This window comes from Phyllostomus discolor, chromosome 14 (genome assembly GCF_004126475.2).
Source record: "Phyllostomus discolor isolate MPI-MPIP mPhyDis1 chromosome 14, mPhyDis1.pri.v3, whole genome shotgun sequence".
NCBI lineage: Eukaryota > Metazoa > Chordata > Mammalia > Chiroptera > Phyllostomidae > Phyllostomus > Phyllostomus discolor.
The window spans coordinates 2,583,291-2,634,524 of record NC_040916.2 but is presented as its reverse complement, the minus strand read 5'-3'; the positions used below and the strand labels follow the sequence as shown (position 1 = coordinate 2,634,524).

Here is a 51,234-nt window from a genome sequence, read left to right as displayed (position 1 = left end):
CTATTATTTTAAACAATATGTTATCTGTTAGATCAATTAAGAGGAAGAAAAATAGAAGTTTTTATTATACCTTCACTTATTCCATCTCTAATGCTCTTCCTTTCTTTATATGGATCTGAGCTTCTGACATGTTATTTTTTTCTCCCTAAGAACTTCTTTTAACATTTCTTGCAAGGCAGAGCTACTGGCAACAAATTCCCTCAATTTTTATTTGTCTAAGAAAGTCTTCATTTCTTATTACCCTGGTCTCCTTAGGGAGGCCCATTGGAGAGTGACTTTGAACTGTTAAAATGGACTTTAAAAACACTAGCCTGGTCTTTCAAAATCTTCTTGTGAGGAGTGGTAATAAGATCTTCCAGTGTTTCATTGTTATGGCATAACTTATGGGAAAGTACATGGTCTTTCTTCTGTTAATTTTAGTCCCTCCTCCTCAACAAATATTTAGACATAAGATCAAAAATAAAAGTGGCCCTTCCAAACATACCACAGGGCTCCTAAATCTTACCACATTCTATCTAGCAGGGAAGTTGGATTTCTAACAAGTGATCTGCACTTGCCCACCCATCCCCCTGTGACTTTGGCATGAGAACCTGACTACATGTAGAAGTATTGTCTGAAATTATGGAACAAATCAGAAATAAGAGGTCCATTAATTCATTAAACTTCAGTCATCCAAGTTCCACTTTGGACTAACTAACCCAACATTGGGAGTGGTCTGACAAAACTTCCTCTTTTCTTTGCACTCTTAAGATGATTTACCAGATTAAAATGCCCAGAGAACTTGGTCTCCCTTTCCTGAAGACAGCTAAAAAGAGGAGCACATTTCTACTCACAGCTGTGGTTGGTCAAGGTGACTACACTCCCTTCCCGCCTCTAGTGGTCTAAGTTCCTGACTCGAACTTCTTGGGAAAACAAAGTGATTTAAGGCCTGAAAGGAGATGAGCAATTTTTAAGACAAAAAGTCCCGTAAGACAGGAAGCCTGCTGGTTTCTGATGCATAAACTAGACAGCAGAGGCAGGGCTGCCTCATACAGTTTGCCTCTGTTATTTCTTCTGTGAGAAGCTGCTGGGCTCCTCTCACCAGGCTCCATTCCTTCTCCTTACTGGCTGATGGATCGCAAGGGGCTTCTCTCCTTGAACTTTCTGCTGTTTTTCTCCTTGGCTTTTGAACTGAGCTGCGTAACAGGTGAGTGTTCATGTGCTTGAGATTTTAACTTCTATGATTACTTGCCACGGAGTCAGCTAGCCTCAAGGACTGAGAGAAGACACAGGGGCTGGGGGCTATGGTTCATCTGCCTCTTCCTTAGGCACTCATTCTGAGTTTCACCTGCCTCTTTCAAAGAGGAAAGAACATTATGAGTTCCTGGGTCCCTGGGTTCTAAGGCACAGCCCCACCAATTCTCATTTCAAGGAAACCAGGAGCTCTGAGACAAAGGCACAGGTCATATTCTAGATCAGCCTCTTAGAGTGACAGGCTCCAGTCAGTCCTGGTTGAGAGGTTGGTTTTGCATGGGTATCCTTCTGGCAAATACCCTGGCTAAGAGATTGAGATGGGGAAATGGAGCTCTGGGAGAAAATGACTCCCACACCCTTTCCTTGGAAGAGGATCAGGAACATGGTCTGAGAACAAGGAAGGCCTATAGTGGGAAGAGAAGGTAGAAGTGAAAATCCCAGACATTCTGTTAAGGACAGTGGCCACAGTGTGGTTGTACTGGTGGCTACTTTCCTGGAAGAGAAGGTTCCAACACAGCAAGAGAGGAGAGGCCAGTATTCCTGGAGCCCAGGGCTTAAGGTAAGTGGGAAAGGCAAATGAGGAACCCTAAGGGTCAGGGCAGCTTTAGCTAGGGCCGGTGACACAACTGAGCATTTGGAGCTGGGCTCTGCTCCTGTCTTTCTTGTCTTCCTCCAAAGGCAGTCTGTTGGCCTCTCTTTAGTAGTATCAGGGCTGTGGAAAAAGGTATTTGAGAAAGAAAAAGCCAAGCAAGAAGTGAATTTCAGGTTCACTGGGTATTGGGGCAAGAATCCCTTTTCAGCTCAAACGCCTTGTGACTTTGGTTAGAGTGTATGAACCAGCCTGGAGCAGAAGTGACATTTGAGGCAGGGGTTGGGGGTAGGTGAATCCTGAAACTCCAGGTGTTTTGTGCTTGGGGGCTTCAAGATTGAAAATCCATTATGGACTTTTCCAGAAAAATCCCAGAGATATGCTAGGGATATCAGAGGGACTGCACACAAAGCCTATGTTTTGCCAGACTCCCTGATGAAAAGGCCCTTCCTGACCACACCATTCCTCAGAATCAGGTAGACCCATGGCTCTTGCTGCCCAATGTCTAGAAGAAGAATAATTGAGCTCAAGGCTCAGAAAGTCAAACTGAACCATTTTAAGCCATTACAAGAAGAGCCAGGCCTTTTTGGTGGTACCCTATTCATGACTTCACCATTTTTGGAATACCTCAGTGATTATCAGGAGCAATGGGGTTGAACAGTGCTCTAGACATTTTCATCTCTGTGCTTGCTTGCCTCCTGGCCCATGGAGTCTCAGGTGCTGCTGACTGACAGCCGTTCCACTGAAGGCTGTGTAGGTCACGGGTTAGTGAGTAAAAGCCCAGCCCCATAGGGCATGTCTACCCAATGGTCAATGACCCCTTTCCTTGCATTTTGTCTTCTCTGAAATATGCACAAAATTTTTACAGTGTTTTTTTTTATTTTTAAACACACACCATACTGTGAAACCCCAATAAAACCCAGACAGTAATACTTTGCAAGTGGAACAGGTCAGCCATGACAGATTTACCCAACCAAGAAGCCTTATCTTAGCTGGGGGTCAGACACAGAGACCTGTGAGATAGAAGGCACTAGCCAAGCAAATAAAGGGTGGCAACAGGCTTTCAGGCTGGGACATGCTAAGTGCAAATATTCTAATATGGAAAGACCCAACAGTATCAAGGAATGGGAACAAGAGGACAGCTGGTGGGAGTACAGTTTAAAGCAGCCTTAGACAAGTTATCTTTTCTTTCTGGCCCTAGAGTTGCCATAAGAACTATGAGGATTTGTAAGTCCTGGCTCCCCTCTACCTGAAAGAAGTAGTGTAGCAAGATACTACAAGTACATGTGAATGTTTGGGGTAGGAGTGGTGGAGTAATTCTATTATTAGGTAGAATCCCATCTTGTGAAAGGTTTGGCTAAATTCTACTGATTTCAGGAAAATATCCATGGCCCATGTGAACATTCTACTTTCTAAGTAGAATTACCCTCAAAGGAAGGTGAGTTGGTGCTAAAAGCTATAAATGTTCTCTCCAGACCCTTTCAATAAACAGGCGTGACTGAATCACAGACCCACTGGAAAACACTCATCAGGCAGCAGCATGTTTCAGGAGCAGGGGACTCCACTTGAAGGGTTTTATGAACCTCTTTAAAGTTACCACTCATTTTTCCGCTTGTGCTTAGGTGGTGATGATTTCAATTCCCCCAGCCACTCACATACACAGAATTTTTACCTCATCATTTTTATGTGGTTGTGGGGTGTGAGGGTCTCTTCCTAACCAGGTTTTGATTCCACTTCCCATGACTGAGTGTGCATAAACCACTCAATCTGTTTTTCTCCTCTGTCCCCTCTTTATTTTTTCTCTTTCCCTTCCTACTTTCTTTCTTTTTTCTTTTATATTATTTTGTTACTCCCTCTCTCATCCTATATTCCTTCTTCTCCCCACTCTCCATCAGTTCTGAGTTCTGAAGGCAACCATGGCACAGAGGTGTTAGATTAGGTGGGGGTAGGGCATAAGGGAGATATGGGAGATAAGGGAGATATGGGGGAGGGTTATGGTATGAAAGTAGAAATCTTTCCATTCTTTTCTCTCCATACTGAAATTGGTCTAAAAATATATGCAGTATGACAGTGGTTCTTAATCTTGTTTTGAACCTCAGACCCCTTTGGGAGGTGGCATTTATGGTTGTGTTCTCAGAAAAAAAAATGTCCATATGCTTACCTGTACAACTTTTGTACAAAATGTCAGGGGGGGTTGTGTACCACAGGACATTTCTTCTTGCATGTATGGCCCTAATTTTCTGTCATCTCTTTATATGTAGAAATTTAAGTTCAGGATGCAAGAGGTTACTCTCTTGAGTACTGTACCTACCACATTATCTTGATGGTGATGTATTCATCAATGTGGTTGAAAGAAATCCCAACATGCTTCCCCAATTATCTTTGTGAAAACACCAGCATTAACACCACAATTCCTCACCTAATCAATCAAGCAACAAGGAGAGCACTCTGTTTTCAGAGTGGCTATATTAACGATACTTTGTTTAAAAAATGCCATGCCTAACTGCCTTTCTCACCTTCCCTGAATAGTTATGAGTCTCAATCACTCTAATCCTGACATTAGCCCAGGTAGACTGTTGTCTCTTTTTTTCCCAAGCTTTGAATCTTTAGTCTGATATTAGGTAGGCTTGTTACAAGACAGCATTAAGATTTCAGAGTATTTTCATATCAAGAACATTTTGGGCAGTTTTTCTAATTTTCTAACAACCCATCTTAATCACAAGTTTACTGTGCCTGTTCTAGGTGGTTGCATTACTTAAGCAAACAATTTTATTTTTCTCTTCTGTTTCTTATCAACTAGAGCAATCTATACACTCTCTGAGTCATAGGCTTCTTATTTTATGAACATTAACTTATGGTTAAGTTCAGTTATAAGATCAGTCATATATTGGGCCAAGGTAAATAAGAGAGATTTTAGTCAGGTGATATGGTATTTGGCATTTGTAAATTGAACAGATATTTATTAAAAACTTATTATGTGCCAACCACTGTTGTAGGTCGTACAGACAAAACAGTGAACAAAATGAAATTCTCCCACTTGATGAGTCTGCATTCTAGTGAGGAAGACAAAAATAAACAAATATACAATATAACAGGCAGCGAAAAGCGCAACAAGAAAGGAGATGCCATTTTAGGCAGGAAGATCAGAGCAGGTCTCCCAGAGATCATTTTTTTTTTTACCAAAACTTAAAGTGAGGGAAAGAGCTATCCAGATAATTTAAAATGAGAAAGAAGGAGAGGAAGAGGGAGAGGGAGAGAGAGAGAGAGAGAGTGAGAAATGCTAAAGCTCCAAACTAGAAATGTCCTTGATGAATAAAGAAACAGCCAGAGTCATTATGTCCATAGTGTAGAAAGCAGAGAGCAGAAAGCAGAGAGATATGAAAGGAGATGGAGTGGGAACAGTATCAGGAACTGGGTTGTCCAGAGTCTTTGAAGCCAGAACAAGGACTATGGATTTTTATTCTATGGGTGCTGGAAATCCCTGGAAGTTTAAAAGCATTAGAAACTAAATCTGACATAGTTTTAAAAGGTTACCCTGCCCATTGTATGGATGCAGGAGATTAGTTGGAAGACAATGACAGTGCCCAGGCCCATGATGACTGTGGTAGAAACAAATGAGGTCTGAAGTGCTGGGATGCTAGACATATTTTGAAGGCAGAGTCAACAGGAATTACTGACAAACTGAATGTGGAGTATGAGAAAGAAAAGAGCCAAGGATGGTTCCTTTGTTTTCACCTGAGAATTTGGGGGAATTGTGATGTTGTTTGCAGAAGGGGCTCCAGAATCAAAAGTTCATTTGCTAAGTTAGAGATGTCCTTTAGACCTCCAAATACTGAGGAGTACAATGAAAAGCTTGGGTGAAAGATAAAATATCTCTGCAAGCATTTCAGAAATATGTTGAACTATGCAACTTGATCAGTGTGGCTGATAAAGAGAAGAGGTCTGAGTATGAGTCCTATGAGGCTCTAATACTTAGAGTTCTTCAACAGCAGAAGGTTCCAGTCAAGGAGATTCAGGAGGAGCAGCGAATAAAATAGAAAGAAAATCAGGAGAGTGTGGTGTTCCAGGGGGCCAAATGAAGATGGTGTTTCAAAGAGGGATTGATGTAATACGTCGAGTACTCCTGCGAAAGCAAGATGAAGATGGAGAATCAACTTGTTATTGTGGAATATACAGTGACCTTTACAATAATGATTCCAGTAAGCAGTAGGAAAGAATGCCTGTTCACAGTGAGTATAAGGAAAAATGGGCCAGGAAATGGAGACAGAAAATATAAGCACACATAAAGGGACTTCGTGATCATGAAAAACAAAGAAATGAGGATGTGGCTGGGGGTAGACCTGGGATCAGGAGAGGGTTTTTTAAGATGAATAAAATTATATACCGGCATGTTGTGTGTTGATGTAAATAACCCACCATGTATCATACCATAATAAAGCTAATTTTGCAAGGGGTGGGGCAACTGTAGGAGCAAAGCCTTGAAGTAGGTGAGTGGTCCATGAAGGAGGAAGCTAGTCTTAAATGGGAGCATAGACAATCCATCAAAGTAGGTAGGTTGATTTGGTGGTGATAATTAATGGAAGTTCTTTTTTTGTTTTTCTACTTCTTCAGTGAAATGAGAAGCAGGGTTATGGTTTGATGGGAGAGGAAGTGTTAAATAATCAGCGATAGTTTGAAAGTTTTTTTTTCTTTCAGTTGTTGTTAACTCAGCTTTTTTGAAAAAGAAGAATGAAATAATTTCTCATCCTTAATATGATTCACTAATTTTTACAGGTTTTTGGAGGGCTAGGATACCACAGTTTGAACACTAGGCTCAAAACCTCCCTGACTCCACTTTCCTCTACCTTTTCTCTTTCCTCATTGTCTGCAATGATGCTCCTGTAACCTTAGTCTCCTGGACTCATGAGCTCAGGATCACTTTCAGTTGCTCCCCATCCTTCATAGTACATAGTGGTGAGAAGTCTGGTTGAGGAATTAATGGACTTGGATTCTAGTTCAGTTACTAGTTATGTGACTTTAGGGAAGTCATTTAACATCTCTGTATCTTAGGTACCTTAACTATAAATCTTAGTTGACAGAATTCCCTCCCAGATCAAAGAAACCCAGTGTCCTCACCTATACAGCTCTATAATAAGTAACTTCAAAATTTCCATTCGAATATTGCAAACACAATAGACCCTCATAACAGTCCTTATAGATCACTAAGGCCTGGAAAGCCCAGGGATAGTCCAAGAGGAAGAAGGAGAGACTCTAATCTATCATTCCTGACCCACATTCAGGCTATGATTCTGGAAGACCCCCATAATAAGGGACTGTTTTCTCCTTTTTCCAACAGTTGAGGACTTGACGAAATGCCCAATAATCCGTGAGCAGTTGGGAAGCAGCGTGCTGCTGCCCCTGACACCTAAAGGGATGAGTGAGAGTATGAAGAAGAGGATCCACATCATCGTCACAAAGGTAGAATCACCCGGAAACAGTGTCAAAAAGAAAATTGTGTCTCTTGACTTGCCGAAAGGGGGCTCTCCACCCTATCTGGAAGATGGCTATAAGTTTCATTTGGAAAACTTGAACCTGGGGATCCTGGAAAGCAAGAAGGAGAATGAGGGCTGGTATTTTCTAACCCTGGAGGGAAACATTTCAGTCCAGCACTTTTGCCTGCAGCTGGAGCTCTATGGTAACAATGATGGCTTCTCCACACTGGTGGGCCAAGATGGCCCCTGGCCTAAGAATTTAGGCTTCTAAGAAGCAAAGGGTATTCAGAATTGGGAACAATTTGGATGACCCAGTCTGGGGGCATTTAAACTGTGCTTTAGGAGGAAGTGTTAGAGGATCACATATCTTTTTTGTCCCAACTGCACATTGGTGATAGCTGATTAGCATAATCACCTTTACCCCAATTTCCCAAAGGAAAGGAGTCCAGCTGCCTGTGGGCTAGAGGGCCCAGAGCCCCAAGAGTCTCAATTTGCAAATAAGATTTTGTTTGAAAAAAAGGTGGGTTTCTTTTCCCTGATTTTAAAAAGTTTTAATGCCACTAATCAAGCGCCACCTCTCTTTCATAGATGATGACACTGAAATCCAGAAAAATGGTTTGCATATGATTTCATACATCTATGTGGATGGTTCACTGCACTAGGGATCCTGGGAGAAGGAGAGTTGAAACTCAGCCCACATATCACTCTCCAAGCCCTGTGCCCTGGCATAGCATTGCATTTTCTTGATGGGAGAGGCACCCTTTTCTTATTTAAACAAAGGCTGGTTATAAAGTCACTTAGTTGCGGACTTAAACTAAAATTTCGGTTCATCTGAATCCTGTGCCTGTGCTTTTTTGAGCCTTTTTAATGCCAGCCCCTCTTGAATGCAACCAGTTTCTGTCTCTTAGGTCTGGAGGTTCCCTTGAATTCTCAGGGATTCTGGTCACCATGTGGGCTGTCCTGCTTCTTCACTGTGGCTTCCTTATCTCTGAGGTCAGGACAGGGAGCCCCACTTACTTTCCAACATATCTTTGAAATCCTAAGCTACCAACAAGAGAGACAGCAATGCCCATGCCACCTTTTCCCTGCCCTCAGCATATCTTTTCCTCCATATAGCATATATAGAATTTCTACAGTCTTCTAGCAGGTACCAGGGAGTCCCGATCACTCCCATGGTCCTGGCACAGGATACCTTGAGCTTGCATTTTCCAGAACAATTCACTGCCTTTGTGACCTCTTGTCACATTTTGGGATCAAATTATTTTCTTGGAAAATATGGTCTTTGCAACCATGGTATTCTCAAGTCAAAGGAAGAGGCTGTATTTTTGAGTCAGACAGATGTAAGTTCAGATCTCAGCTTGATTGTTCATAAGTTGAGTGACATTACATAAGGTACTCAGATGAGGGACTCAGTTTCCTCATCTATAAAATGTGAATAATTATAAATAGGGTTGCAATCATTGAGAAAATTTTTGATAAGATTAAAGAATATTTTTTAAAAGATTAAAGAATATATAGTAGTTACTAAATAAATAAAGCATTTTCCTCTTCCATGCTTATTTCATGGCATTAGAGTGAGATATGCTGCCTGTGGCTATCCCTACTTCAGGCATTCTAAAGCACTGGGCACACACACATATGATAAAATTCAACCACTAGAAAGTCATTCTTTTAGGTCACAGAGGTGATACTTTAGCCAATGACAACCAAACCTATGGGGGATGTGTTGACAGCAAACTCCACAGATAGAATACAGAAGAACAACCTATATCAAGGACATCAGGGAAGGCAAGGGGATCCCTAACAGTGTTGGTAGGAGGGGACAAAAAGACAATATTTTCTTCTCCATTTAATCCCAAGGTGGACCTGGAAGGGGGTATTTGGAAAGAAAAGGATGGCACAGAGCAATAGATCCATACTAGAAATAAATCACACTTGCTGACCCACTGTGAGAAAATATGCCACTAGGCTGCATTTTCTTTTAACTAAAAGGTCAGGTCAGAATTCCAGGGGTTTCATTTCAGTGATGGCTCCCTTTCTCACCCTCCTGACAGAGCGGGTCTCCACTCCGGAAATTAAGGTGTTGAACCTGACCCAGGAGAATGGAAACTGCAGCTTGATGCTGGCCTGCGAGGCAGAGAAGGGAGACCATGTGGCATACAGCTGGAGTGAGGAGGCAGGCACCCACCCGCTGATTATAGCCAATGGCTCCCACCTCCTGTATCTCACCCTTGGCCCTCAGCATGCTGACAGTACCTACATCTGCACTGCAAGCAACCCCATCAGCAACCGTTCCCAAATCATCATCCCATGGCCCAGATGCAGGATATATCCCCCAGGTGAGTGGTGGCTAGTGTGCCACATTAATGATCTGAGCTCAGTTCCTACCTGGACCAATCGCTCTGCTTTCATAACCATGGTCTATACCTTGATAACAACACTTTACCCTCAGTTCACAGTTGAGGAAACAAGAAATGATGGAGGTAGACCCAGAGCCCAGGAGTCCAAGCAGTGATCCTTCTTCTCTTCTCCTGCCTTGTGCCAGTCAGCAGGGGTGGCTGGCTGAGGGACTATGGGTGGCAGATACTGACTCCCCCATCCCTGTTCCACTAATGGTAGGGTAGTTCTATACCATCAGTAAGTATATATTGATCATCTAAGTTGTAGGAATTTGGGAATAGATTTGACATGATCTACCAGCAACATGTTGTAAAGATAAAACATAAACATTTGCTCAATAATGAAAAGCAGGATATGATGAAGGGCCACTTTCATGGAATTGACAGTAGATCCCATAGCAAGTGAGACCACCCAGGGAGTTTGTTCTTTTAAGACCTGCATAAAGAAGTATGGGAATAAAGATAAATGGTGTAGCAGTTTACTATTGGCAAAGCATTCAGTTTTACAATCTCCTTTGATCCTCACAATAACCTTACCAGTATAATCCTCATTTTACAGAGGAGGCACTTGAAGCTCGCAGAACTTAACTAACTACCTTTCTCAAGTTTTTTCAACTTATAAATGGTGGAATCGGCACCTAAACCTAGATCTTCTAATTGCTCTTTCTCTGGAAAGAAAAGCACCATTATTCTGTTATCAGAAAAACACAACAACAAAAAATGGAGGGCTGATTCAGTAAGCCTGTATAACCACTTAAAGTTGGAAAAAAGACAACCACTGACTCTTTTTACCAACATATTTTGGGTAATATGTCTCTCAGGGACAGGGGACCAGGGTACTGGTCTTACATGGCATTACTTATGCCCTAAAATTCCCTCTCTGCATCCACTGGGAGTCTCCAAGGAGACTCCCGCCAGCAGTAGGCTTGGTGTTTATGTGGAGGGATTTCCAGATGACTGGGGATGAGGGTGCAGGGAAAGCCAGCCAGTTTATGCCCTTCAGAAAAGCATCTCCAGTCAGACACTCCCTTTGGGTATTCCTAGATGAACTGGGGGGAAAATCCCACCTGGCCTCCAGTCTGCATCCAAGTTCCTTAACAGACCAAACCTGCCATTCGTATTGCCTCTCCAGTAATTCATGGCAAAGTCAATCATCTGTCTACCTACTAAATGTGTCTGGCCACTTGTCCACCTTGCACACAAACTATGTTGAGGAGACTATCCCCCAGTTCATACTTCTCTCCCTTCCATGGTCATTCATAATGTGCTGCTGGGACAAAGAAAACAGTGTGGCATAGTTTAGAGTTTACGGAATCTGGCCCCAGAGGTTCTAGATCCAATCCTGCCCTTTTTACTTACAAAGACAAGTCACTTAATATAAGATTTAGATTTTGTGTCTAAAATAAAATAATAGCTAACAAGTCTTCATTGTTTACTATATGCCAGTTATGTAGCATCTCAATTCTCACAGCAACAAAATATAATAGTATTAGTATCCTCACTTTACAGATGAGGAAATGAAAATATAAAAAGATCACACAGAGCAAATGACAGAGCTGTGTTGTGTAACCCTAGAATCCTCATAGGTACTAGTTTAAGATCAAGATGTTGGCAAAGTTGGTGCCTTAGGGATCTTAGGGAAGGATCTGTGCAGAGCTCTCCTTGGCTTATAGATGACTGTCTTTTTTATCTCTTCGCATTGTTTTCCCTCCATACATATCTCTATCCTAATTTCCCCTTCTTACAGACATTAGTCACATTGAATTAAGACCCACCAATTAATTAGTTTTCTAGGATTACTATAACAAAATATCATAGACTGCGGGGCTTAAATAAAAGAAATTTACTTTCTCACAATTTTGGAGGCTAGTAGTCCAAGATCAAGGTGTCAGCAAGGTTTTTTTTTTTTTCCTGAGGCCCCTCTCTTTGGCTTCTAGGTGACCATTTTCTCCCTGTGTCTTTGCATGGTCTTTCTTCTGTGTATGTACATCCCTGGTCTCTCTTTGTGTGCCCAGATTTCCTCTTCTTTTAAGAACACTAGTAAAATTGGATTCAGGCCCACCCTAATGGCTTCATTTGAACTTAATAACCTGTTTTAAGACCCTATCTCAAAAGACACTCATATTCTGAGGTACTGGGGGCTAGGACTTCAACATGTGAATTTTGATGGACAAAATTTAGCTCATAATACCACCCTAACAACTTAATTTTAACCTCATTAATTATGTAAGGACTTTGCCTCCAAATAAGGTCATATTCTAAGGACTTTAACCTATGAATTTTTAGGGGAACACAATTCAATCCATAACACAAGGAGAGATTCCCTCCCCTGCCTTTAGGGATAAGGAACGACAGCATTTCACAAACCAGCTCCCACAGCTGGTTTGTGGCATGCTGTTCCCAATACACCATGTTGATAAAATACTGAAAAAAGTTTTATTAATTCATTGACTTGTGTTTACAAATGAATACTACTAATTCTTAAGATACTGTGCTTAGTTCAACAAAAATTTATTGAGGTTCTACTAATGTTCCAATGTTATATTAGGTTCTGAGTACACAGAGAAATAATAAAAGGCATTTCTTTGCCCTTAAGGAAGGAGATAGTTCTGTAAGTAACTAATTATCCTAGATTTCATAATGCGATAGGTGTAAAACGGGTATGTGCAGGGTTCCAAAGACGAAGGAATGATTAGTGCTGTCTCAAGGAATCAGAACGAGCATCACAGTGGATATGACAAACTAGGCTGTGAAAAATAAATAGAAATCACCAAAGCAGATAAAAGGAAGACATTTCAGGGAGAGAGAAAAGCAGATACAGTTGAGCCTTGCTCTGAATTATCTTGCAAGTGATGGGAACTAATAAAGAGTTTTAAATAGAGAGGACTAACATGATCAGCTTTGCATTTCAGAAAGAAAATTCGGTGGTGTGAAGCATAGAGTAGGTCAAGGAGGAAGAAAGAGGATTTAGTTATGGAAAGGGGCTATGATTGCAGTAACCCATCAAAAGGTGATGAGCAAATGCAATGCCAGTTTACTGAAGACTTCAGACTTGAAATGAAATTGTGTGGTCTGAGGGTTCATTAGAGGTCACTTCACCATCTATGATGAGTACAGTAATTTTAAGATTTTTTTACTTTTATTAATGAAAAATTCGAAGTGGTTAATAATGTGATGAGACCAGATGTGATATGTCAGCACTATGTCTTGTCAGAATTCAAACTAAACTGCATAGAACATATTTGTGCCTCATAATCGTTTTTTCTAATGACATTTGTCTAGGCTCTCAGTAGTATATTCATCCTTATTCCAACTGCCACCTCAGTGTTCTACAGTAAGAAACTAACTTATGTGTATCATTATGAACCATCTTTATTGCAAAACCCAAATCCTGGGGTGCTACAAAGTACTCTCACTAAGTCACACAAAGCATGCTGATGTGGATTAACATTGGACAGTGTGATTTGCTGCAGTCCTTCATGACGGTGTTCTGAAATGGTTATGTCTATGACAACATGAACAACAAAACCTTAAATAATTCAACTGAAAGAAAACCTTGGAAGCTCATCTTGAAAAGAAGACACGTTTTCTGTAGATTGGCAGAAATCTGGCTCAGCAAGTCTAGGTTAGCTCAGTGGAAGAAAAAGTTGACACCTGCCAGTGAGCTCCCAGGGCCCTCCCTTTCTACCAAGGCCATTTCTTCAACAGAAAACTCCCACTGTTACAGAGTCACCTAGATGTTTCCTGCAGAGGGGCAGGTCCTTCATGTTATTCCCGATTCAGCAACTGTGACGACGATGGTGGAAAGGCACCTTGTCACATTGTCCACACCTGCTGCTAGAAGGAAAGCTGGGCAGCCATGTGCCTAGACAAGACTTGTCCATGGAAGGATGGAGGAAATGGCAGTGGGAGCACAACTAGTAGTCTCTGCAACACAATGCTGGGCAGGTGTAAGGGGTTTTCCTGAAAGCTGTGAACTGTAAACATTTTTATTAAGATGGTCTTAGATAGTAAATTAGTATATGGTTTGTAATCATCCTTCCCTCAGCCCCAATTCTGAGTGGAAATTGCCACCAACAAGAAGGCATCTGTTGAAGATGGTTGACTTCTTTGAGTAAGTGTACATCATGCAGACAGCCTTGCTGACAGAACCACATGAAAGGCAGGAAAGAGATCTGGCATTCTCAGACCGTTACATTAGCATCTCAGTATCTCCTGGGGTGAACTACAAGCTGCATTCGTTTCTCAGATTCGTTTTTGTTTTCTTCTTTATCTCCCTTAAAGATTAAGGTTTGGAGACTTGAGGAGAGAGGTGAGCTTTTGTGTTTCTGTGGCAGCAGACCTTCAGAGATTGAAAAAAGGCCTTCCAGCATTTTCTTGGAGGCATCACTAAAGGCCAAGTTATCATGTTTAAACCACAGCCAACAGACTAGAGGATCAAAAGGTGGAGACTCTTGCAAAATACTCTTTATAAATACTTTGTGGAGTTCTCAATCAGCCTGCTTAGCCCTCTCTAAGATGCTGGCAGGGGAGGGTGTTTGCAGGGAATGTACCAAACTTGCTGCTTAAGAATTTCAAATAGGGTTTCTTTGTGAATGATTGAAGTCTGTGAACCCTAGAGCAGCAGAACAACCGTGGTCTGATTTCTGAGCATCAACCTTCTGAGAGGCCCCACTCCATTTTATGAGCAAAAAGAGGGAGAGATGGAGTTTATACCACAGGAAATGGTGGTTTGAAAATGGGAACACAGGTGGTGCTGACAGCACAGACAAACTTTCCTCCAGGTTCCATGTGTTATTATAAAGCATATCCCAAGTAGATCGTTGCTTATTCCCTTCTACTGCTGCCCTGGGCCATTTAGAAGGTGACACTACATTCTTCCTGAGACCTTCTTATATTTAGCACTCTGATAATTATTAATAAAAAGGTACAAGACAGTCTCTTCCTGGCTTCTTTCTGTGGCCTCTAATTTAATTTAGTTCATCACATGTATATTTACTGCCCCCCTGCCCTACATTATATCAGGTGGAATTGGGGATGTAAAGCATAAGATAAGGTACAGGTTTTATTTTCTAGTAATTTACTATGGAGGTCGGGCTTCTATACCTTACAAGGTAGAAAAGTATTATCATTATATTAAAGAAACTGCTACTAGAATTCCTCTTTGGAAGAGAACAGTGTTTGTTTAAGATAGTACCTTAATAAATGCTAGAGGGCATAAGATCAGAACCCTCCTCACCTCCAAAGAATATGAAGGTAGGTTAGATGGTCCTGTATGAGAAAGGGGGAAGACATTGCTGATGAAGACATAGGAAGAGAAAGAAATGGTCTGAGCCTAAGCTGCCTGGTTCACAATGGAATCTGATCCCTGTGACTTTTCAGATCTATAGTAGAAGATTCAAACCCATAAAATTCTTAGTGTAGATTTTTGGTTTTGGTTTTGGAGTGTGTGTGTGTGTGTGTGTGTGTGCGTGCGCATGTGAAAACTGATGAAGTCACTAAACCTTGCATCCAGGATAGCTTAGACTAGAGCATGTGGAGCTGCAGAAATAAAGACTAAGAGGGCCACAAGGAAGTTATTGCCAGAACCAACAGAAATTTTGAGCAGACTCATCACAACAAGCCATAAAAATATCATTTTGACTATCTTCACTCAAATTCTTGAGGGCATAGAGTCCCTGACATTTAGTTTCCATATAAATATCATAATTAGATAGTATCAAATAGATGAGCACCAAGTGCAAATATAATTAGACCTGCTAGACAGATCAGGAAACTAAGTGATAAGCGAAAAAAAGAAAAACAGGATGGGGCTTAAGCATCTCTGGACATCAGTAAAGGGACTCCTCTAAACTTGAAATCAAACTTACCTCCTTGTTCTTTCAATCAATCAGCAAGAATTTTCTGAGGACCTATATGTGCCAAGTACTAAGAGAGTTGCAAAAGAAGTGAAGAAATGGTCTCTAGCTTCCAAGAACCTAGCAGCTAGCTGGGGAATTGAGGCTAGTGGAAGGAGTTAACATGCTCCTTCACCACATGCTGAATCCCAGTCATTGCTCTGGGTGCTTTCCATACATTATTTCATTGGTTTATCAGAATAAGTCTGTGAACTGAATATTGTGCATTTATGTTACACATTATGTTATGTGCATTTTGCAGACGAGGAGACTGGGGTCCCAGAGGACTGGGCAGCCTATCTAAGGCCACAGAGCTATAAAGTGGTAGACCTAGAATTTGAATCCATCTGTCTGGCTCCAAATGCCTTCACTGAAAATGGTCTCCACAGCAAAGATAATGTCACAACTCAAGTTCTAAGATGCATAACATAAACCAAGGTGTTGCAGAGTCCAAGGTAAAGGGGAAAAGGGAGCTAGAATGGTTGGGTAAAATGACACAGAGAAAGTAAGATTGGTCTGAAAGTCAAGGCTGAGCAGGTTCAGTAGATAGCTGAATATACAGCAGGGGAAGAGGCAGGAGCAGAGCACAGAGGGGCAGGGATGGGCAGGTGTTGGTTGGAGGATGGCGAAGGGAAGAGCTGCCACCTCAGAGAGCTTTTGATTCACGAGGTCTCCCAGGCTTCCCAGCCTGCTGTTGCTAAAACACAAACCACAAAGTGTGCAGTTCTCATCTCACCCAGCTCTGCCATCAACTTCGGTGACTCTAGGTATACTTGTCTGAGTTTCAGTTTTCTCAACACAAAATTAGCAGGTTGGATGAGATGAGCACTATAGTTCCTTTAGTGTTAAGAAAGTCTATGGCCCTATAACTTAAATCCTCCAACAGATTCATATTACTTTGTATCTAAAGACTAGGAGAAAAATTAAAGGTTATGAAATCTCTTTCAGGAATATGGACTGATTGCCTCTCATATCTGGCTGAACTGGCAGAAGCTGGTTATTTATATCACAGGATAAGGATAGCAGATAATTTTCATAATCCTGAGATCCTGGAAAAGAATGATAGGAGCAAACTAGTGGTTGCCAGAGGAGAGGGATTTGGGGGAATGGGTAAAAGAGGTGAAAGCATTAAGAAGTACAAATTGGCAATTTAACAATAGTCAGAGGATATAAAGTATACAATAGGAAATATAGTCAATAATATTCTAATAACTATGTGTGGTGTGGTTGGGTACTGGAAACACTGGGGATAACACTTTGCAAAGTGTATGATTGTCTAACCACTATGCTGTACACGTGAAACTAATGGAAAATAATATAGAAAGTAAACTGTAGTTGAAATTTTTTTAAAACTTAAAAAGCAAAAAAAAAAAAAGAAATGAAAAAGAAAAAGAAAGGCAGGGCTGGAGTTATTGTGTCCTCTGGGCCTCAGCAGCATGTTTTAAACATTGTTCATTTACATGAGTAGGGAGTTGGCAGAGCTGTCAGCAACCAGCCCCAGGGGACAGGAGAAAGGCTCAGTTGACAGGTGTCACTGATGCAGTTTTACCATCTGTTATTTTCTAGTTTGAGAGGTACCACCTCGTTTGTTTTATTTTATTTTTATCTCAAATAAAATGTGAGGTAAATATTACCTTTTAAAGTGATTTAAATGGTTGGAGTGTTTGTTCTTAAATTAACTGTTGTTTTAGAAGGTCCCTGAATACATGTGGGAAAAAGAAACAGGAAATAGTCTCAAAATAGGAAGGACTACTATAATAATGTGCTGGTCAGTTCCATGGACTGAGGAGACATGGTGGTGCCCAAGCTGCTGCCTCTGCTTCTTATTGTATAATTTAGGAAATTTCTCCACAGGTCCATGGTGCTGGCAATATAAGCCCCAAATAATCAATCTTTCACTCATTATGTTGGACACACACATACCTACACAAAGGGTTCTCAGCATCCATAAGCCATTCAGAGTGGTCATTCAGAGTGAAGCTGCTCACAGAGCAACTCTAACTTCAGCATTGATTCCATGTTCATATTTAATTCGGGGAAGAGAATCTATAATCAATATGTTTACAAAGCCAGCTCAACGAGATTCCTTGGGATGACTTGATGTCTGAAAGGTCTAGGAAGAAAAAGAGAGACTATTTTTAAAATGAGGAGGCAACTTCTGGTTAGCTTTCAGCTGAAAACCCACTTGGATCTCAGAAGAATGCTTTATCTCAATTCATTGAGTCTTCAGTCTGTAGACATCTAAGTTGTATCTGCAAGCACTCTGCTCTGTTGTAATCTACCTATTCCTTCCTTTCAACTTCTTCCCAACAAATTCATCACAGTTTCAACAAAAGGCTTGTTCCACAATCATCCTGAAAATTTACCCTTACACATTAATGTTAACACCTGGCAGTATACTATTTAGAACTTTACTGCTATTACTTTATGTAGAACCCCAGTGCCTCAAGTTGGCCCCTACTGTTCATTACTTTGATATAACTTACCCAAGCCCATAAGTCTCTTCGATTCTCCAAGAAGTCTATCTTCAGTGTATTTCTACTCCTGGATCAAGCTCTAGTTTTTAAAAACACCTGCTTTTTTTATCCCTAAAATGGGAGTAGTGAGAGTACCTACCTCATGGGATTGTTGTGAGGATTAAATACATTAATACAGATGTTGCAATAAAAAACAATGCCTAGCCCACTGTAAATGCTTCAGAATTGTGTGTTATCTTACTGAGCTAAATTTCTTGTATACTGGAGCAATAGGTCTCAATCAAAAAGTACTCCTTGGTTCATAAGGATTTGGTAACATGGGTAAAGGAGAGAAAGCAATAAAAATTGGCTCTCTGATTTTGAACCCGAGTGATTAGTACTCTAGAGCAAATATTAAACATGGGAATGACTGAGAAAAAAGTACTTGCTTTTCTTTCAGTTCAGGTCTAGTGGGTTCAACACAATTATTTGCATGGAAGGACAATAATAGCACTATTATGTTTATTTTAAAAAAAACAAAAGTAGAACTTTCTTCCTTCCAGTGTATCATGAGAATGATGTGGGAGTATGGGGATAGCATGTGAAGCCATCATGTTCTCTTTATCAAAATGGATATAGAACGCATTAGAGATTTTAAAATAGAGAAACTGGTCAGGGAGGATGACTGAGGAAAAATGAAGATAAGTTTGATTTTAGACATGTAATGTGGGAGTTGAAGTAAAAATAAAGCATTTGAATAGAAAAATCTTGACAGAAATCAGGAATATGAAAGTCAAACATAGAAAAATGAGGATAAGAAAACAGGTACGAAAATCTTCAGTAGTCTTAAGCTTATCTTTAAAACTCAGAAAGCAAATGTCTCCCTTGAGAAAGGAAGTAGAAAGAGAACATGAGGCTCATGTTCATCCTCCCCACCTCTGTGTAGGATGTTTTGACACTCATAGTACATTTGAGATTGCCCTTTGACTTTTTTTTTCAGTATCAAGACAATGGGGACTGTATGCTGGGCTGTTCTTAGGGAGCATCATTGGTGTCACCATGATTCTTCAAGTGGTAATACTACTGTTGACAAGAAGAGGTAGGTGTCTGCCAATAAAGAGATGCTTATCAGACTCTCTGTGGTAAGCAGGGGACCTCTCACCACAAGCACGAACTTGCTGTCTTCAATTTAGCTTTCTTCAGGGAACATCTTTGCAAAAACACTAAACAAACATATCTTGTGACCTTGTTCAATTCAGTCTATTCAAAATGTCTTGATCCCCTATACTAGTCTATGGGGAAAAAAGAGAGATGAGCTGTAGGTATCTAACATGAGAGACATTATACACAAATAATTTAAATTCAATATGACAAATACTGGTGGAGGGGTCCAAACGAGAGACTTAACAGTATTCACTAGGAGCAGAATTCCAAGAACTCTCGGATCTCATTCATGAAAAGTTATAATTACTGACTAATGAAAGGACATTATAATAAGATGTTTTTGGCAAAGGATTGAAATCTTTCTATAATTTATTTTTATCCTTACTATATTGCTCTAAGAGAAGTAGGGTAGTTGTTTTTATGTGACTTGGCAGTGGGCTAACAGAGACACAGAAAGACTAAGTGACTTGTGCAAGGTCACCCAGCTGGTTGGTGAGGGAATGAGAACTGTAACTATGTTTCCCAACCACCAGGGTGTATTCCACTTGGAAAGCCCACTGGTCATCAGAAGACAGCAGAGGGAACACTCTTCACTAGGATTTTAGCACAAATTCTTACTCACCCTGGGAAAGTGTTCTTAGGTTGATTAAAGCCAAACTAAATAGTATAGAAAGCCACCCATGGTACACTGAAACCATTAAGGCCCAATTATTTTCTTGTAGTTTAAGTACCTAAAAGTAGTTTCTCCTGGCTTCTCCTCCAAGTTGTCCTATGATTCAGTATCTCAGAGCAGTGTGCTCCCCTCCACCACACTTTTCTCAACCACCCACACTAGAGTAAGAAGAGCCTGCACCAAGACCAGAACAGATCCCTGGGTGGCCTTCTCTTAGTGAGGAGAGAACTTGATCTTCATGCCATCAAACTGATGGCTGATCTCATTCTCAGGAAGATCCATATTGCCCACATGTAACCTTCTCGGAAAAGCCCTTACATCAGCACTCTGATGTTGCTTTTGCCTATATAAGAAAATCTAGATCACAGCATAGCCACCCACTTTTGTCTCATTTCCTTTATCTAAGAGTTAGCTGGAGAGGAGATGAGAAGTGGGGCAATGCAGATAGAAATCATGAGGACAGCCTAAGAGAATGGGGCAGGGCAACCACATATGGCTTGGATAATCAGGAAACAGTGAGGAATAAGGATAACAAGGGATCCACAATTGAGAAAGCAGATTAACACACCTACGTTAACCTAGTTAGTGGAAGGTGCTGGGATCCTCACCCACATTCTTTCCTTAACTACATTCTACTCACCACGTGGTTGTGCTCTGAAGGGACAGTCCTCTCCATCCCACTACATTTTCTTGCCACCATTCCAACACATATATCCATCCCTATCTCCAGTCACCCTGTATTCCTTGTTAGCAAAAAACACACAAAAAAATCCTGCCTCAAAACTGTGGGAAAACCTAGTCTTTTTTAACATTTTTTAAAATATATAATCATTATTACATATGTTTTTCCCATTACCATTTAGTCCCCTTATGTCCCCTACCCCCAGCAATCACCACACTGTTGTCCATGTCTATGTCCATGAGTCCTTTTTCCCTTTTTTCTCAACCCCTCTACCCCTCACCACCCCCTCCCCTCCTAGTTTTCACCTGTTCTCCATTCATTAGTCTGTCTCTGAAAAACCTATTCTTAATTGCTGTACCCTCCAAAAGACTCTGCTCAAGAGATTCTGTTGGCAGTTTCTAATGTGCCACCTCCCGAATGCAGTCAGACTCTGAAAGTTTTCAAATGGATTCTGGAATTTCATATCCAGAATACACTGATTAAGAACATAGACTTTGACATTAGACAAATGTACACTCAATGCAGACTTTGCCACTGACAAGCTGTGAGACCAAACAAATGACTTAACCTCTTGTCTGCAAAATAAGAATAATGTTATGTATTTCATGGTATTGTTGTGGGGATCCATGAGTTTAAACATAGAAGTCATAGGATACAATGGCTTCCATGGATAGATGGTAAATAGGTAGATGCATACATACATACATACATACATAGACAAATTTCTTAATGTTGGTGAGTTAAAACATCAATGTTTAAACTTGATGGCAAGCAGAGGTCAGCACAGGGAGCATCTGGAAACAGTACCTAGTTTTAAAGATTTAAAGTATTTGAAGTCATACTAGTTTTATGCTTCAGGTGAGAGCTAAAAAAGACATTAGACAGTCTATATCTTCATTTTACAGTTATAGTAACAGAAGACACTCATTCAGATGACATGTTTTGTCCAATTCTACACAGCTAATAAGGGCTAGAATGTAGATACCCTAATTCTAAGGCCTTTTTCATTAAACTTGAAAGCCTTACTGACTTTGAGCTGAGTTGAGCTGGCTCCTAAAAACTTGTTCTTTCACTGGTAACCAAATATGAAACTAAATTATCTTGATCCAGTAGTATTTTTGAGAAGCAATATTCAACCTTACTTTTTCCATCTGATCATTTAGGACTGGCCCCACAATTCTAAATTTCAGCCTGAGCTATCATATAAGACTCAAAGTCCTTAAAAACTAGGGTCTGTCTTCTATTTGTTCTCCTATAGAACCTGGGGCAGTGTTGAGTGTACACTTCTAACTTTGCAAACACTTGTGAATTTGAACTGAAAAGATGTGTTTCAGAGAACCAACTTGAACCTTTTCTATTACCTCCTCTGATCACCTCACCCCATCACCCCTTCTACATAGATGCTCATGCATACACACACACACCCCTCAGCCAGTATCAGCCCTGAACAAAAAAGTGAAACTGGAACCATCAGGCACTCCATGCCCACACTCACACAAGAAAATCACACATTGACATTCTTTGAATTCTTTGAATTTCCCCAATAGCTGCCCATCATCTTCTCCCCAAGGGTCACACACTCTTTCCTTTCAAAAGCAAAATATACCTCTCCTAATTGCTGTTCCCTCAGAAGCATGCTCCTACTTTTTTAAGAGGATAAATTCATTGGTATTAAAATAACTGCAACAACAATTAAAATACAAAATATTTAAAATAAATAAATAAATAAATAAATAAACGCACCCTAAAGATTTTTTGTAATTTCCTCTGTGTCAGGTCTCTATTGCCTCTACTTGGACTTTGTAACAGTCCCCAAATAGGCCTCCATGTTTTAGTGTGTTACTTCCCCTCCATCCTTCTCATCATTACATGATGCATGCAATCAATATGAAACATTAGAAGGAATGAGATATGTAAAAAATGTCCTCAATACATTGTAAGTGAAAAGGTCAAGTCACAGAGACGTGTGTATGGAATGACCTATTTGTATAAAAAGTTTCTGTATCAATACAACAAGTGTACAGGACTTTATTGGCTCATATGGTAGTCACTAGCCACATGTGACTTTTTAAATTTAATTTAATTAGAATCTAATCAGATTTAAAATTCAGTCCCTCAGTTGCATTATCCATAGTTCAAGTGCTCAATAGCCACCTGTGGCTACCATATTTGACTGCAGATGGAACATTTCTATCATTGCAGAAAGTTCTGTGAAAAATGAGTGGTCTGGAAGGATATACATTTAACTGTTAAAAGCTATTACTTCTAAGAATGAAATTGCATACAGTAATGGGAGAGACAGACATACTTTTTCTCTATACAATTTTAATTTTGTAACAAGAATAAATTGTTTGTATAATTCAAAATATTTTAATAGGTTAAAAATTAAAATATTTTAATTTTTACTTTCCAGAAACCCTGAGCTCTGAGAAAATTTTCCAGTTGATAAGTAATAGAATGACATCACAACTTTGTTTTCCAAGTAGTTTCAGGTGGATTATCCTTCTTGTAAATTTCTTTTTTATTTTTTTTTATTTTTTTTCTGTTTGTGGGCTGCTTGTTCTTTATTTTGTTTTTTAGATTCCACATGTAAGTGAAACTAGATGGTATTTCTCTTTCTTTGTTAACATTTTTTTTTGCTTTCTTTTTTTTAATATATTTTATTGATTATGCTATTACAGTTGTCCCATTTCCCCCCTTCTCTCCCCTCCACCCTGTACCCCCCCACCCACATTTCCCCCTTTAGTTCATGTCCATGTGTCATACTTATGAGTTCTTTAGTTTCTACATTTCCCGTACTATTCTTGCCCTCCCCCTATCTATTTTCAACCTACATTCTATGCTACTTATTCTCTATACCTTTTCCCCCTCTCTCCTCCTCCCACCCCCCTGCTGCTAACCCTCCATGTGCCCTCCATTTCTGTGGTTCTGTTCCTGTTCTAATTGTTTACTTAGTTTCTTTTGGTTTTGCTTTAGGTGTGGTTGTTAATATTTGTGAGTTTGCTGTCCTTTTACTATACATGTCTTTTCTTTATCTTCTTTTCTTAGATAAGTTCCTTTAGCATTTGATAAAATAAGGGCTTGGTGATGATGAACTCCTTTAACTTGACCTTATCTGAGAAGCACTTTATCTGCCCTTCCATTCTAAATGAGAGCTTTGCTGGATAGAGCAATCTGGGATGTAGGTCCTTGTCTTTCATGACTTGGAATATTTCTTTCCAGCCCCTTCTTGCCTGTAAGGTCTCTTTGGAGAAATCAGCTGACAGTCTGATAGGAACTCCTTTGTAGGTTACTGTCCCCTTACCTCTTGCTGCTTCTAGGATTCTCTCCTTCATTTTTACCTTGGCTAATGTAATTATGATGTGCCTTGGTGTGTTTCTTCTTGGGTCCAACTTCTTTGGGGCTCTCTGAGCTTCTTGGATTTCTTGGAAGACTGTTCCCTTTGCCAGATTGGGGAAGTTCTCCTTTATTATTTGTTCAAATATGTGCTCAATCTGTTGCTTTTCCCCTTCCAGTTCTGGTACCCCTATAATTCGGATATTGGAACGTTTAAAGGTGTCTTGGATGCTCTTAATCTTTTCCTCAATTTTTTGTATTCTTATTTCATCCTGCTTTCCTGCTTGGTTGATTCTATCTTCCTTCTGGTCCACTGTATTGTTTTGAGACTCATATTCCTTCCTTTCACTATTGGCTCTCCTCCGTGTGTCTTCCTGCATCTGTTTTATGGTAATCTGCATTCTTTCATCTAAATTTTGTCCAAAATCAACCAGTTCCGTGAGCTTTCTGATCACCAGTGTTTTGAACTGCTCATCTGATAGATTGGCTAATTCTTGGTCGCTCAAAAGGATGAGTCCTGGGGGACTGATCTGCTCTGTTGAAAACATGGTTTTTTTTTTCCCCTGTCTCTCCTTTTTTTTCCCAGTCTGGTTGCTCTTGTTACGGTCGGGGGCGGAGCCTTAGGTGCTCACCGGGGCTGGGCACCCCAGTCGCTAGATTGTGATGTTTATGTGGGGGCGGGGCGGGAGCAGGAGCGGGGCGGGAGAAAACAATGGCGGTAGTTCCGTTCCCCTGGACTCAGACCCTTGTCTGGGCTTCTGGGCCGCGAGTTCTGCCCTGGTCCACAGTCGCTACCCCTCTGGGTCTGCCAGCCACAGCTTGCGTACTCAGGGATCACTGCTGCCTTCTTGCGCACCGGATGGCTTTTGCGCCGATTTCATGCCAAACCTTCCCCCGACCTCTGCGCGCCGCCGACCTGAGCCAGCCCTGCGCCCACCCAGCTCGTCTTCTCCTACCAGTCCAGATGAACGCGTCTACTTCAACTTCTTGGCTGCCCAACTTCCATTCACATAAATCCTCTGCTGGATCTGGGTGTTATTCTGATAGTAAATTATTGTTGTAAATTATTGGTTTTCTAATCTTGGTTGTAGGAGGAGGTACGGTGCATCCACCTATTCCTCCATCTTGCCAAATTTCTTTTTTATTTATTGATTTTAGAGACAGAAAGGAAGGGAGAGAGAAAGAGAAAACATCAATTTGTTGTTCCACTTATTTATGAATTTGTTGGTTGTTTCTTGTGCATACCCTGACCAGAGATTGAACTTGCAACCTGGCAAATCAGGACAACACTTTAACCAAATGAGCTACCTGGCCAGAGCTAGATCATCCATCCTTCTTACACTCCCTCCCTGCTGCACACACACCAAGTCCCACCAAAAGAGGGAGGTGAGACATGCGAGTGAGGCAACAGATTATGAGCTGAAAAATACAAAAGAGGTATAAATAACTTGCCCTGCTCCTAAAGAACTTAGAATCCTATTAAAAAACCAGATACACACAACAAAAAAATTAAGATTAAAGTAATTGATTACACCTAACATGCATTGCCAATTTACTATGTGCCAGGCACTATTCTAAACACTTTACAATTAATGTCTTATTTAATCATCACAAAAGCCTTGTGAGGCATGTTATTTCAACCCATTTCACAGATAGGAAAATAGACCCAGGGAGTTCAAGTAACTAACTTATTGTCATATGACAGATGTGTAGGGAGGTTGGGACTCAGTGCTTTGTTCCTGTGGTACTCTCTGGGAAGGTCTGTATGCAAAGGGGTAGCAGTGGGGGCAAACCAGACAGGTCCGAGCAGAGTTCATGATGGGAAACAGGGAGATAACTACTATGGTTTCTTTTCCCCAGGTAAAGCAGACTATCACCAGCCAACAGTGGAAGCAAAAAGCCTTACTATCTATGCTGCAGTCCAGAAATCCGGTGTAAGTTCTATACTTTCTTTTTGGAGGGTGTTTCCCATAGATTCCTGACAATTTACCATGCATTTCTGACATTCACAGTTCTACATAGATTCTGAAGCAGGGGAAATTAGGGGCACAGAAATCAAGAACAAGAATTCTCTAAAAGGGTATTAAGCTTCAGTGTCAGATAGGACTATTTGTTAATGAAATAACAGATGGGTAATCTTCTGGTTATCTGCTTCTACATAGGAAAAAAATGAGGACATTAGAAAAATGTGACATATAACTCCTTCCAGCTTTGGCATTTGAGGAATCTACACTTCCATGTTATGAAACTTTCCCTTTTCTCTAGGGAAAAAGGGTATATAGGCTTGAGGAAAAAGGGGAAGATTTAGAAATGCTATTGTGTGACATGTTGGTTTGATCCAAGTTTAGAAGTTTGTAAAGTGCCAAAGAGACAAGGAAGAGGACTTGAGGATTCTGGCCAGAGAGTGGTTGAAGAGATGGAAGATGATACATAGGCTGGAAATGAAAGAAAGCAAAACTGTAATGGGTGGACTGAGACATGAGAAAGGGATAAAGAAATCTAGAGTCATGATGAAGTTGAGCAGATGTTACAAGAGGGAGGCTAAAGAAATTAGGATTAGCTATGATGATATAGTTTTTAGACATGAAGACAATTCTAGGTGATAGGCCAAAATTTGGCCATTCAGGGTGCATGGGGAAGCAAATTCTGGAGTAAAAAATGTAAAGGTAAAGACAGCTTTGATTAGCTCCTTGGGAAATTACATCAGATGACAATAAATGGATTTCTGATAACCAGAGATGAACTTTTGGAGAAAGCTCTTATTTCTGCTGACCTCTAGTGGCCTGGAGAGCTTATTATACAGGCCCATGATCACAACTGAGAATGAAACTCCATTTAAATATATAGAGTCCCAAAAGTAACCTCCACCCTTGCATTTACACATTTCGGTAACCAGGTTCAACTTTATCATGGTGCCATCACTATCTAACCTATTCCATGCACTAAGCATCCCTCTTTTTACTGTAAAGTATGACATATATGCCAAAAGTTCACAATATATGTGTCAGTTCAATGACTTACCCACATTGATATCTAGTAAAGCAAACCCTTGTTTATTGACCCTTTGTACTTTCAAATCTACTTTAGAATCAGTTCCTCAGTTATCACAAAAAGGAAAAAAATTCCTGTTAGGATCACATTATATCTATGGATCTATTTGAGGAGAAATTACATCTTGCAGTACTGAGTCCCCTAATACCATAAAACTATTATCAGATAAAGGAACAGAACGTTGCCAGCAGCCCCCAGACCTTTTTGTGCCCCTTCCAATCACTATCCTCTCACTCCTCCCCTAAGATATCACTATCTTGACTTCTAAAAATGTAGTCTAGTTTTCTCTTTTTTCCCTGATTTTATAAAAATGAGATCCTACAGTATTTTTTCTCTTGTGTCTGATTTTTTTGCTCAATATTATCTTTATGATATCCATTCATGTCTTTGAGCTTAGATATACTACATTCATTTTCTTTGTTTTATACATTTCAATATGTGACTATAGTAGAATTTATTTATCCAGTTGACTTAATGGACATTTGGATTATTTTGAGTTTGAGGTTATTATAAATTTGCACTATGAACATTCATACATATGTCTCTCCCTTGGTAGACACATGCACATATTTTTGTTGGACATACACCTAGAAGTAGAATTTCTGGATCATAAGGTATGCATATCCTCAAATTGCCTAGATAAGACCAAACTTTTTAAAAGTAGGTGTAGCAATGTACTTTTCTACCAGCTACATATCAGGGAATTCAGTTGCTACACATTCTGATCAAAACTTAATAGTATTAAGTTTTTTATATTATTTCTTTTAAATTTCAGTCATTTTGTTGGATGTGGCTTTTTATGGTTTTATTTTGCATTTCCCTAATTATTAAGAGAGTTGAACTAGTTTCCACGTGTTTATTGTCCATATTAATAATATCCTCCTTCTTAAAGTACTTATTAAATCTCTAGCCCATTTTCCTTTAAGTTTCAGGCTTTTTTATGGATTAGTATAAGTTCTTAAGTATTTTTACATTTTTGGCAGTTACATGTTAGCAAATACCTTCACCCATTCTTTCGCTTGTCTTTGTAGTTTCTCAGAGATACTTTTTGATAAGGAAAGTTTCTTTTTTTCTTCTTCTTTTTTTTTTAGTGTAGAAGAATCGACTAGTCTTTTCCTTTATAGACAGAACTTTTTATGTCCTTTTTGAGAACTCTTTCTCCACTTTCAGGTGATGAAGTTATTATATTCTGTCATCTTCATAAAAGCATATGGTTTATCTTTCTCATTTATATTTGTTCTGTAACTGAAAATAATTTTTGGAGTATGGTGTGAAATGGGTCAGGTTTAATTTTTTTATATGGATAGCTTTTTTACCATTTGTCAAAAAGATTGTCCTTGCCCACTGCAGTGCCACCTTCATCATAAATCAAGGTCCATATATGTATGGATCTATTTTGAGGTTCTTTATTCTGCTTCACTGGTCTGTTTGTTTATATTTGCACAAGTAGTATAGTGTCTTTAGAAATCTGTGATTACAGATTTATTATAAGTTTGATATCTGGTAAAATGAGTTTTCTCACTTGTTATTGTTTTTCTTCAATAATTCTTGACCATTTTTGGTCTTTGTATTTTCATATATATTTTCAATTCAGTTTGTCAAGTTTCACCTAAGAATCCTGCTGGAATTTTAATTATAATTGTATTGATAGTTATAGTGCTAAGTCTTTTAATTCAAAAAATGATATAGACTTTCTTAATTTAGATCTTTAATTCTTCTAAGTGATATTTTATACTTTTTTCATAAGAAGATGTACATCCTTCATAATTTATTACTTGGCATTTGAGCATTTGACATTTGGGGATACTATCAGTAAGGTTACCTGTAAATTTTTCTTTAGTGTCTGTTTATTATTGATATATAGAAATACAATAAATTTTTATATATTAACATTAAATTTGCAACATTGCTAAACTCATTTATAAACTACAGGCATTTATCTATAGATGATTTTGGATTCTATCTGTACACAATCATAATCATCTCTAAAAAATTACACTTTTATTTTTTCATTTTCAATTAATATAACTTCTCTTTCCTTTTTCTTTTTCTTTTTCTTTTGCTCTTTTATTGGCTGAGATGTTTCACACAATGTTCAATAAAAGTGGTACTTCTGGTATTCTTGTAGAATTCCAAACTCAAAAAAAACCTTTCAATATCTTACCATTAAGTATGATTTTTGCTGAAGGTTTTTTGTAGCTGCCTTTTTATCTGATTAAGAATATTCTCTCCAAACTATGTAAAAATGGTGAAGTAAATCAATTACTTATTTTTAAGACCAATTTGTGTACATTTGCATTTTTAAATATTAGTGATAATTAAAATTTATAAAAATGTTGCCCATGAGGAAACTATTATTCTTGTGTTTAAACTTAAAATAGGTATTTGAATAAGTTTAGGCTTATTCCTACAAGTATAGGAACATGAGAGACATGAAGAACTAATCACATTGACATTTCAGATTAAAATTCTAAGAGTTAAGCCCTGACTGGTGTGGCTCAGTGGGTTGGGCATCATCCAACAAACTGAAGCATTGCCAGTTTGATTCCCAAGTCAGGGCGCATGCCTCCCTGAGTTGTGGGACAGGTCCCTGCTTGGGGCATGTAAGAGGCAACCCATCAGTTTTCCCCCCTCTTTCTCCTTCCCTTCCTCTCTCTCTAAAAATGAATAAATAAAGTATTTTTAAAAATAAAAAAATACAATTCTAAGAGTTAATTTGTAGACAATTAGAGTACTCTAAAGAGAATGGAGCAGTGAAAATTTCTGAATGCAGTTTAAAACCTTTGAAGAGTATCACTTCCCCTAAAATAATTGTTAGAATATGCTTGGATAAAATAAAATTTATAAGCCTGAACTTTATTTCTTAATGATGGATTTGGATTTAATTTAAATACACTTTAAAATTAATAATTATTTATTTTATTAATAGTTTATAATTATTAATCATTATTAAGTTTGAATTATTAAAATTCAAAAGAAAAAAAAAGTCCTCTGCCAATTCCGGTATGCCAAGAAATTTTATCAAGAATAAGTTGGTGTTGAATTTTATCAACACTGCATCTATTGATATAATCTTATGATTTTAAACATTTATCTTTTTTACTTATATACTAAACTACACTGATATGCAAAGATTAAAACAACCTTGTATTCCTGAGACAGAAGCAATTTTGTCTGATCCTTTTTGCCAGATTTTATTTGCAAATATTTTAAGAATCTTTTCTGTTTATGTTTCTCAATGAAACTGGCCTGTAATGTTTCTTTCTTGTAATGCCCTTGCTAGGTTTTATATCAAGAACATGCTAACTTCACAAAACAAATTGAGGTATGTTAGTTTCCTAGTGCTACTGTAACAAATTATTACAAACTTGGTGACTTAAAACAACAAAAATGCATTCTCTAACAGTTTTGAAGGCCCTAAGTCCAAAATGAAGGTGTCATTAGAGCCATGTTCCTGCTGAGACCATAGGGAAGAATCAACCTTTGCACTTCCAGCTTTTGGTGCCTGCAGGCACTCTCAGCACTTATTGGCTTGTAGCTCCACACTCCCAATTTCTGCTTCCATCTTCACACAACTTTCCTCTCTCTGTGACTTTGTGTCTTCTCCTTTTCTGTGTCTTATAAAGATACTCATCTCTGGGTATAAGACCCATCCTTATTCAGCATGACCTCATTTTGAAATTATTACCACAATTGTATCTACAAAGACTCTATTCCCAATAAGGTCACATTTTGAGATTCTAGGTGAATTTATTTTAGGGGGCCACAATTCAACTCACTACAGGATGTACTTCCTTTTTGTTATTCTCTGGAAATATTTGGGTGGAATTTATGTTATTTTCCCCTTAAATATTTGTCAGAATTCATGGGTAAAGTTCTCTGAGACAGGGGTTTCTTTAAGGGAAGATTTAAATTATATTTTTATTATTTCATTTGCCTATTAGATTAGTAATTATTTTTTCTATTCTTTTATTGGCTACCCTAGAAATAAAGAAATGCATCATTGACTTATCAAAGTCTAATATTTACTTCCTTACTGGACAATACTTTAACTCCATCTCTTTTTAATTTTTAGTTTTTAAATTTTTTAAACTGTACCTTTAATTTCATCTCTTGACTTATGTGCCTTTTTGGTCATTATTTTAATTTCATATATATTTTAAATATATAAGATGTAATTATTATTGTTTTCAATATGCATTTAGACTTTCCCACATCCTTACAATATTTTTGGTTATATTTACAATGCCCATATGATTTTCTACATAAACTATGATAAATGAACAATTATTCACATTTATTAATATTTCACTCATTTTAATGGCTATTTAATACCCTCATAAATACTATAATAACACCAAAAATTATTTACCAAATATTTGCTGTCTGCTAGAGACTTATAGGTTTTATCAGGGGTATCACCTTGCCCAATTCTAGAGGATAGCATTCATAAAGAATATGAGAATGTAATGTTCCTGGCATTGTGTCCTAACTGAAGACACCAAAATACAAAAAGTTACTAAGTTATTACAACTATGTTTAAAATAATTTCCTATGCCTAAATAAGAATACTAAAGAGAAATCTAACAACATACTAACCATATTGTGTTGAAGTAATAAAACTATGAGTGATTTCCTCTATACTTTGTTCTCCTTTCTAAACTTTTTAGTAAAATGTGGAAAGCATAAATTATTTGCCTTCTCCCCCATAGTAAATACCCTCCAGACAAGAAGACAGGTGGGGGCTGCTCCTGTTGATAAAGGTCTCAAATAGTTTCACATTCTTCTCATTCATCTCATTATTGAAAATAATTCTCCCTTAAATTCAAAATTTCTTCAAACATAGTATCTATGAGTTGTACAGGATATTGAAAGTCATTTATTTGAATCTGGCAATTATGCTTGAATTACCTTCTACAACATCATTTTCCAAGTGTTGGCTAGCTCTTGTTTACTGAAATGTAGTCTCTGACCGAGAATAGCAGCATCACCTAGGACCTTATTAGAAATTCAGAATACCAGGCCCTACCCAGATCTTCTGAAATAGAAACAGCCTCCTAACGAAATCTCCAGGTAATTCATAGGCACATTAAATTATGAAAAGCCCTAATCTACCCCAAGCACTTCCAGTAATGAAAGATCCACTGCCTCCTGAGGCAATCCATTCCATTTGAACATCTTTTATATCTAAAAAAAACCCTTTAATATATTGAGCAAAAGATGTCCCTAAAATTCTAACCTTGGTTTAAACTTGAAGGACTCTACAGAACAAATCTAATTTCTCTTCTTCATAGCAATTCATCAAAATACATGAAGAGAAAGATCACATTCCACCTGGAATTTTTTTTCTTCAGTAAACTTTTCTAGTTCCTTACCTCTTTCATCAAGTGACAAGATTCTAAGTTCTCTCCCATTAAAAACCATGTGTTTCAGTTTCAAGTCTTGCTCTATACCAGGAAAGAGTAGCATCACCCTGCACCAGTGTACCCAAAGTGTGTTGCAAGAATAATTTCCCTGGCATAAATCATGTCATCTCCATCTTACAGGGATGTGGTCTCAATTTACTCCTGCACTGATTCATCCTGTTATTGTGGATTTTAATTCATTTACAGTAACATCAACTAACATTGACTGAAGGGTATTTTTTTATGTGCCCTTTTTTTGTGGGGAATGCAAAGAAATACAGTATTTCCCAAGAAACTGATAGTCTGGGGAAACAATTTAAATATGAGTGTGTTAAATCTGGCATACAGTTAGGTGTTCCAGTGTTAGAATTAGACTTTAAATATCAAGGAATTTAGGTAAAAGAGAGGTCATTATAAGTTGATGCACCCAAAGAAGAATGATATGATGGGAAGAGCATACACTTTAAAAGACCTCAGTGGGACTCCTGGCTTTAATACTTCTTTCATTGGAAAGTACTAAATTTTCTGGGCTTTCATTGTTCATTTGTAAAATGTGAGTGACAACAGCATTTAACATAGAGAGTGTTTGTGAAACAAATGAAAAGATATTTGAAGGACTTTGTAAACTTTAATACACATGTTATTATTATTATTAAGTTCAATATTTGGACAGGAAAGAGAAGTAACAAAAATCCATGTTAGAGTGTGGGGATGGAATGATCTCTGCATCTAGTGGGTGATATGAGCCAGATCCAAATACTGTGAAGATGGACTTCTCTTTAGGTGTCCTAGTAAGAGCCACATCAATTTCTTTTCATGGTGAGGAAGACCTTTCAAACATCTGGGAAACACAAATGATGAATTAGGCTAACGCATGAGGTTGTGAGCTCTAAGATGTCCCTTGAGGAGTCCAAGCAAAGTCCAGAACATTGTGTTCCAGGGAATTTGGGGGAGAATTCCTGGGAAGGAACCTGAACCAAATTATTCTAAGAGTTTTCTAGATGAAAGTCTTTTGATTCTGTGCTTCCCCACAGGAAGAGTTGGATGGGAAATAATTCTCTGCTCAGCTAATTTCCTTCTTTATTTGTTTCTCTTGTAGCTTGTTCAGAAGGAACCTGATCCTCTGCCAGCTCAGGACCCCTGCACCACCATTTACGTTGCTGCCACAGAGCCTGTCCCACAGCCTGTTCAGGTGAGGCATCTCTCTGTAGAGAGGAGAGGCAAAGGTGGGACCTTTGCAGAGCTGAAATAAAACAGAGTCCTGAAATGGAAATGGCAGGCCATTGCAAGAAAGTAACATAGAGCTTCTGTGGCCTTTGTTGTAGGGCTTCTGGAAAAGCCCTCATGGCTGCTCACAGGGGGTCACAGTGTGCTCTGCTCACCAGTGTTTCTCTGAGAGTCATCCAAGGGCCACATCAGAATCAGCTGGTATATTTGTTAAAAATAAAGATTCTTGGGGCCTTCTACCTAGGATTCTGTTCAATCAGAGTGTCTATGGCAAGTACCTAGGCACCTACACATTAAATAATGATATCCTCCGGGTGATCCTGATGCATGTTTAAGTTTGGGGATCACATTTTGAGTGCAGGAATTTTCAAGTCCAGCTGCATAACAGAATCACCAGGAGCTTTGTAAAAATGCTTGTGTCTAGGTTACATCCAGACCTATTTAATCAAAATATTTAGGAGTTGAGCTCTGCATAGGTATGAAGCCTAGAAGAGAATGTGATGGGTAGCCCAGAATGAGCCTCACCTATTCTACCTCATTGCTAAATCAGCATTGTATTGATTTCACTTGACAGAAATCTTTCCCTTCACCAAATGAACATAGATAAATTCTGAGCCGAAATCTTGGCTCCAGTTTTGCTTTATTAAATAAAGCATTTTAGGAGAAGATTGAGGGTTGAAACACCACAGAAATGCCAACATTTACCCCTCTTTTTCAAAGCTCTGACTTCAAAATCATTTAAAAATGATACAGATTTTTAATAAAGTTTTATTGGGAAAGAAAAATAGTACATTTCATATTTTATGGGACAACCTTCTAAATTTTCCCATTTCTGTCTCTTTCTCAGACTCTTGAATCCTCTCCCTGTAAGAAGTCTTTGCCCAAAATCCCCATCTCCTCTCCCTCTCTCTCCTGCCTGAACCACTTCTTCCTTCTCACTTTGGGTCTCACTAATTCTTTTTAAAGCTCAGTGATTTGGAATTCTCTTAGCTTCTCCAAACCATGTCCCTTGCCTAAGAGTAAAACCATTGGTTTTCCTTTTAAGTCAAGGGAAGGGAAGGGAAGAAAGCAAGGAGGTTGAGGGGCACTGAGTTCAGTCCTCAGATCACTGGAACAGGTCTCCAAGTGTCCCTGATGGCAGGGGTATGCTTGGAAGGGAGCTGTAGCCCACCTTGCAGACAGGACAGATAATTTGAGACCTGAGTACTGCCTCCAGCAGTGCTTGACTGTGACACATCTTGACCGAGTAAGTCTCTATGCTACATGATTTCTGAGACCCTTTCCTTTTCCTAAGCAGCACTGTTTCTATTTGTTCCTGTGATGCTAGTACCAGTCCCTCTACTCACAGGCTTCTTTTGTTTTGCCCCCAGGAACCAAGCTCCATCACAGTTTATGCCAGTGTGACACTTCCAGAGAGCTGACATCACAGACCCAATGAAGGGACTATCTAAAGGACCATGGAGGAGCCAAAATAAACACTGAACTTGACCCAGGTCTCAAGTTCCTGTGACACTCTACACATCTGTACTCTTCTCAGATTAACTACTTGGTGATGTTGCTTCCACCACTCACCAGTGAAATGGACGAGGAGACGTCGTCTGTACTGCAGGGCAAAGGCCCAGAACAGAGTTTTCCATCTCTATGGTGTGTCAGACAAATGGGCAATGCAAATTTAGTGAATCCAGACCTTCAAGTATCTTGTTCTTTGTGGAGATTGCATAATGAAAGCCAAAGGCAGAAAGCCAGAACATCCAGCACCTACTCAGACCGCTGACTACCAGCCAGTATGGGACAGTTTACATTCTGTCTGTGTGCACATGGTTCTGGGAGATGATCCCAATCACCACACAGACCTGATTAAGGCTCTGTGCCTCAGTTTCTCTCTCTGGATAGGCAATGGAGAATGAATTCCTTATTACATGTAAAACACTGTGATAAAAGTGAAGCTGAAGAGTCAATAAACTAAAAACATGACTTTGACGTCTCTGGGCTTTAAATAATGGAATGAAAATCACTAAGATTCTCTTTTCTTTTTTGATTCTAAAGTAAAAATTCAGTTTATTCATCTGTTTGACACAGTACAGAAGAGGCAAAGTGTTTCACATCATAGATTTCACTTCAAACTCCTTGGAACATTCATTTCTTTGTCTAAAAGGAGTGATTAGATGGGAAAGCCAGACAATGCTTGGGCAACTGAAATAAGGTTGGGGCAGGAGCAATGGTAACATCATCCTCACAGTAATGGGCACATGGGACCATTAATCGCAAGCTGACTTTCTAGAATTATTAGCTGGAAGCACAGGAGCACCACTTCTGGATATTTGAGCCATCTCGGGCCTCAATCATCCGCTCCACACAGGTATAGCAGCAATTTCTGGTAGTCATCCTTGGTGTCTTGCTGGATATAATACTTCTTGAATTCAGACCTGATTTTCTTTTTTTTTTTTTTTTTTTACTTTTTTTTTTTTTATTTCAATCATTGTTCAAGTACAGTTTTCTGCCCTGGCTGGCATAGCTCAGTGGATTGAGTGCGGGCTACGAACCAGACCTGATTTTCAACATGTCCACTTCACCTCAGGAGATCATGATCAAGACCTTGTGCATGTTCCTTTGCCCTTCACGGAGTCATACAATCAGTCAGCAAAATACAGGGGCTTGTTCTAGTTGCACTGGACCAGGTTCAGGAAAGCATTTTCCAGGTCTCCCTTGACTTTATGACTGATCCTTTCCAACATGTCATAAGGGCTGTAGCTCATATACCTTTAAAATACTTTCTGGAGATGATGCATGCTCTGTTTGGTCATGATGCTGATCCACTTGAGAATATCAGTTCCTTTTCTCTTCACTCCAGCATCATAGAGATCCCAAGCATCTTGGTCAATCAGATCATAATGAATGGCAGAGCCATCGTCTACTCTTCTACCCTTTACAAGGCCAACCATCAGGTTGCAGAAGTCACCAGATGTGTCAGAAATAATGTCCTCCAGTCAGTCTGGTACATTTCCTTGTAGACTCTGTTAATTTCCTGCAGCTCCCAGTTGGTCCTTGAGTAGGTGATCTCAATGACAGAATCCTCATCAGTCCCCAGCCCCTTCATAGAGTCCTTCAGCTTGGAAGCATTATAGTGAGCAAGTGTTTTCAATAGGCCCAAAATCACCATCTCCAGGTGGCTGGACAAGGCTGACTTTAGTGCTGATGCAAGTTCCTTTTTGGTCCTTCTCTGGTAAACTAACACAATATCCTGCTTCTGTTCATTGCTGTGATTGGTCAAAATGTTGATGATGGTGACCTCATCCACACCTTTGGTCTTGATGGCCATTTCAATGTTTAAAGTGTTCCGGTGTGCATCAGAGTTGGTGTAGGCTTTGACTGACCCATACACATTTGGTGGTATAGATTTATCACCCTTCAAGCTTAGCTTGCACAGAATTTCATGAACAGTAGACATTTTGAAAGAAGTAGGGCTGGGTGCTGAGAGCTGTGAGTGTCCCCAGATGCAGAGCCAGATTCTTAAAACTATTGTTTTCAGAATGTGCAAATGGTGTTCACATTTAAAGAAAAGTGGCAAATATTTTGGTGATATTGTTATAAAGGAACTTGCAATAATCAGAACTTGTTCCAGAGTGATTTTTCACCTCCCAAAATTGTTTTCAAACTCTAGTTCTCTGTCTATTCCATTGAAGAACAAACCTGGAGCTTCAGCTAAGACTCTTCAACCTGAGTCTCAATCCATTTTATATCTGTAGAGTCACATTGCCAGGGTGTCTAACAGGTACTTCCTAATCCCTTACACTAAATCTATCTTGAAGTAGAAAATTAACATATTTTAGCCCAACAGTTTAAAATAATTGAATGCTTAATAAATTTCAGGCTGCAGACAGAAAGAGCCTTTTTTCATAAAGTACTAATCTTCTTACTCTCTTGTTTTCAAATAGGCCCTCTTCAACTGAAGCTGTTCTTCTTTCTGATAGGTACTTGTATGACCTTAGTGAACACTTTAAGAAATTATCAACTATCTTACAACCATAAAATGAGGATCACTAACTTCCCCTCTCAAAATTCCAAGGTTCTTATTACTTTGTACTTCCTCTGTTTGGTCAATTCATATTTTAGTTCTGTAGTTTGGGATAGCACATTTCCTGGTACCAATTTTGGTGATAGTGTCCTTAGCTGCAATTAACAAAAACTGGTCTGGATTTTTTATTTTTAATGTCAAAAAGGAATCTCCTGAAGATTGGGTCAAATAACTGTTAGGAGGTTCTGTAAAACCATGCTTTGAAAATGAGTGGGAAAAAAAAGGAGTGGGGAGACATAGGCTGTGGCTAGGACCACAGCCCAAATAGCAAAACCAGCCCAGGGATGACAATGCTGAGCACAAGCTGCACTGCCATTGTCCTCCCAGCACTAGATCTGGACTCTGCCACTCCCTCAGTTGGAATGGAAAAGTCATATTGCTGTTGACACTGCCTGCACCAAAGTGACTTCTGCAGGGCCCCTTCTTCATCTCTCCATCTCTAGTTTCTAATTCAGAGTCTAGGACTGAGTGGTCAATCATAGGTCACACTTCCATGTTCTACTCCAAAGAGGAGGCTGGGACTCAAATATCTGTCATTTTCTACTTTCATGGTGGTAAGTAAGATCTGCTTCTTATGAGTTAGAAAACCCCCAAACATAAGCAGTAGAATTCAATGCTGGGAAGGCAAAAAACAAATGTCCACTTCATCACTACATCACCATTGTCTAACCTTAGTTTCATTAGCTGTCTGTTATAAGCACTCTGTCCTTTACTATGACTCAGATTGTGCCAGCACCTCAGTCCCAACACTTGGGTTTTTCCTGTGGCTACATTCAACTTAAAGGAAGGGCAGAAACAAGGGAGGAAAGAATAGGCTACACCCTCAAAATTTCCTGTCCCAGGCTCAAGACCTCCCTGGGGAGGGTGGCTGTGTCATGGAGTGTTTTGTGCCACCCTTCAAATAACTGGAAAAGCAGAGAACACTTCAGTTTTACCCAAAGTCACTGTGAGTCAGCTAGAGTATTACTTTTCCTCAGGCTTAAAAAAAATAAAACTGATACTTTAGAGTCTTATTTCCCCATGTTTCTTCTCTAATGTTTTCTTCTGAATGAGCATATCTGAATTCTGGAGAACTCAGGAGGAGGAGGCCCATTTTTGGTCTTTAGAGACAGCTGTTCTGCAGTAGCCTTCAGTTTCTTCAGGACACTTAACTCTGGTCAGACACCAGAATGTGACTGATAAAGGGTGCATATGATGACTGAAAAACCACTGATTACAATAAGTTACTTCTCTTCCTGAAGTTTTTGTTTCTACCTCCTGGGAAATAAATAAAATACAGATGGTTCCTATGGAAATTGCACTCCTGTCTTGTTTTACTTAGAGGGTTCATGATATAGCAGTATGGCAAGACATGCTTCATGGTCTTGTGTCTCTATAGTTATAGCTATGAAATATTAAAGGTGGCTAATTTGTTTTGGTGAGCTCTGAGGTTGTCCCTTTCCTGTGGCATGGGCAAGGCTTAGCTCTATGCCTTCTTCACCAAAGTTAGGAACCAGACTTCACACAGAGAAGAGAACTATGTTTAAAGAGTTGTTAAATTTTTGTCACCATAAGAATATTTACAATTTCCAAACGTCTCCAAATTCTCCTGTGGAACAAATCTAGAGCAAAGTTTCTCAACTGTAGTAGTACTGATATTTTGGCTCAGATAGTTGTTTTTCATGGCTGTCCCATGTATTGCATGATGTTTAGCAGATGCCAATAGCACATATCTTGTCCCTGATCATTACAATAAAAAAGTCTCCAAACATTACCAAATGTTCCCCTGTGAAAAAAATCTTCCCACTTACAAAGAACTACAAATTGAGAAACATACTGGCTATCTAGTGAACTTCCATGGGCTGAACAAACTTCTATATACCAAGAAGTAGAGCTACCAAAAATCACATTCTGAAATTGGCCATCTGGTCACTTAAGCATGGCCAAACCCTGCAAAAATTATCAAGGTTATCTAAACACTAGAGTTATCAGGTTAGATTTTTTAAAATGCTGATGCCCCAAATGGAAACATATTCTGTGTTCATGGATCAGAAGAATTAACATCATCAAAATGTCCACACTACCCAAAGCAATTTATAGATTCAACACAATACTTTTAAAGTATTAATGGCATATTTCACAGACATAGAACAAACACCTCAAAAATGTATATGAAACCATAAACAACCCAGAATAGCTGCAGCAATTTTGAGAAAGAAGAGGAAAGTAAGAGGGATCACAATATCTGATATCAAACTGTATTACAAGGCCACTATAATCAAAACAGCCTGGTACTGGCATAAAAACAGACAGATAGACCAATGGAACAGAACAGAGAGCCCAGAAATAAACTCAAGTCTCTACAGCCAATTAATACTTGACAAAGGAGACAGTAACATAAAATGGATAAAAACAGCCTCTTCAACAAATGGTGTTGGGAGATCTGGACAGCTACATGCAAAAAAAAAAAAAAAAAAAAAAAAAGAAACTTGAGCACCGACTTACAACATACACAAAAATAAACTCAAGGTGGATAAAAGATTTAAATATAAGTCGCGACACCATAAAAGTCCTAGAGGAGAACATAGGCAGGAAAATCTAGGATATTCCATACCACAATATTTTCACTGATATGTCCCCTAGAGCAAGGAACATAAAGGAAAGAATAAATAAATGGGACCTCATCAAAATAAAAAGCTCCTGTGTGGCTAAGGAAAACAGCATTGAAATGAAAAGAGAACCAATCATATGGGAAAACATATTTGCCAATGATATCTCAGACAAGGGTTTGATCTCCAAAATATATAAAGAACTCACATGACTCAACTGTAAGAAGACAAACAACCCAGTTAAAAAAATGGGCATAGGACTTGAACAGACACTTCTCCAAGGAGGACATACAGAAGATCCAGAGACACATGAAAAGATGTTCAATATTGCTAGCCATCAGAGAGATGCAAATTAAAACCACAATGAGATACCACTTCACACAGGTCAGAGTAGCTATCATAAACAAAGCAACAAATAAGAAATGTTGGAGAGGTTGTGGAGAAAAGGGAACCCTAGTGCACTGTTGGTAGGATTGCAGACTGGTACAACCACTATGGAAAACTGTATGGAATTTCCTTAGAAAACTAAAAATGGAACTGCCTTTTGACCCAGCAATTCCACTGCTAAGGTTATATTCTAAGAACCCTGAAACACCAATATGAAAGAATCTATGTACCCCATGTTCATAGCAGCACAATTTACAACAGCTAAGTGCTGGAAGCAATGCAAGTGCCCATGAGTAAATGAATGGATCAAAAAACTATGGTACATTTACACAATGGAATTCTATACAGCAGAGTGAAAGAAGGAGCTCTTACCCTTTGCAACAGCATGGATGGAACTGGAGAGCATTATGGTAAGCGAAATAAGCCAGGCAGTGAAAGACAAATACCGTATGATCTCACCATTAACAGGAACCTAATCAACAAAATGAACAAGCAAGCTAAGTATAGCCAAAGACACCGAAATTGAGAACACACTGACAGTGACCTGGAGGGAAGAAGGGAGGGGATAATGGGTGAAAGGGGTGAAGGGTTTACAGGAACAATTATACAGGACATATGGGCTATAAGAAGGGGGAGGAGTGGAAACAGGGGAGGGAGATGGGGATTGCTGGGGTGGTGTGGGGGGGTGGGGGGAAAAGGCAGAAAACTGTACTTGAACGACAATGTTAAAATGTTTTTCTAAAAGGGTTACCAAGGATTTCTTGGTAGAGATAAAAAAATAAAAATAAAAAAGTGCTGATTTTCAAACCCTGTCTCAAACCCAAATATAATCTGCATTGAGATCCACAGAACCACCCCACACTGTAGTTAAAACCAGAAAGGATTTTTGTGAGGAGTTCCACATAACAACCACAAGAGGGAGATGTGGCAATGCTACAGTCCACCCTACCCCAAGCATCCACAATACCACTTCTCTTGCATCTAAAAGCTGTGGACTGACCCACACATATGCTGTCTACAAGAGACCCACCTCAGGATAAAAGATCTGCATAGGTTGAAAGTGAAGGGCTGGAAACAAATTTTCCAAGCAAATGGACAGGAAAAAAAAGCCGGGGTAGCAACACTCATATCTTACAAAATAGACTTCCAAAGAAGGGCGATAAAGAGAGACCCAGAAGGTCATTTCATAATACTCAAGGGAAGAATTCACCAAGAAGACATAAATATTGTAAATATATATGCACCCAACATAGGAGCACCCAAATACATAAAGAAAACTTAGAGGACTTCAAGAAAGATATGGACAGCAACACAATTATTGTGGGGGATTTTAATACCCCACTATCAAAAGTGGATAGATCTTCCAAACAAAATATCAACAAAGATATTGTGGCATTAAACAATACCCTAGATGAAATGGGCTTTACCAATATTTACAGAACCCTCCATCCCAAAGAAGCTAAATACACATTTTTTTCAAATGTACATGGAACATTTTCAAAGACTGATCACATGATAGGACACAAAACAAGCCTCAACAATTTCAAAAAAATTGAAATCATACCAAGCAATTTCTCGGATCACAAGGGACTGAAACTGGAAACCAACCCCAAGGAAAAAAACCCCAAAACACTCAAATTCATGGAGATTAAACAGCAGGCTATTAAACAATGAATGGGTCAAGAATGATATTAGGGAAGAAATCAAACGGTTTTTGGAAACAAATGAAAATGAACTCACAACAACCCAAAACTTATGGGACACAGCCAAGGCAGTCCTCAGAGGGAAGTTCATAGCGATACAGGCCCACCTAAAAAAGTTAGAAACATTTCAGACAAACAACCTAACCCTACATCTACAAGAACTCGAGGAACAACAACAAAGACAGCCCAGAACAAGTAGAAGGAAGGAAATAACCAAGATCAGAGCAGAATTAAATGACATAGAGACTAAAAGCACAATTCTAAAGATCAATGGATCCAAGAGTTGGTTCTTTGAAAAGATAAACAAAATCGACAAGCCTTTAAGCAGACTCATCAAGAAAAAAAGAGAGAAAACCCAAATAAACACAATCAGAAATGAAAGAGGAGAGATTACAACTGATACCACAGAAATACAAAGGATTGTAAGAAATTACTACAAAGCTGTATGCCAAGAAATTTGAAAACCTAGATGAAATGGACAAATTTCTAGAAAAATGTAATCTCCCAAAACTCAATAAAATGGAAGCAGAAAGCCTGAACAAACCAATAACAGCAAAAGAAATTGAAGCAGTAATCAAAAAACTCCCAACACACAAAAGGCCGGGACCAGATGGTTTCACAGGAGAATTCTACAAAGCATTTAAGGAAGAACTAACACCTATCCTTCACAGACTATTTCAAAAAATCCAAAAAGATGAAAGACTCCCAAACTCTTTCTATGAAGCCAATATCATCTTAATTCCAAAACCAGATAAAGACACAACAAAGAAAGAAAACTACAGGCCAATATCGCTGATGAACATTGACGCTAAAATCCTCAACAAGATACTGGCAAACCGCATCCAACAGTACATTAAGAAGATCATACACCATGACCAAGTGGGATTCATTCCAGGGATGCAAGGATGGTACAATATTCGCAAATCAGTAAATGTAATACATCACATAAACAAAAGCAAAGACAAAAACCACATGATCATATCAATAGATGCAGAAAAAGCATTTGATAAGGTACAGCACCCATTTATGATAAAAACACTCGGCAAAGTGGCAATAGAGGGAGCATTCCTCAACATAATAAAGGCCATATATGAGAAACCTACAGCCAACATTATACTCAATGGGCAAAAATTAAAGTCTTTTCCACTAAGAACAGGAACAAGACAAGGCTGTCCACTTTCACCACTTCTATTCAATATAGTACTGGAAGTTGTAGCCACAGCAATCAGACAAGAAAAAGAAATAAAAGGAATCCAAGTCGGGAAGGAGGAAACAAAACTGTCACAGTTTGCAGATGACATGATAGTGTACATAGAAAATCCTACAGACTTGGCCAAAAAAACTGCTTGACCTAATAAATGAATTTGGCAAAACCGCGGGATACAAAGTCAATATCCAGAAATCAAAGGCATTTCTGTACACCAACAATGAAACAGCAGAAGCAGAAATCAAGAAAAAAATCCCATTTGAAAGAGCAAAAAGAAAAATAAAATATCTAGGAATAAACCTAACCAAAGAGGTAAAAGAACTGTATTCAGAAAACTACATAACACTGAGGAAAGAAATCAAGGAAGACACAAACAAATGGAAACATATACCGTGTTCATGGATTGGAAGAATTAATATCATCAAAATGTCCATACTACCAAAAGCAATTTACACATTCAATGCAATACCTATTAAAGTACCAATGGCATATTTCACAGACATAGAACAAACACTTCAACAATTTATATCGAACCTATAAACGACCCCAAATAGCTGCTGCAATTTTGAGATAGAAGAGTAAAGTAGGAGGAATCACAATACCTGACACTAAACTATACTACAAGGCCACTGTAATCAAAACTGCCTGGTACTGGCACAAAAACAGGCACATGGACCAATGGAACAGAACAGAGAGCCCAGAAATAAACCCAAGCCTCTACGGTCAATTAATATTTGACAAAGGAAGCAGCAACATAAAATGGAATAAAAATAGCCTCTTCAACAAATGGTGTTGGGAGAACTGGACAGCTACGTGCAAAAAAATGAAACTCGAGCACCAACTTACACCTTATACAAAAATAAATTCAAGGTGGATAAAAGACTTAAATATAAAATGTGACACCATTAAAGTCCTAGAAGAGAATGTAGGTGGGAAAATCTCAGATATTTCATGCAGAAACTTTTTTACTGACTTGTCTCCTAGAGCAAGGGACATAACGGAAAGAATAAATAAAAGCTCATCAAAATTAAAAGCTTTTGCACAGCTAAAGAAAACAGTATCAAAATAAAAAGAGAACCAACTGTATGGGAAAACATATTTGCCAATGATACCTCAGACAAGGGTTTAATCTCCAAAATATATAAAGAACTTACATGACTCCACTCTAAGAAAACAAGCAACCCAATTAAAAAATGGGCAAAGGATTTGAACAGACACTTCTCCAAGGAGGACACACAGAAAATCCAAAGACACATGAAACAATGCTCAATATCGCTAGCCATCAGAGAGATGCAGATTGAAACCACAATGAGATACCACTTCACACCAGTCAGAATGGCCATCATAAACAAAGCAACAAACAAGTGTTGGAGAGGCTGTGGAGAAAGGGGGACCCTAGTGCACTGTTGGTGGGACTGCAGACTGGTACAACCACTATGGAAAGCAGTATGGAACTTCCTCAGAAAACTAAAAATGGATCTGCCTTTTGACCCAGCAATTCCACTGCTGGGACTCTATCCTAAGAATACTAAAACACCAATTCAAAAGAACCTATGCATCCCAATGTTCATAGCAGCACAATTCACAATAGCTAGGTGCTGGAAGCAACCTAGATGCCCATCAGTAAATGAATGGATCAAAAAACTATGGTACATTTACACAATGGAATTCTATGCAGCAGAAAGAAAGAAGGAGCTCATGCCCTTTGCAACAGCATGGATGGAGCTGGAAAGCATTATGCTAAGCCAAACAAGCCAGGCAGTGAAAGACAAATACCACATGATATCACCTTTAACAGGAATCTAAACAACAAAACAAAAAAACTAGCAAAATATAACCAAAGACACTGAAATAGGGGATAGTCTGACAGTGACCAGAGGGGAGAGAAGAGGGAATTTCAGGGGGGAATGGGTAGGGTTTACAGGAACAGATTTGGAGGACACATGGACAAAAACTAGGGGTGGGGGGTAGTGGGGGGGAAGGGGGGAGGGTCGGGTGGGTGGGCTGGAATGGGAGTAGGGGGGAGAAAACTGTACTTGAACAATGATTAAAAGAAAAAAAATAAAATAAATAAAAGCTGTGGACTTAAGTCACAGACTTGATGGAAGTGACTGTATTCTTATTAGTTAACAACACTTACAGTCTGGAGGGAGAGTGGAACCTTCCCTTAGATATAAGGAAATTGAATGTGTATTGATGACAGACAGTAATCAAAATTAACTGAAATAAGTTTACCTCACAGAAGACTCAAGGTTTCTACTCAATGTTCCACTCATTTAACAAATACGACATTCCTACTAAGTGTTAGAGCTTGTCATCCAATGGGAGATACAGGGAACATAAGCAATTAAAATATTATATAATAGGTAGACAACCACATGATCTATTGGGGCTTGATTTACTTGATAATAAAAGGAGATGCTATCAATAATTACAATGGGCAATGGCTGGGCAAACCAGATATGTCATCACCCTAATAACAGAAAGTAAAGGCTATTCAGTAAGCACATAGGAGGTGCATCAACCTGAGACCTCAGGGATAAAGACAGCAAGCTTATTTTAGGTAAAATTTGAGAGTAGCAATAGAAATAAAATAGAAAATCTCTAGGACATAGCCAAAGTGAGACACTGCAGCTCAGAATTTAAAAATAAATAAATAAAACCAAGATATTTTATGAAATGAGAGAAAATTAAATAAAGATTGTTAAGTGAAGGGTGTTGTTTTTATAAACTTCTTGCAATTTCTTGTCCCCCAAAATGCTTTAGGGCACAAAATGCTTAGCAAACACAAGGCCTGTGGGCTGAATCTGGCCCTCCACCTTGTTTTATCCAACCTGGTACCTTGTTTCTATCCAGCAGCAGCGTCAAGTTTTTTGCCCATAGTTAAGGAGTAGTTACATTTATACAGTCCTAAAATTACATTCTGCCCTTTGAAGGCAACCACGAGGCTGATGTGGCCTCTGGTGAAAATGTGTTTGACATGCCTGCTTTAGGGATATAAGTCAAAGATTTTTATTCATAGGATTATGGATAGTCAGGGTTGGAAGAGACCTTAAAGTCAATCAATCCAGTCTATTGCTTGGCCAAACTCCCCACTCTCCTCTACTACATCCTGGTATTTTAACCCATGCTTCACCACCTCTAGTAGTAAGGGGACCCTCACTCTCTCAGTGAGGTAGAAAGCATCCCTGCTTGTTAGAAAGTTATTGAAATGAAACAAATATCCATCTTCCTGTCATGGTCCCCCTCTATTCACCCCTCACCTCCACTAGCTCCATTCTTGTATTTGCAGTTAAGTGAAATAAAATCTAATTCATCTTTCTGAAAACCCATAAAAATTTAAAGACATTGATTCTTCTCATTTTCTTCTACTTTCAACCTTTCTCTATTTATCCTATGTGTTATACTAAATAAATTATCCCTTCTTGCCTTTGCCTTTACCTTTTTCTTTTTGGCCAGGTATTTGTGTGTTAGCTGGAGTGAGAAGGATATGGCAACTGCTCCGCAATAAAAACCAGAGGGATCTAGTAGCATTTTTTAAGACCTAGTGTTCTGTTTGGTGTGCTCTTCTATCTCTGCACAGTATCTACTAAAAGCCTATCTGAGAATGTTGTTTTATGCCTCCTTGAGGGCTCACTGGGATCACTAAGATAGATTGGTGTATTATCATAGCAATGTTTTACTGCCAACCTTAAGGCAGGAGGAATCACAAATCATTTAGTCTTGGAAAGAGATACTCAGCCTACATAGAATTTTAAGTCAACTAGGAAAATGAGCAATCAAGATCAGAATAAAGTGCTAAAGGGAGATGGAATAACTAAGGAAAACAGTGGTAGCCTAAAACTGAAAATATATTTTAAGAAATACAACTTCAAACATTTAAATAAGTGATAAGAATCTTGAATTCTTTTAATCTAATCCCCTGACCCAATGTAGTCATATCTTTCAAGTGGAGGCACTTCTGCTAGAGTAATATTCCTGACAGGTCTCCACACCCCATCCCTCCCTCACTCTACCTCATGAGGAAGAGTACATGAGCTGTTTTGTGAATTGAGGAAGATGAACTGAACAATCTGAACTCAGACCCTTCTGAGTTTTCTTTCTTGGAACCAGCCTGTCAGTAGGATGCATACATTTTTATCTACTCACACCTGCTCCCAAGGTCAGGATGCCCATTTACTGGGAGTCTTGGGATTGCCACCTCATTATGGCCTCTTCCTTCTTCCCCTTCTCATCTTCTTCCCTGCTCCTCTTCATCATCATTATAATGACAATAATAGCCAACATTTATTCATGGTTTGCTAAGTGCTAGGCATGGTCCTGAGTGCTAACTACACAGCAAGTCACCTAAAGCCATATTCACCAATCAGTTTTAGCATTAATAGAGCTAACCCATTTTTCCCATCTTTATGACTTCTGTTTATGTCAAAATTGTTTCCAAACTCAAAAGGAAAAGAGCAGGTATCATTTATTGCCCCCCCTGAAATCCCAACACTTCCTCTAACTCCCTGGTTAAGCATTCTCCAAGCCTTCCCTGAAATTTTCTCCTACAGTAGTTTCATACATTCCTTTGTTAACAGTTCCAGGTGGAAAGTTATTACACATTAAAATCCTCCTTCCTGAAACCTGTCTATTTTAATCCTGGTTCGTCCTTTTCCATGGTCTGATTCTTCTTCCACATGACAAGTTTTCAAATATATAAAAATAACTGTCATTTCTATCTGACTTTTGGTTGTGGACAAGTCACTTGACTTTCCAGATTTCATGTCTTCACTAGTTTAAGTGAAGTGATGGGAAAGTGAACAAAATAATTTCTAAGGTCTCCTTTTCCTAAAATTCTATTGTTTCTACATCTCCTTTTCTTCAGTTATCTATTATAAGATATTTGCCCCTTACATGCCCCTATCACAGTCCTAACTGCTTTCCTCCCAAAACTTGCATGCCCCCCAAAAAATCCCACTTGGTCATGGAGTGTACCATTTTAATGTGTTGCTGAATCTAATTTGCTAATATTTTGTTGAGGATTTTAGCATCTATGTTCATCAGGAATAGTGGCCTGTAATTCTCTCTCTCTCTCTCTCCTATCAGGTTTTGGAATTAGGATAATGCTGGCCTCATAAAAAGAGTTTGAAAGTCTTTGCACCTCTTGAATTTTTTGGAAGAGTTCGAGAACAGTAAGTTTTAGTTCTTTGAATGTTTGGTAAAATTTACCTGTGAAGCCATCTAGTCCAGGACTTTTATTTTCTGAGAGATTTTTTTATTACTTCTTCAATTTAAGTAGCTGTTATTGGTTTATTCAGGTTTTATGATTCTTCTTCATTGAATTTTCAAGATTGTATGTTCCTAGGAATTTTTCCATTTCACCTAGATTGTCAAATTTGATGGCATATAGTTGTTCATACAATTCTTTGGATTTCTGTGATGTCAGATGTTACTTCTCCTTTTTCATTTCTTATTTTATTTATTGGATCATCTCTCTCTTTTTTTGATGACTCTGATTAAAGGTTTACCAATCTTGTTTATCTTTTCAAAAAAACAAGTCTTTGTTTCATTGACCTTTTATATATATTTTTTAGTCTCTATGCCATTTATTTCCACTCTGATCTTTATTATATCCTTCCTCCTCCTTACTCTGGGCCATGTTTGTTGTTCTTTATCTCTTTCTTTTAAGTGTAGGGTTAGATTGTTTATTTGAGACTTTTCTTGCTTTTTGAGGTATGCTTATCATGTTGTGAACTTCCCTCTCAGGACTACTTTTGCTGTGTCCCACGGGTTTTAGATTGTTGTGTGTTAATTTTCATTCTTTTTCATGTAATTTTTTATTTCTTTCTTGGTCTCATTGGTGTCTCATTCTTTGTTTAATAATATGCTATTTAGACTCCATGCATGTGAATGTTTTTAAGGTTTCTTATTGTAGTTGATTTCTAATTTCATGCCATTGTGATCCAAGAAGGTGCTTGATGTGATTTTAATCTTCTTAAAGTTGTTGGCTTATTTTGTGTCCTATCATGTGATCATGATCTTTGAGAATGTTCTATGAGCACTTGAGAAGTATGTATAATCTGCCTTTTTTGGATGAATGTTCTCTAAATATCAATTAAATTCATCCAATCTAGTGTGTCATTTATAGCTGCTGTTCCTTGTTAATTTTTTAAAATCATATTTATTTATTTATTTATTTTTAGACACAGGAGAAATAGAGGGATAGAAACATCAATGTGAGAGAGAAACATTGAGTGGTAGCTTCTTACATGCACCCCAACCTAGGACTAACCCACAACCCAAGCATGTGCCCTGACAAGGTTTGAACCAGTGACCTTTAATTTGGGGGGACAATGCTCAACCAACTGAGCTATGCTAGTCAGGGCCCTTGTTGAGTCTTTTGTCTCAGTGATCTTATCCATTAATGACAGTGGGGTGTTAAAATCCCCTACTATGATTGTATTGCCGTTGATCTCTCCCTTTATTGTTTACCAAGATTTTCTTTGTATATTTAGGTGCTCCTTCATTAGGTGTATATAAGATTAGTGGGTTAATGACTGGTTGAGTCATTACCAGAGAAATTGGGGAGCTGGATGGTGCCTGGAAAAGGGAGAGTGTTGGCCTGTGACAGACCCTGACCCAGAAAGTCTCTGGTCTAGTTTGAAAATTGGACTGTGTGAGAGGCCTGGAGCTTGTTAGGAGTGGCAGGCTTGAACTGGAGGATTTTATTCAAAAAAGGGCTCTTGGTCACTGTTTAAGGAAATCTCCTGCAGCAGTTGCCCTGCCACCCTGGCTGCGCCACCCTGGTTGCTCCACCTTGGTCACAACCAAGGCCAAGACCCCATCCCCACCACAGCCACAGCCTTAGCTGCACCCGACACCCCCCGCACCAGCCTCCATGCTGCCAGCCTGGCTTGCTAAGAGGAAGGAGGAGGCACCACCCCTGTAGAGGAGACCAGCAAGGCTCAGGGAGTCAGCAATCCCCACAGAGACTTAACTCAGTGGGAGAGCTGAACTACCCTGAAGAGACTTTGAGAGTACCTAGCACCAAGGACAGCAAAGAGGGAGAAGGTGGTGCATGAGTTGCCCCTAATTAGTGCACATCAAGGATGGCACAACTGGTGGATTGAAGGTGTTGGTCTGGTGCAGACAGTCAGTGGGAGCCTGACAGCAAACAGAGGACCTGGCTGGATACTGGGCAACTGTGAAGTTTGTGCCACAAACCTGGCCCCCATCCTTGAAAAAACATAGGAAAGAAGAAAAGAGAAGATCAACCCCCCTCAACCTGTGGCATCCAGGACTCTCTTGGCAGATTTAAAATCAGCAGGAGCTATTTTTTTTCTTTTTTCCCCCCAATGAGACAGTAAGACCTGGAGATGTGAAAGGTCCAGAGACAGGCCCAAAGAGGGAATACAAGGCTAATCCCAACAACTGAGAAACTAAGACAAATTTCACTTTGCTATACCAAAGAACATGCAAGTTATTGTTTATTTGTATTATTTTTCATTATTTTTACTTCTTTTATTTTATTGGGTATTTTTATATTAGTTCTCTTCTTTCCATGTATTTTTCTTTGTTTAATTGTGTTATCTGGCTGGTTTTCCTTTTTCTCTCTTTTATACTGTATTTTAATTTTCCTTCTTTCACTTCACTTGTGTTCCATAGCACACTACTCTAGGTCATGTACTTCCTATTCTTGTTATTCAAAT

The 51,234-nt window shown here is 39.0% G+C and overlaps 2 protein-coding genes across 3 annotated transcripts; one reads left to right on the top strand and one right to left on the bottom strand.

Annotated features, from left to right (window-relative positions):
• Positions 1-536: 536 nt before the first annotated feature.
• Positions 537-35,967, top strand: SLAMF1 (signaling lymphocytic activation molecule family member 1). 2 transcript variants are annotated; one of them, XM_036015062.1, is made up of 7 exons: positions 537-1,186; positions 7,158-7,496; positions 9,348-9,632; positions 19,046-19,144; positions 25,761-25,834; positions 33,465-33,548; positions 34,954-35,967. In XM_036015062.1, the coding sequence occupies exons 1-7, from the start codon at positions 1,111-1,113 to the stop codon at positions 35,002-35,004; spliced, it is 1,008 nt and encodes a 335-aa protein (XP_035870955.1). In that variant the 5' UTR covers positions 537-1,110; the 3' UTR covers positions 35,005-35,967. The 2 variants fall into 2 exon arrangements, with proteins under 2 accessions (XP_035870955.1, XP_035870954.1); XM_036015061.1 differs by having other exon boundaries at positions 540-1,186; positions 33,456-33,548; positions 34,954-35,966.
• Positions 35,968-36,395: 428 nt separating this feature from the next.
• LOC114512053 (annexin A2-like) lies at positions 36,396-37,273 on the bottom strand. Its single transcript, XM_036015063.1, has one exon. The coding sequence runs from the start codon at positions 37,029-37,031 to the stop codon at positions 36,525-36,527; it is 507 nt and encodes a 168-aa protein (XP_035870956.1). The 5' UTR covers positions 37,032-37,273; the 3' UTR covers positions 36,396-36,524.
• Positions 37,274-51,234: the final 13,961 nt, after the last annotated feature.

What these genes read in the sequence shown, in the direction of transcription:
- SLAMF1 (XM_036015061.1), top strand. Translation starts at nt 1,111, where the DNA reads ATGGATCGCAAGGGGCTTCTCTCCTTGAACTTTCTGCTGTTTTTCTCC. An exon ending in TGAACTGAGCTGCGTAACAG is followed by an intron (nt 1,187 to 7,157) that starts GTGAGTGTTCAT and finishes TTTTTCCAACAG; the next exon opens with TTGAGGACTTGACGAAATGC. An exon ending in CCTGCAGCTGGAGCTCTATG is followed by an intron (nt 7,497 to 9,347) that starts GTAACAATGATG and finishes CCCTCCTGACAG; the next exon opens with AGCGGGTCTCCACTCCGGAA.
- LOC114512053 (XM_036015063.1), bottom strand. Translation starts at nt 37,031, where the DNA reads ATGTCTACTGTTCATGAAATTCTGTGCAAGCTAAGCTTGAAGGGTGAT.